Source organism: Poeciliopsis prolifica, unplaced genomic scaffold, assembly GCF_027474105.1.
Source record: "Poeciliopsis prolifica strain line A6 unplaced genomic scaffold, Auburn_PproV2 SCAFFOLD012, whole genome shotgun sequence".
Taxonomy (NCBI): Eukaryota; Metazoa; Chordata; class Actinopteri; order Cyprinodontiformes; family Poeciliidae; genus Poeciliopsis; species Poeciliopsis prolifica.
Genome location: NW_026562387.1, coordinates 8,892,119 through 8,964,207, shown reverse-complemented (window position 1 = coordinate 8,964,207; position 72,089 = coordinate 8,892,119). Strand labels below are relative to the sequence as shown.

At 36.4% G+C, this 72,089-nt stretch overlaps 2 protein-coding genes and 1 non-coding gene across 5 annotated transcripts; 2 read left to right on the top strand and 1 right to left on the bottom strand.

Moving 5' to 3' along the window:
* Positions 1-42,082: 42,082 nt before the first annotated feature.
* Positions 42,083-44,946, bottom strand: cbln2b (cerebellin 2b precursor). The gene is made up of 4 exons (XM_055037842.1): positions 44,739-44,946; positions 43,879-44,396; positions 43,284-43,403; positions 42,083-43,167 (listed from the first exon to the last, which is right to left on the bottom strand). The coding sequence occupies exons 2-4, from the start codon at positions 44,164-44,166 to the stop codon at positions 42,970-42,972; spliced, it is 606 nt and encodes a 201-aa protein (XP_054893817.1). The 5' UTR covers positions 44,167-44,396; positions 44,739-44,946; the 3' UTR covers positions 42,083-42,969.
* Positions 44,947-48,065: 3,119 nt separating this feature from the next.
* Positions 48,066-55,776, top strand: fbxo15 (F-box protein 15). Of its 3 annotated transcripts, none has more exons than XM_055037681.1 (9): positions 48,066-48,345; positions 48,459-48,563; positions 49,407-49,637; positions 51,453-51,656; positions 51,753-51,882; positions 52,033-52,115; positions 53,251-53,396; positions 53,941-54,065; positions 55,373-55,776. In XM_055037681.1, the coding sequence occupies exons 1-9, from the start codon at positions 48,275-48,277 to the stop codon at positions 55,634-55,636; spliced, it is 1,359 nt and encodes a 452-aa protein (XP_054893656.1). In that variant the 5' UTR covers positions 48,066-48,274; the 3' UTR covers positions 55,637-55,776. The 3 variants fall into 3 exon arrangements, with proteins under 3 accessions (XP_054893656.1, XP_054893655.1, XP_054893657.1); XM_055037680.1 differs by having other exon boundaries at positions 51,453-51,671; XM_055037682.1 differs by lacking the exon at positions 49,407-49,637 and having other exon boundaries at positions 51,453-51,671.
* Positions 55,777-56,355: 579 nt separating this feature from the next.
* On the top strand, positions 56,356-56,428 carry trnar-ccg (transfer RNA arginine (anticodon CCG)). Its single transcript has one exon. It is a non-coding gene; the product is annotated as a tRNA-Arg (tRNA).
* Positions 56,429-72,089: the final 15,661 nt, after the last annotated feature.

Here is a 72,089-nt window from a genome sequence, read left to right as displayed (position 1 = left end):
TAGTGTTTATTGCTTGTGGGAGGTGAATGATGGCACAGCATAAAAACCCTACCAAAACTGAGCAGATGGAGCCTATGTGAGTAAAACCCCAAACGTCCGCTGAAGGTTTTTACCAGTGACTTATGAAAGCTATCTGTCATAACAAAGGCAAGAGTTAGCAGGACGATATGCTAATATCACCCTGCTGAAGCAGCTTCGCTCCGGTGACAAATTATACTCAAAAAGTAAATTGTTTCTCAAAAGACCCCTGTGTGTGAGCAAGGACACCAGTGAGTGTGAAATTATAGAACCTGGACGTGACACAAGACAAGAGGTTAGCCCAGTTCTTGGTGAAAAGCAAGTGATACATTCTTGCTTTTAAGAAGTCAAACTTTCTTATGGTGCTGGTGTTTTAGCGATTATGAATGATGGCATGGCTGTTAATTTTGCTATACTCATAGCAACGAGAGATCTTACCTTGCCTTGTTAAGAGGCAGAATGATATTCAGCTTTAACTTGGCACATACAGTTTCTATTTAATTTAAACTGACTTTGTTGGTTTTTGTTGTTTTTTCCATTCATGTTCATATGTTTCTAAGACCATGTCATGTTGCTGTTGCTTTTGATTTGATTATCCAACGTCCAAAATCTAAAATGACTGTGACTGAGTCAAATCTAAGCTGGATAATTGTAGACTGCAAAGAGATTGTTTATCTTGTGTCAGGTTTATTACATTGTTATTAAACTTTTGTTAAAAAAAAAAGACTGAACCTTTTAATTTTTGTATGGTCTGAGCAAGAAATATAAACCACATCTTATGGTTTATATTATAAACCATAAGATGTGTTTATATAAGAATAATTTAACCATATTTTATATGGTTAAATTATTCTTAACTGAATAATTTTACACTGATTACAGTTTCCTTAAAGTACACTATAAAAATATAATTTGAAAAACATGAAATAATTTATGAAACTTTTTTCTCTATTTGTGACCTAAAATTATGTTTTTGTTTGTTTTTTCCAAAAAATATTCCTAAGGTGCAGCAAAACTTATTTTTAATATTAATTTCTTTGGACAAGATTAGAGAAGTGGAACTCATTTGTCTTCCTGTGTTTTTATTATAAAAGTTTTTGTCAAGTAAAATTGCCTTTTTTTGAAAAAAAATAAGAGTCAGTGGTTTAATTTTTAGCTAACTCACCAGCAAATGCTACAGTAAGTGAGGAAGAGGCAGCACTGCATTGTAAATGCTACATACAGCTGGAGAATAGGAGGATGGAAAAAAATATTGCAGTTCTGAAATACATTATATTTTGCTTCCTAGCCAGTCTGTGCCTGGGTAACATAATAAAAGAAAACATTTGTTAATGTGTTTTAGCCCAATTGTTATTTTATTTGCAGCAACTAAAAGCAGTGTGTATCTGTCATCACAGGCAGCATTCACCTCAGAGAAGTGGCATTAAATGATTTATAGATATAAAGACCCATGCATGAACACTCCTGCAATAAGATTCAACAGTTAAGGTATGTGTGTGCAAGCTTTTCCTGACCTCATCTCATTAAATGCCCATGTTTGTTCAAATTTTATGTATGTATGGTTTTCACTACAGCCGCGCAATGGTGATTTTTTGTCAAGAAGTTAAAAGCAAGAAGAAAATGTTTTCACACCAGAAATTAAATAACTTTATTCTTGGGTGCTGGTAGTCTAAATGGATAAAATGTGTTTCTTGTGTCTCCTGCAAAATTTCTAAATAAAAGTACAAGGAGCACATTTAACAAAAATCCTTTAACATCTGCAGGTAAAACAAGATCGGGTGTTTACTTGCCATTTCATTGCAACACTAATTTTTAAACTACTCACGTTGTATGACCTTAAGGTTATTTCGACATTAAAATTGTAGAGCTCAAAATTTTTTCATTATAACATGGTGGCAATGATTGACAAAACCTGATGACTACTGTGTCATTCGCTGTTCAAAAATATATTTCTTCTGTCAGGTTCTCAAGAGGCTTTCATTATTATTATTTTTTGTTTGTTTGTTTGTTTTTTATTTTACTTTTCTTGTTGTCTTTACTGTCAAATCAACTGCATTTATTTATTCTGCAACACTGGGCTTAAGCAAAGTTTTGGGTAAAAAGTAAAGGGTAATAAAGTCGTCAACAAAGGTAATAACTGGGAGTCAAGGGGGCACCGTGTCTGTTGCCAAAGCCTGTGAAGGTAGTAAAGGGCAAATCTGCAGGAGATTTTACAACAGAGTTAGTGTCAATGTTTACATGCCAAGTGTCGATAGTGTCACAGATTGTCATCCCGGTGTTCTCTGCAAGGTTTCGGCTTGGTAAACAGACTTCAAAGGAGTTGGATCCGCAGTAAAACGGAGACAGATCTACACGAGCGCTTAAGCTTGAGACCACCCACACATACCTAGGTAAGCATGTATGGAACAAATACACAAATACATTAAAATACCTGCTGCAAACATAAAACAATGCATTATGTTAAGATATTCAAATAGCTGCTTTTAACTCAAATATATATAATAGATATTTTTTCTCCCCTCCAGAGGGTTTTTGTGGGCTCTAGTTTCCTTTTTGTGAAAGTAGGCTGACGGGAAAGTGGGTAAGAAGAGGAGGGAAGACATGCGGCAATTACCGTCGGGTCCGGGAATCGAACCTGCGACGGCCGTGTCGAGGACTCAAGGCCTCCAAATGTGGATTGCGCTATCCACTACGCCACCATATATAATAATTTTTATATAAAATTATTTTTAAAATCATAACTACAAATGTCACAGCATTGACTGCCTGCATTACAGGCTGAATTATTTCATGAGGCTCTGTGTGTGCAAAGTAAATATGTGGGCTTGCATGCACAGAGTATAGTACTTGTTTGAGAGGTTTACCCAAAGAGATTGAAGGGATTTTGTACCATGCTGTGTGGAAAGATCTAATTAGAATGAACTTTTCAAATAATCCATTATTAGCAAGTGTGGATAATAACAAAGACTTTACCCAGTTTTCTGTTTTCTTGTTGCTTCCCAGTTCTTTCTTAAATTTAGATTCTATTTTGATATTGTTTATACAGAGAAGCTGCATTTCTAAGTAGGTAAAGCAGCAAATGGGACAGCATTGCATGCTATTGCAACAGTTTTTTTTTTTAATTATTAACCAACTCAAATGAATGCCAATTCTGTGCTGTCTTTGTATATTATGGGTCAATTGAAATTCCAGTTGCATGCAATGTTTCAGGATTAATAAAGTGAGTAGCTACTAGTATATAAGTGCAGGACAAAGACAAGAAATTTAGGGGATCTACAAAAACTTGATGTTTTAGGTGGTTTAAAGCTTTGCTAATCAAAAGAAAAATATCTAATTTCTTATGCAGCTAGTGTCGATGCGCCTAGAGATACGCGTTTTGCTGAGCCACTGTGGAGTGTTTGATTTCAAACCAATTTTTAGCTGATCATTATATTTTATTAAATGCGTCTGAGTTCATTTTATAAAAGCTCTCTCTCCGATGCCGGGGAGGAGGAAAAAAAAATTAAGAAAAACTGTGCATCTAAAGCCTCCTCTCAGAACTGACTGGAGGAGAGTAAGCCTTTAATAGAAATCAGAGTTTACGCATTTATAAACCAAACAAATAAATGCTACCACAAGAGCTGCTGTAGCTGTCAGACGAAATGTTTTATTGCTGTGATATCACACAGACAGAGATTTAGTCTTTCTGCTGAGATATTACACCGTTTTGTGCTTCTGCGTAGGTAGCTCTTTAGCTTGAAGCTTCTCTTTAGTGATGGATAAAGATGAGATGCTGAGTTTATTTTACTTTCTGTTTGAGATAGTCTTTTATTTTTCCATTTTAGGAAAGAATATCTGACACATTTGCTGGATACCTGTTTGTAAAGCCAACCAGAAGTATACATGTCCTCCCGAGGCGGGGGCCTCGCATTCTAAAAAGGACGCTCATCTGCACATCTGTAGTATTCAATCATAACACCGCAGCAGCAAATCACATCACAGGCAATGCACGTTGGATCATATTGTCTGATCCAATAGCATGCTCCTCCGTTGCTATCAATTACAACTTTGTCACCCAACTAATTTGTTTGAGGGCTGGATTGGTAATTTGATTCTGCACTAGCTCACTTGATTTCCCTTACCCATTAATTTCATTTGCACTTGCCCATCAGCAGCACCAGCACATGTTGAGTCACCCACATCCCAGAGCTCATCTTAGCTCTGTCTTATTAATACCGCAAGTTGCAGCAAGTGCCAGCCTGACACACTCGCAGAGTGCAGGCTGCCACTCTCATTCCAAGAGCCTGCATCTCTCCTTCAGTAGCTCGGAACCTCTTAACCTGTCCACTCTTCACCTCACCACCCTCCACAGAGAGCTGTTTAAAATGAATTGAAAATGTTTGTGGCACCTTGCTTATGTCATGAAGTACTAAGACTTCCAGGGCCTTGTATAGGAATTGATATCCTTTTCACTTTTTTCAATATATCTTGTCTTGTTTCAACAATAAGCTGTAATGCATATTATATAAATTTCATGTCATAGACCAACAACACATTGTAGTGAATAATTGTGAAGCGTAATGAACATGACCAAAAACAAAAGAAAGGTTAAAGGAACATCTGAATTCAGCCTCACGGAAACAACCACTGAAAAACCACCTTAAGCTCCAATTACTTAGTCCGTTTCTACTTGCTTTCCACATGCAGAGAGAAATATTTTCCCTTTTCTATTTGCCCAATGGTCTCAAGCCGTTTGCAGTCTCTAAAAGGGTTTCTATGATTGCTCCAAATTTAGCTATTCCATTTCCACAACAACACTCTGAAGTGTTTTATTGTCAGAGTGTTGAAGTTAAAGCATCTCCACAGCATGATGTTGCCACCACCATATGTTATGATTGGTATTATGCGTTCATGGTTATACCAAATATTGGAAATAAATTTAAGTCTCATGCACACAAGCATATTCTTCCAGTTCTATTCTTCTATTAAGAATAAATTTGTAAAGTTCACAGCTAATAATTCTCCTGTCAACATATTCTCCCAACTCAGCCGTTTATTCTTGCAACTTTTCTGGTGTTCACTTTCAACAAAATAAATTCATATTGACCCAAATGTTAATTTTCTGAAATGATACATGCTTTGGTTAGAAAGGGTTTACCAAGATCCCCTGGCTTTAGTCATGTTAGGTCATTCTTAGAAGCATTTTCTGGTATTTTAGGGAAACTCTGACGTTTTGCTCTCTAAATATAATCATTACTAAAAGAGATACGTAGATATTGTCATTACTGTAATGAGTTTCACTGAAAAACAAAGATGTGTCAAAGGGGAAATCAGGTTTGTATACTAATTTGTATTTTGACAAAACACATAATGCAATTAACCTGCGATGACAAGGTGCTATTGCAGTGCAGCTCTTTTTTCCTATATAATCAAAGCATATTCAAATGAATTAAGTGAATATGTGAAAAAGACCATACTGTCTGTGACAGTTTATTCATGAAGATTGAAACACAAAAATTAGAAAGTCTTTAAAAAAATAATAATAGAATGTAGTGATATTCCCTAAAGAGGAAAAAGTATCTGCAATAGCAAACTCACACATAACCCGTTTGTATTGATGAGTACACTGAAAAGTATTATATGCAAGAGTCTGGAGTTATTGAAATTTTAACAAGGATAAATGGGGAGACATACTGGGACCCTATGGGGAATCTTCCCTTTTATTCATCGCTAGCATTACATGAGTGTCTTTGCTCCCAACATTTAAATGAACTGGGTTGCAATTTGGATGCTTCTTAATATTTCATATGTCATAAATTGTCTTTCAGTGAGCATAATTTATTTTCCATATGAGCGCTTAGCAGTAAAGAGTGAATAATAAAGGAAACCCAAACAATCATTTGACTTTAGTCATGCATCACTGACCTTAATTGTGTCCCTGGCCTCTGTGATGTCTGACAGGTTATATTTTAGTTAGAACATCTGTCATATTAGGCCTTTGGATATCTGACTTAATTGCTGCCATTTGATCCTGAGGCTTCTGTTTGTTTCATCTGATTACATTAGTTTTTGGCATATGTTGTACATTTTTGAGACCCCTCATAAGGATATATATAAATAGCAGTGAAACTAAATTCATCTTCTGCTGATCAAGCTGTTTCAGTGCACTTGAGAAATAAAGTCACTGACATCTATTTGTCTAGAAGAGGTTACAAAGCAATTTCTAAAGAATGCAGAAAGCAATTGAAATTGTTCAGAAAGAGAGAAAAAACACGTTTTCAGAAAAATTAGCCTCTTCTGTCAAAGAACAGTGATATATTTCCAGTAAAGCATTTCTCTGCAGTCTAGTATGACTTTATTATGGAGTGCAAAAAATGAGTGATTTTATAAAATATGGAAGGCACTACATAAAACATGTTAACATTTGTCCAGTTACATCAGTAACACATGCACACAACTGTATAAAATGTAAAAAGCAATAAAATATGCAACATGTCCCTGTCTTCAGTAAAAAAAAAGAAAAATATTAGATAAAGGGAACACATGAACAAAATCAAGAAACATTTAATTTTTTATTTATTTATTTTTTTTGTATTTAAGCATCACTTTTAAAATTCTAATTTAAAGTGGAAGAATTTTCTTGATGACTTTAAGTTCCAGAATTTTTCCACCCCTCATAAATATTCCTGTGATCTTTCATAAGTAACTCTGAACTAAGTGTCATTTGTGTGCATAATAAGATGCAGTAATTAATGCCATCGATTCACATCTGTAAGAAACCTGACTGAAGGAAATGTGATTAGCTATATCACATTTCAAAACTTGGAGTTAGTTTCAGGCCCTGTAACTCAGTTATTGTGTGACTGTGCAGAGAGCGAGAGGGCTGCTCTTTCTACGTGATTGATGAGCGCATACTGGGCAGGCTATTAAAAAAGCTGCAGCGTATTCCACAGACAATGGCAATAAACATATTCAGGATGCAGAATTCAAAATGACTTATTTAGGGAAAGAAAATGCAATTTTTGCACCAACCATAACCATAAACCTCAGATTAATGGATAATACTGAGAGCACATTGAAATGCGCTCCTGAGCAAACACAGACACCTACACACAGGCTGCTCTTTTGTGCATGTTATCTTGTGTGAAATCTTTTTGTCAATGACTCAACCATCAGTACCTGCAAGAAGGTAATTAAAAATACTCATGTTCATCAAGCATGTTTTTTTCTTCTAATATTTAGATATTAGATATCAGATAAGCTAAGAGATATAAAAAAAAATTTAAACAGCTTACTGGATATAAAGTAGATGAGTAAAATTTAGCTATAGCTAAAGTTGATGGCGTACTTAGCTTCTTAAAGGTAGCTTTAGTGATGGATTTCCCACCACTGGATGATTTAAGCAGATTTCTATGGTCATTCACTTACTCAGAGCTTTCTCAATGTTGTACCATGACATCATAATTTGTCTTGATCTTGACTAGTCCACTGCAAACTTTGAATGGTTTGTTTTTCATCTACTGCTAAAAATGTAATTTTAATCAAACGTCAGGTGGCCTCATATTTGACTAACTTTTACATAGTGCAGTTCATGGCTGACTGAATCAATGTGCCCAGAAGTTCTGGTTGGAATCCAACTCCCAATATGTTTGACAGTTGTTATATGACGCAATTGTGTTGATTTAGATTCCTATGTAACACAAGACATTGTAGCCAAACAATTTATTTTGCTTCTATTAAAAAAATAAATAAATAAATATTGATCCGAGTATCTTGTTTTTCCTGATGTAATATTACAAACCTTAGTCATGCTGCTATACTACTTTCAAGCATTTATTTATTTATTTTTTGCTGGCTAACCTTCCAAACAAGACATACTTTTTCCAATTTAATTCATTAAATTAAACATTACAATGCAAGAAAAATGTACAGCAAGCTTAAAATTTTCTACTTATAATTTTTCTTTGTATCTTATGAAAGACTTGATCTGATCGACTAATTGCAACATGATGTCATCAATGACAGCTCCATTCATTGGTTTATGTCTGACTGGAAAAAGACTTGTAGACTCTAAAGTAATATGTGAAACTTTTAGTATATTTATTTAGTTATTTATGAAGACATTTTAAAAATTCAAAATTGTAAAAAGTTGCTTTGCAAATGAATATCCATTGAGGTTTAGTAAAGAACTAAACATAAATTTTATTTTTACTTAAGAGAAGATTAAAAACATAGTTGTGGACAACTATTTTAGGGAGAGATCTAATTGGCTAGCAAAACTGTATATCTTTTAGGTTACAGTTTTGAGAGAACCCAACACAATAATCAGCCATTATTTTACATCCATAAGTGCCAGGATGGCACTTGTGGATGTAAATGTTTTTTGTTCAATTCTGCTTTCAATTAGCTACTTTTGATCCTTTCTGATATCCCAAACAGCAATTACTTGGCTCAGTAGCTATAACTAGAAAAATGTTATATATTTTTAGCTGTGTGAGGTTGTAGCTTCACAAATTGGTGGTTTGAAGTTGTACTTTGCTCAGTTTCTAACAAAATACACTGACAATAAAAATGAGGAATTCCAACTTACCTTAGTTTGACAACATCTGCAGGCTATAACGGGTTCACCACTATGAGCAAGGCTCTTCCTTAACCATTAGGCTCATTGCATCTCATAGATTGTCTTGTGAACAAAATCTTCTGGTGCCTCAACATATTGCATTTCTTGACTCAAGTGAAAATAACTAGCATTTGACAGTTTGTTCACTTCAGAGTGCCCTGTGTATCAGTGATTGCCAAAGAAGACATTTCAGATACTGTCATAAAACAGTTGCGCAATCAACTAACAGGAGATGAAGATGACTTTCTCATTTTTGATTTTATTGGGGGTAAAAAGGTGACTATGTCTATTAACCTGTGATTTTGCAAGACTGCCCGTAGCTCCCCCGATGTTTTTTTAAGCACAATGAGAAATATATTGAAAGTCTTAAATCTCGGGGTGCAGCAGTGGTGCAGGGGTAAAGCGTGGGAGGCCTCAGTCCAATGCAGCAGGTACAAGTAAAGGTCCCTGACCCATTGAGCTTTGGCTCATCTTATTCCTCTACTCTCACAATCCTCTTGCCTGTCAATTCACTATGAAATAAAGGCCACAAAAACCAAAAAACATCCAATAAAAAAAAGAAGTCTTAAACCTCAACCACCTAAATAGGTTTGCTATTATAGAGCTAACCATCTAGCTTGACAAAGCTATTTGTGTTTTTCTTTTTGTCTTGTTCAGATGCTGTACTGTTTCACCAAACGCAGAATTGAGCTTACTGCTTGATTCTTCATATATGATGAGAGGAGAGCGCAGTTGTCCTGTGATTGGGCACAGGTGTTCCATTATTTAAAGTATCTCCTTGGGCCTTCGAGCGCTGACAGTGAACGAGATAAGACTACTCTGTGCACGCCCAACCCTTCCCTTTTCCTGCAACACCCCTCCTAACAGCAAAAATATTACCCGAGCTTCCCTGGGGAAAAGCTTAGGGGAAACGTGATCTGGAAGGGAGAGGCAAATCCACCACAACAACAGCTGTTTCCAAATCACAACAACCTGGGGAAGGGTTGTGGGTTATATTTTATGGGTGCAAAGGGACGACGGATGTTCATTTATTTATCTCCACAGTCAGCATTGAGGTGTATGTGCATGTGTGCTTGTGACAAAACACCTCATAGCTCACTTTCCACTTTTACAGGAAGAACACTAAGGTGAGCAGTCTCACTTAGAAGGCTGCAGCCATTATTGCGCTCATGTAATGAATATGTAAAAGTAATCAATTTTGTGTGTCAAAATATTATAATGAATGTATGGAACACGGGAACTCATATTGAGCTGGTTTGGTGCCATTTACTTTCCTCTTCACTCACTTTCGTAGATGCCACTTCATCCATGGGTACAATTATGTTGAGAGCAATTTCATATTTCAAGCATGCAAATATCAAGTCCATGCGGCCACAAACAGTTTATATGCAGGAAAGTATTCGGGCTGCAACACAGAAATCCTTTTAAAGTGCCACGCCAGCTCAGTATTTTAAATCTAAATTAGCTCTCATGTGCATTCAAACACATTCATGGTCACACACATGGTTACAAAGACTGAAATTAGTCAAATGATTCTCACTGGGGCTAACATCGAACACACATGCATCTGGTGGGGCATGTACTGGAGCAGAATACAAACACAGTCATTAGCAGGTGGAGCAGGTTAATCAATGGTTATGACCTTGGATGTATTGGTGTCTACCTTCTCCTTTTGCTACAAGCTGTTGTTAATTTTGTGTATCTCCCAATTCTCATGCACAACAAGCTCATCTGCAACTATTTTCCCATTGTTGGTCAAACTACGAGCTGCGGATCCTGATCAGCAGGAATAGAGATGTGATGCAGCCTGGATGAAGCATATATCAAGATACACAAGCCACTCACTGGCATTAGCATAAAACTAAACTGTTTAAGGCTTTTGCATAAAAAAAAAGAACATTAATTAGTGGATACATTTTTGAGGATTAGGTTAATGGTGTTTAATTTGTGATCTGCTCCATTTGTTTTGTGTGAATTTAAAAGGAAGTAGACATTCAATTACAACTAACAGCATTGATTTTGACAGTATGCTGTCATTGCAAAGCATGAAATGACCCCAAAACAAAAAAAATGTAGTTTCTGGTATGTAATGGTGTAATAAAAAGATACAATATAAAATCACATTTGTATCCTTGTGGTGAACAACTGATTTAGAAATCTCATGAAATACAGCCATCTATGAAAATGACATGATGATAACATTTTCCAACCTTTATATTTTTCCTATCCAACCACAATTCTACCTTTTTGTCAGTATTGTATATTGACAAAATATGTCTATTACAAAAACAGTACTGACAGCACACTGGATCTTAAAAACATCCAATATTGGAAATGAAATACATGGATCAAAATATGTAATCATTTAGTCGATCATCTTCACACAAAAGTCATCTCAAGGCAAATTACAAGACAAATATATAAGAATAATTATGTTTAATTAATATATTGAGGGACTTAAATTATTGTAATTTTTTGTAATTAAATCCAGCTTACAATGCACTACGATCCGATTCAGATGTATTTTAATATCTGCTGATTATTCTTTGTTTCTGTCCATGGACAATACCTCTGCTTCTGCTTACTTTTATCCAGATGATGTGATCCGTTCTCATACTTCATTAGTACCTGGAAAAGCAACAAAAGCAAACAAGGAGAAAGGAGAATAGGCTCTCAGATGAGACACGGCACATAAAGGAGGCAGCAGAATGGAGCAACAAGATCACAAACAGCACACCGGTGTCACAAAAAAAAGAACAAAGCTGTGTCTGACACAATAAAAAGCAACCTGATTTTATTCTTTTTTAATAAATAAAATAGTGCAATTACTTTTGTAAGAAAGTCCTTAGAAGCTCACACACATTGCACAAAAAGAACTTGCTCAAAATCCATAACAGCAGCTGGCAAAATAGACAGATGTTGGTAAAGTTACCCCTTTGTCATTCAGCTTCACAGTTTTTGATAGTTTAGGATCAAAAGTGGTACTCTTTTCTACTGACCATGCACCAATTTGTGTGTCTTTCCCACTTTGACAACAACAATTTTTGATTGCTTGAAATATTTATTTCAATATACTGAATTTAATGTGATTCCAATGAAAATCTTGTTTACATCAGGGCTTATAATCTGTCAAATTAACTATATTGTGGTGTATTAAGGTCTTAAAGTTGTTTTTTAACTGAGAGTGATCATCTATATGTATGGATATGAAGGGTAACTTTGAGAGTCATGGTAACATTTATATTTTACACTATTAATCATGATAGAAATGTGAAATATCCTTTTTTCTTTAGGGCAAGGGGACTACAAGTTATCGTACATTCCTCAGTGTATTTTTAATGATGTTGCCTACTACAAGTACAGTTGTAGCCAACCTGCTTGCCTCTCTTGACACGAACTTACTTTGTTTTAAAATTTGGTTATGGAAATGTGCCTAATGCACAGTTTGTGTTTGGTATCTTTTCAGAAGTTCAGATCTAGTTGACCGCAGAATGGAAAAGGCTTCTGGATCTCAGCAATTGTGTCGTCATACTGTGGTTCATTTCAGGCCTCTTCAGTGGTCAGAAACATGTAAGTATGAAATCTTTCTGTTCTGAATTGACACTATTGTTATTATTATACTTCTTTACATAATTCTGGAACTTGTATAAAGATTTCCTTGGGTAGCAACATAAATTAGTTTCACGAGAGTAGTTTCTAACATTTGAAAGCTGCCATTTATTTCTTTTACAGTTATATTTGAAGATGTTTTCTGGATGAAAGTAGCTGTGCACAGTTATTTTTGACCAAAGGGATTCTTCCCCATCTTTTCCTTTTATGTGATCGTCTCTCAGTTATTAACTGGTTGTTCTCAGATTTTTTCCCCTCATGTTTTTCATAATTTTTCTCTACCATCTGTCTGTCCTGTACTCTGTAATCAGTTTGCTCATTCATAGCCCCCCATGCCTTAACTTCACCCCTGGCATTCTCCATTCAGTCTTCAAACTCAGGGAATGATATGCAAGTCTGAGTCAATCTACCCCAAGTTCTTGGATGTTTGTCAAACAATACGAGAACAACAGCATGATTTGTTCAGAGCTCAAATCTCAATACCCTCTTGGCATTGTTAAGGGAACTCAGCAAAGGCTGAGAGTGACATGGAGAAAATATCCCATCAATCTACAGGATATTAGCTGCAAGGCACCAGTTCATTCTGCCAATGATGTAAGTCTCTGTGCCAGGATGAGCAAGTGCCACAATAAATAACCTCACATCATCCGAAGGTTTTTATCGGATGATAACTGTGTGTGGGTTGAGCGATTTCAAGCTTAAGATTTTGTAGCTGTGGCGGCTGCGACATGCTGATTAAGTGTGAGGGGTAGAGGGATTCCAACAAACAAGACTGTGATTTGAACTGTGATTGTTTATGGGTTGAAATTAATTCAAAGCATTATTGTCAAATCTTGAAACAACTGGGACTCTGGTCCTTAATTTAATCCATCTCTCATTGGTTAAAATACTAACCACACAACCACATTCATTTTTGGATTTGATCAACAGTTAGTTTATGAAACAGGTTATTCACTGTCATTGTTTTGGTTACTTTAATAGAAAATTCTCATGCATTGGAGGCAGCTGGAACCAAATAAAGTAAGTTTTGAATTGCTGTGGTAGGATGACCCTACTCCAAAATAGACATATTTGAACTCAGTTGAAATTTGCAGTTCCCCATACGTAAACCGAATGTCTTCGTAAGAAGCTTCATTGTCAGAAAAGACCAGAACTGTATTGGAAAAATTAAGATGAAGCTTTTAAAACCAAAAATCAGAGTACAAACTGCTTGCAGTTTTGGCACATCAGACCACAAATTCAAACATATTCACCCAACTCCTGTTTTTCCAAAATCAGCACAAGAGCATATTTTTTCATTACTGCACCATATGTTGGTGCAGATTCTCATTAATCCAGAACGTGATCATCTTAAAAGTTTGAAGTCAAGAGGACTTCTCTTGTTTTTGGCCTAATTCTTCAAGATAACAAGAGCAGACCAGTTGTCTTTTATTTCAAACTCTCAAAATTACTTAAAAAATAATGGTTCAAAATTATTAGGTCCACAATTTGTGTGGATGTGAGTGAATGTATTTATTTTTCTTTTGTTTTTTTCCAAATACCTGCCATTATGTTTCTAACATGACTTTATGTTGGAATGCTCTTCTCTCATTACAGAAAGGATATTTTTATGTTTTTTACTTCCCCACCAACACTTCACCTCTGGGCTTGTTTTGCTGAAAAACAGTTTTGTTTCATCCGAGCAGAGCTGGCCATGGATAAGAAGAATACGTGGGTGCCGTGCATCATCCTGTACCTGTGCAAACTATAAGCTTGCAGGGCAGCTGGGTGATGCTGTCAGGTTGCAGACCTGATGGCACTCTCAGTTTTCTGACATTAGTAAAAGTACTGTATCAGGGAAAGAAAAAAACATAATTTGATCAAGTCAAGCTAAAATAAATATCTAGAATGAGTGCAAACAAAAGCATTTCTCATCAGTTATGGCAGCTGGTTCCTAGAAACAAACCTAAGTGAGAGAACTGTATAAAGACGACAGTGCACATCCATCTTCCTGCCCCTGGCATAAATTTGCCAAAGCACAGCGACATTTAATAAGACTTGTGCTAACCTATCCAGTTACTGGCTACAAATCTTCTGTTGTCATGCCTCATTTAGCTTAAATTTATCACTAATTTTATATTCTCACCAGATTGATGTAGATACAGCCCTGCAAACAGCTGTTACACTTAATAACTTGATCATTTACAAGCAATTACAGATTTGTTTACTTGCCCTGTAACTTAAATGAGACAGAAACAAGCAGTTGCATGTGTTAAAAAGGAGATAGGGTATTAATTCATGATGGAAAACTAAATAATAAATTATTCTGAGTTAGCTTATTAAAGTTACAAAGCTTGATTTTAGATAAGAATCTCTAATTGCTTATTTACATATGCAAGGGCAGTTGCTAAAACTTTGAAAAGAAATAGTAGCAGTTTGTAGTAATGACCTTTACTTTTTCACATTGTGCTATTGGGGGACAAATACACAGAAACACACATTCAGGAGCTTTAAAACAACCCATTTTCTCCAAACATTTTTTGGTTGCCTGGAGAACACAAATATTTTTCTTTCCTCTTTTTTTTCAGTTCAACAGTCTGTTACCTTCACCAAATATGTAAAGTGTATATGTCTGCTTCTGTGGTGAGTGGGTAGCAGTTTTTCTTGCCTTTTTATTAAAAATTCAGACAGAAAATAATATATATATAAACATATATAAGAGCAAATTTGCTGCTACAGAGAGAGTCTGACAAACAGCTGGGGTTGGTCCATTGTTCGTTAAGAAGTACGAATTTATTCTCTCGAATTACTTGCATCCTGCATTAAGTTGTGTAATGCACTTCCCAGTATGCTCTTTTATTTTTCAGGTTTTCTCAGTGTTGGGGTTTCCAGAAAACTTCAGGAATCTGGTGACGAGGTGGCTTTTTACTCATTCTCTGATTGAAAATGTAAAAATGTAGTTTGGAGAAGAAGCTTAAATTAAAGCACCAGGTGCATTCATGTGAAGCCCAGTTTTGTTAAAAAATAAAAACATGCAATCAATTTTTGTGTCTAAAATCAAGTCATAAATTTAAAACTTCTTGTTTGAAAGGGATCTGAATGTTAGTCTCTGATTACATTATGTTTGTTTTAATTTTATTCTGTCCTTTAGTGATTCTAGTTTATCATTATGTCTATTTCTTATGACTAATTATCCTTTGTTACTGAAGTTTAATTACATTTCTTAGGTTCAGTGATTCTTTGGTGTTTGATTTATATCCTAGTTCACTCTGTACTCTTCCTCGCCCTGTGTGCCACTTCCTCTCTCTCTTGCTCCTCAGCCTGTCTTCTGCTCTCTCTCCTCACACCTGCAACCCATTTCTAATCATCTGTCTCTTGTTCAGTAATCAACCTCCCCAGTATATATACAACTCAATTTAAACTGGTCTTTACTGGACCAGCTAGCAGGTGGAAGGATAATTTTATGTAGCTGTGTAATACATCAGAAAAAATGTTGGATGATAAAAGATGACATTCAGCATTATGTTTGCTTCAATTGCAGCTTTTGGACTTGTTCTAAAAAACTGAACATTTTGCCTCATGACTGAACATTTTCTAACAGGGTTTTGGAGATTTTAAAGAGATCTCAATTGTCTTTTTTCTTGGAAGAAAAAGCTTTTGTTCTGGATTGAGGCAAAGGATACCAATGTTGAAAGTTGGGAAAACTAGGAACACTTGTGGGTTTGTTAGTTTCAATACATTTGAAAGCAGGTGCAAGTTTGTGAAACCTGAAGAAAATTAACAAATGGGTGCTTCAGTAAAATTAATGCAACAAGAATGCAACTATTTCACATTTTCTCCCTGATTGATTTGCTTGTTTTGCAGTTGAATTGTACAGAAAAAAGAGCTCAGAATGTGTAAGGTTTAAAATGTTATTTTCTTTTTTCTAAATCATTTTAACAACATGAAAAACTTGCATTTCAACAAGGTATTCAGTGGGTTTTCCTTAAAGGCTTTGTATGTTAGGACTGAAATGCAAGGTAATGAAAATGGCATTTTGACGACCCTGTCCATTCTCCTGGCAAGCAGGAGAATGGCCATTTTTAGGTTTATTATGTTAAGCGAATGAAAAAAAAAAAAAAACACCTGATGGGAAGAGGAAGAAATCCGTTGTTAAATCTTGTTGGATCAAAGATCAAAGGAAAAAATATTAAGTACTTCTGTGACGACTGCCAACATTTCTGTCTCTACAAAGGCAACATATTTTGTTTGTGTCGAAATATTGCACAAATGTGAACCAGAAATTACTTTGACTTAGTTGACATGGTTTTTAAAAACAGATTAAATACACAGCTATTTTCAAAGAATTTGTCAACAAAAATATAAATTATGGGTTTGAGTCACTTGAAAATTAAAAATGATCATGGCTTACAATAAAATAAAATCAACATCTTCAGGACCAGAGAGACAGATTTGTGGGAGTGATTTTTAGTCAGCTAGCAGTGTCCTGAGATTAAAGTAAAACAATAACACCACACATATTCACATCTTAATTAAAAGCACTGTCTAGACATGGACAGAGATCATGCATACACCAAATATCCAATTTGTTTTCTGCCTTTTGCTGCTTCATCTACAGCAACACCATGTTTACTGACCTGGCAACATGTCATATTGTGTCAAGTCCTCAGTCTTAAGGAGACTTGCTTGAACAGAAAGGTCAGAAAAGCATGTTCATAAAGGGATGTGGACAGCTTTTAGCCCATGGCATTGCTTTAATCAAAGCCAAATGCAGTTGCAGTCAGAAAACACTTCTGATTTACTCAAGCAACAGTGAGCACTGGCTCTGAGTAAGACCTGTAAGCTTTGGATCAGTGGGGGCATTGACTAAGAAATCCTAGCATTTCCTCTGAGGTATGAGGTGCCAGTGTGTGAATATGCATTTATGTATGCTTCTGTGTCGATGTGTGTTCCTGTTCAAGCTGTTCTCGTGGTGGGACTGTGCTCTGGGCTGTTTTTTCCTTTGACTTTGTCGGAAACATGTTGCATGAAGCAATACACCTGCAAGTCATGATGTTAAGTCACTGATGTTGTGCACTTCACGGCCCCATGGTTAACCAGAGGAATTCAATAAACTGAATTTCTTGAAATAATTACTCAATTTTCAAATTTTTTCTTCCATTTCCCAACTTTGCATTTTTTCTGCCGGCCTAAAATCCCAGAAAAATATCTGGTAACATAACCAACAAAGTAAAGGCTAATAAAAACTTAATAGAATGTAACAAAGTAGTTTTGCAAGGCATTGTACTGAATTGCATAGACCTTCTTTATTTTCAAATTCTAATCACTTCTATGGCAACAGCAATCTATTAAAATGCTAGTTTTGATGAATAGTGGTGCATGTTGAGCAGCAAGTGGCCCATTTGTGAGAGCTCCTCCATTGCTGATGAGAATCAGCCCACACAGCACCAAATTGCTGATGTGCTTATTTTTAGTCAACGGGCTGCCCCAGTGACTGAGTTCAACATGGGACTGACAGAAAATGTGGAGCAGACTTCCCAGTTAATACTTGTACATCAGGCCTCCGCCGTCTGTAATTAACCAATTAACAGGCAGCACGCCCCACCAACACCATACCTGATTCAGTTTGCAATCACAGCAATGCTCGTCTGCAAAGTTTTAATTGCGCCCGAGGCAATAACTTAGTGTTTGTAATCACATTCTCCCCCTTCTTATATTGCACCACGGTGCGTTTGGGAGGGAAAAACTTACTGGCGCAAGCTAATTCTGCAAACCTCCATGTTGGAGGTGAGCATAGTGCACACACAATGCACATTACCGACAGTGCTTAGGGTTTTGCTGAGCAACAGAATAAGTGTTAATATGCTTTCATAATTATTTACAAGTTGTGCACTGAAAGCCTCAGATGAGGGGTGAGTGGCAAGCAGGGGAGGTCTTTATCCAGCATGTTCCCCTTGTGGCAAGGTTTTGTTGAGGCTACTGAATGCAGACAGAGAGGAAGAGTAAAGTCCTTGCACCCATAATATATTCTGAGATATAAGCATTATACTTGAGCACGATTAAAAAAGAAACAAGTTTTAACTCAGGAACCTGCATGCTGAGGTTGCCCAGTGAAGGCAAGCCTTGTGCCAGAGCCAATCATCGTTCAGAAAGCAGAGAGGGTGAAAAGACTAGATGAATCACCAAGCTGTCATGTGTCTATTTCCCATTCCGACCGTGGCTAAGCAAATTATAGGTGACTTAATGTTCCACTTTTTTCTACATTCTGGTGCACTGCCAGGCCATACATGGAGCTGAAAGGCAGAAATATGATTTGTCAGATGGAGGGTGCCACTAATTGTTCCATTCAAATCTCTCCATTTTTCTTCAGGAGACCACAACCGCCTACTGCTTTTTAAAAATACATGGTTGACACTATTCACAACAATGGACTTAAAGCAATTACAAGAGTCATGCATTCTAATATGATAGGCAGAGGAGAGACTGGGATTAGCTTTGCACTCTTGATATTTTACACACATACACCCATACACGCATGCACGCACACACACACTGCAAAACACAAACAATCTAGGGCAGCTATTCCAAATCCAATTGTTGTGAACATGAAGCCAGCTAGTTTCAGGCGGTGGGGTGAGTTTGGCCCACACATACCAATTAGGCCTGTTTCCAAAGCAATACTGCACAATGCTGCCCAGAGGACTGCAGCAGAACAACACTTTGATTTCCCTCAATGTGATTGTAATTTCATATTCGTCTGAAATGCAACGTGGCTATCGAGGCTCGCTCCTCGAGATGAGCCTTTCGCAACAAGACTTTTGCCCCTACCGTTTATGCGCAATTTCTGGAAACAAATAAAGTTTGAAGAAGCATTAAAAAATGCTTGTTTTTCCTTGTGCAAACATATGAGCCTTTGAAACAGCTCCAGACAAAAAGGATGCCTGTTTTTTGTTTGTTTGATTATTTTGTTAATCGGACCCGTAGTATCCTTCTGTTGCCACGTCAACTGCTTGATTTTGATCCGTCGTCATTTCTTTTTTTTTTTTTCTTCTTTTTTTTTTTTTGCTCACAACCTGCTGCCCCTCGTGACTGAGCGTAATGGTTGCATCTGGGATAGAAAATCAAGGCCGTAACTGTGAATGCAGCTTGTGGTCCTCGCGCCGACTAAACATTGTCGGCTCCCAGTGCAGCACATCAGACAGATTGAGGAATAGAGAGGGAGGAGGCGTGTAATGAGAGCCAGGAGAATTACTCTATTTAAACGGAGAGCAAGATTGTTTACATTCTTTCTTTGCACCTTATTATGATGGGTAGTAGACTGCTAATGAGAGGAGCTTCTTTTTTTCTGGTGCCATGTTGTTACATCCTTCAGGTTTACACCATATGTTGGATAAAAAAATCTCTTTATGGTGCATCTTTTAAGGTTTCTTTTGGTTTTGTCCTAAAATGTGGTTGTATTTTTAGTGTAAGGGAGTAGCAGAAAAAGCCTATGATTGTATCTCAGTGTAATACACTGGACGAGATCCGATTGTCAAAGTAAATCTTCACCGTCTCATCTGAAGCATTCTGAAGGCTTGAGCGATAGCCACTGGGGACAGAAACCAAAGGACCCCAAAGAGAGCAGAGGTGTAACTGCATTGAGGTGGCCATATTAGCAGAGATATTGTTTGGGATTATGTGCCCCCTTCAACCTGGGCCAGGAGTTTGTCAGCAGAAGTGCAGATATGGCTCTATCAATAATCCATGGCATTGTGTATTTCCCAACTGATGCCATTATACGGCTGGGGGATGACAGCGCTCACCAACTCCATCATCTTATCCACAGGGACCAGGATCTCATAAAACGCCCTCAACATAGACTTCTCATATAATGGGTAATAACTCCAGCCAGTTAATACAGGGGAATTATCAGCGAGAGGAGCAGTGAACCAGCAAAAACCAGCCAGTGCCACTGAGTTGCAGTTGTGGAGTGAAAATCGAGGGGTGAGGTAGCGGGGGCTCATTCAGAGAGGAGAAGAAACAAAAGAGAGAGAGATAGATAGGCCAATGCGAGATGAGAGAGGGAAAACTGGCAAATGATAACAGATGGAAGAGGAGTGAGCTGGGCTGTCCTGTTAAACACATGAGTTGAAGAGAAATGTCTTTGGGATAAAGAGGAGAATCAGTGGAATGCAATATAAACTGTCAGAATGTAGGTCAATATTTTTCATGTAGTCATATCTGGACATTCTCATGAAATATGAGGATTCTTCTACTAAATGGAAGGTATCTTTGCTAAAGACCCTGTAATGAAAAGCTTAAACCAGTAATCCTTCTAATCCTATTATAAACTGCTTGTATATTTTTTCATTAGTGCTTCATTTACAGATTATTACTATATGTTCACTATACCAAGGCCAAGTCCAAAGCACTGGACACTGGAGTTCTCACTGTCTGTAGAAGTCCTTGTTTTTCCTTTGGGTTAAAACCAAAAACTCCCCTTCTATTATGTCCAAGCTTGACAAAGTACTTCAATAATAATATCAATCTCTTTTGTTTCTGGTGGATATTGCAATAATACAAACAGTAATACGAGTAATATCTGGCTGAAGTGCACAAACCTGCTAAAGGCATCCCAATTCTTCATGAAGGATAGAAACACCCAGACTAAAAGAGACAAATAAACCCCAATAGAAACAAATTGGATGCAATATGTCATTGTTTTATATCAACAAATGTACACCCTGAAGCTGTGTCTTATTATTTTGAATTTTTCAACTTTGGTCATCTTTTTTATTGTTTTGTTGTTTTTTGTCTGTTTTTTTTCTACCGTATTGTATCAAATATAATACTCTGCAGCTTTTGGTCAATGTCCTTGCTTCAGTTTACATTCTTTTTGCAACTGTTATTTTTTCAGTCTTACCATTTTGGTTGTTTGATGATAATTTTCAGAATATTACCAAACAAAGATACTGTAGCTGCTTCCCTACACACTATGACCCATGGACTTGGTAAGCATTATTGTACAAGAATATTCTTAGTTTGGCCGTAAATAGCTAATAACAAGTGCCAAAGACAATAATTAACAAAGTTTGTAATTTGAGTCAAAATTAGCAAGTCAGGACACCAGTTGATTATTATGAAACAACAGCCAAAATGCTCTCCGTCTCTGTCAGTGATTGTTTGATAAATACTTGCCTTATGAGGTGTGGTACAGTAGAACAATAGCTGAAGAAGGGGATTTCCCTTCTAGTTTTCTCAAACAACAAGCTTTAACACAATGTGTGAAGAATAAACAAAGCTTCTCCCTAATTTTATTTTACTCACACTGCTTCACCTTCTAGTTAAATAAATAAAACTTTACACATGGCATTTAACTTAATTTATCGACTGGATTTGTGGCGAATACTTTAATTGTCATCCTATTTGACTCTATAATGATTGTGTTTCTTTAAGTTTGTTATTAAAAAGCGGAACGCTATGCATGACCTGCATATTCAAAAAAAAATAAATAAAAAAAAATTCTCATAAGTTGAGTTGCACATCTCCGTAGTTACTCAGGTTAAGTAAATTAGATGCTCAGTTGAGGTTTAGAAAAATTGAGGGAAAGTATTATGCTTACATAACTTCCATCATATCAGTAAGTGATTATATGTGTAACATGGCTCTGTTATCTGATAATTATGCAAAGGACAAATTAATTTCTAGGCAACACAAAGAAGTAACACCTTTGTTCTGGATCATTGCCCATTTGATCTCAAGCATTGAATAATAAGCATCCAATACCAGGGCCTTCACTATACCTTTTATTCTTAAATATTGGTAGGGATCAGCCATAAGCGCTATTTCCAGTGAGGGGGGACAAGAGAGAGAAAATAAATATAAAATAGTCCCTCCCACCAAGCAAAGATAGTCAGCGTTTGCATTTCAGCGGACAATAAAGAGGGCCATCTGTTCCTGTCATTTGTGCTTTATTGTGTTCCTCAGCGGGCCACTCACTTTGGAACATCACATCAAGGCCACTCCTCCTAATATTTTGTAATGTTTTACTCAGCTTGAACCCCTCCAATCATGCACACACATCTATCTGAAGATATACGTGAACGAAAGTTAGTTTTTGTGTGCACAACTGCAGCAGCACCCAATCACACAAGTATTAATAGCATTAATACCAGGAAGATAAGCAATGTTAGGCTTTTGAATGATTGGCAAAAGAATCTTAACAGTCATGTTAAGCATGACTTTAAATAAATCCTCTGCCCTTGCCACTCAAGTTGGCCTCAGTTATGGTATGACAAACACTGCCAAATGTCTCCTTTCATTCATCTTGGAGGATAAGAAATAGAGAGAGAGAGAAATAGAGAACGACAGAGAGACTAACTGAGGAAGGAATCTGAAAATTGCTGGCTTCAGAAATGTATCTTGTGGGACATAAGATGCCTGTTTTCTTTTATTCTTCTCTATGCACATTGGCAGTAAGCACTATTTAGAGTCCTTCTTAATCCAGGTGTGTGATACAATGCATAACAATGGCAAAAAATGCAGGTAATACATAGAATTAAACCTTGAAGTCTTGACAGTATTATTTAAGATACATCCTCTTACTTTAAAAAACATAGATAACTAATAAAGCTTTTTATTGTATTCTATGTTATATTTTTGTAGCTGATCAGTAGTAACCTCACATTCTTTGCATGAAAACTGGCTGCATTTAGGGCTTTTTTGTGTTTTTGCTTCACATAAAAAAAAAAAAACATTTATGATCTTGTTCACATATGTAAACTGCTTCCTATCACAAAGCTCTGTTTTTGCTGATTCTTTCATTGTTTTAATTCACTGTAATTTCATCAAATCTGTTCTCATCTCACGTCACATTTTACTGTGTATCATCACGTTTCTTATTGTCTAATCTAATCTAAATGTATTTAAGCAATTCTAATATTATGCAAACCCATGCCAATATTTCAACATATGTATTTAAACATACATATTAAATCATTTGATCTAATATAGTGTTCCCTTTTCTCATCTATCTTATTTAATCACACTTTTTCCTTATCTAATTTAGTCTCATCTGAATCACAGTCACCTCTGAGACATTAACAGCTACTTCTTTTCTATTTATCTAATTGCATTTTATTTTATTTAAATCTAAGTCATCTCATCTGTTCTGGTCTTATGTTTTTCACACTTTCTAATGTCACCACACCTGACTTTTATGCATTTCGTTTGATCTTATTTAATCTCATTTCATCTAATCTCATTCTGTCTGAGTTTTGTTAAAATATTTTTGTTACATTTACACTTTAATTTCAATATATTTTGAATGAGATTAAATAAATTCTATGTATTTTCATCTAATTTTTAATTCAATTTCATGTAATTTCATTTATTAACTTCTCAATAATATTCTATTATATTAAATATTACTGTACGTGATAGGCTGAATAATACACACACTGCGATGTCTGATGCTGTTAAAACAAATAAAAAGAAAAAAACTGTCACAAGCAGTGTTTTCTCACTAGTAAATTGACTGAATGCAAGATTTGCAGGTGCATTTCCATCACAGTCAGCAAGGTTAAACTCCAGAGAAATTAAACAAATTGCTCCTCTAATGCAGAGTAAAACAAATGGAGAACTTTAGTGCACATGTGGAACCCTCTTGGGTTCTAATTATGTAAAACTATAGACATCAGAAGGCAGTGAATTCTTTAATGAGCACTTGAGAGAACAAAGGGAATTTAAGTGCATGTTAATAAGAGAGGCTAGACAACAGAAGAAGGCACAATGCCACAGAAAGAATTGTTACACATTAAACGAGGGCATTTGCTGTTTTACCACCAACCAGCAGCTTCTGACAGATACATGGGGCATTGCATGATATTTTAGAAAAATCTATTTTCACTGTGATCTGGGCCCATTTAATCTGTTCTCTATGCATGATTAATAGATTTGCAAATAATTTACGAAACGTACAGAAAACCTGAGACAGATTTATTATCAGGGGTTTTAATATCGGTGCAAAAGAAGCTGAGGCATTTCGCAGCACAACATGCAATCAGTGAAGAAACCTGGTCCCGACTAGTGTGGCACAGTTGTGTAAAATTACAGGTTAAACTCTCCTGTCAGATCTCAGGGTTTACTGCTGGGCTAACACAGTACCAGGGGAGCGCTGTATACTCTTCTAAAATACTGTGTGTATAAAGCTGTATTACACTGTGGAGGTCGGTATCCTGACTGTAATGTTTACAAGGAGACACTGCTAACATTGCTCAGTGCTTTTCAGGACCAAAAATATGAAACTACGGTGGTCTAACCAGTGACAAATGTAAAATGTTTTTCAGTTTTGTTGACATTACTTAATTTTACATAGTTGTTCAAAACCTTGCCTCCACTTTTCTCTCTCTGGAATTTGCAGTTGTGTGATTCATTTCACAGCGATTGTGGTTGTAAACACTAAGCTGGAGTCACTTTAATTAGACTATTCAATCAACATTGTCATAGGCTCTTATTTAGCACAGAACATCTTAACATCTTTTTAAGAAAACAAAAACAAGACAAGATGTGTTTTTTCAACTCCTACTAATAACCTGTCTGAGAAAATGAATCTGAACATTTTAATTAGTTCAATGTTAGGAAAATTGATTAAATGAATTCCTCCTTCTGCTGCAGTGAACTTTTTAATCATGGGCGGATCTAGACAGGGCCAGTTGCCCCTGTAGAACTGGTCCTGGCCCTGTTATGGTCCCTGTACTGAAGAAATTATGTTAAATTAATTTCTTATGACAATATGTGCTGGTAAGAATCCATTGTGTCTCCTGGAACACCTTTTTATTTTTTTTACTTTCTCGGTTCTGCTTTTACAATAATTAATTATGATATTGGACTTTTAGTTTCAGCCATGTTGAGTAGGATTACATATTTTGTCTTCTAGGGTAATAAAGCACTCCGACTTCCTCCCACACTCCAAAAACATGATTTAGGTCAATTGATCTCTCTAAATTCTCCCTAAGTTTGAGTGTGTGTGTGTGTGTGTGTGTGTGTGCATGGTTGTTTGTCCTGTCTGTCTCTGTGTTACCCTGTCCAGGGTTACCCCGCCTCTCGCTATCAAGTTTGCACCTCTTTTTCAAAAAGCTTTTTAAAGATGAGGCCCTGAGTCTGCTGAACTATCGTATTAGTAACACCTTTTATTTTAGCAGCATTATTTCTGTCATTGCTCCTGAGGAATGTGTTCCATCTCCAGCAAGTTTGTCAACAACAAAAACAAAAAATGTATTCACAGATAAGTGGAGGTATATTCCAAAGGAGGGAAAAAAAGACTGTCAAATAATGATCAATTTTACTCCATTAACTCTGACCTCTTTTTTTTATCTCCTGTAAAGTCATAATTTAATCTAAGACAGAGAGAGAGAAAAAAAAAAAAAAAAAAGCTTTGAGTGTTTTATCTGAATAAATTCCCCAGCACCATCTTTGATATCTATGACCCACAGTAAGGGAAGCCCCAAGGCAGTGAAGGACTGTCATCCCTCCCCGGGGGCAGAAGCTGCACTTTTCAGCTCCCTAATGATGTGCCTTTTGAATGAAGGAACCCAAGCCACAGCCTATCACTTAGCAGGCTCAACCGCGAAGGCAGAGGTGGGCTAGACAGAGGGGACAGACAAAGACAGAAAACACAGGGTGATGGGAAAGTGTAGGCTTGACATCCGGCAGATAAATGCAGTTACTTTCATAATTACGAGGAGATATCTAAGATTTTTAAATTTCTGGACACATGAAATATGAAGGAATTTAGGTAAAAAATATTTAAAAACAACCAAGAAACAAACAATGAATGAAAGTATAGTAAAAACTTTGTCATCTATCACTTTCACAGTTCTCTGTATAAGAGCGTCTCTTAAGCATCCTGCAATTGGAGACATTCGGCTATGAAATACATATTGCATAAATGACAGGCAGTAATACAGCTGTTGTTGTTCCACTGTCACTCTCTAAATTTGAACATTCTCAGTCTGGAGGGTTCTGCATAATCACTGTTTATCCATTCCATTCCCCTCCATTCTGCTGAATGGCAACATGTTGTCAGATTGCTAACAATCATACAGTAATTGATGTCGCATTTTATGGTGGTAATACCAAAAGCAGCCTTGGTAAATTTTCTTGCCTAAATCACCACAATCTGCAATCCTTGTGTATATCTTCTTTTTTCAACTTTACCTCAAGGCTGATTTAAACTCTCCTGGAAGCAAAACTTTTAATGTTCTTATAGTCTCTTCCTTTGACGGGGCAACTGTTAGCTAAAACATAACATAAAAGTAAAGAATAGCATCACAGACATGGATGCGCAAAGGAAGTAAAATCAGTGATAAAAAGAAGAGTTGCCGGAGGCTCTCGTGAGTAGCCACAAGGACTCTCTTTCTTCCTCTGCAATGTTTTTGTAATTATTAAATCAGATTCCAGCATTAACACCTCAGACACCCTATAAAGGGAGATGCAAATGTGTACAGGAGAAGATAAGAACAGAGTTTGAAAAATCCTACTCTGTGCTCAATACAGAGTTGTGCAAAGTCATAACTCCATTTTTTAATCTTCCAAATTTTTTTCATGTTACATCTAACCTCAATGATTTTTATACAGTGATAGGTCAAAGCAAAGTAGTGATTAATTATGATGTATCTAATACATTCTTTTCACTGAGATACTCCTAAATAAAATCCAGTAAATCCCTCCATCCATCCATTTTCTGCTGCATGTTTGAATCTGATTCTGGGGATGGAAATCAGACTTCGTTGATGACGTGAGCAGCGGTGTTCTGGATCAGCTGCAGCAGTCTGACTGATCTATAAATGGGATAATGACAGCTGTGTTTAATTTTCTTGACTATGATGTTTGTGTCAACTATCAGCACTGTGACTGTACATCAAACCATATTCATGTCATTTAGCCCAGACATGAGTCCATCTGGAAATCCATAGCAACACTTATAAGCTATTGTTTACAGATACTCGCAGTTCAGCTTCTAGATGAGCTGATGAGTGAAACCCCCAAAATGCTTAAAGATATAAATGCAATGAGGGGTGGTGAAGCAAAAATGCTGTAAACCTTATATCATCTTACATCCACTTCACATTTAAATGTCACTGTGTGTTGGTCCCTGACTTAATATGCAAATGAAACATGTTGAAGTTTGTTTTTGTAAACTGACAAAATGTAGAAAATATAAATCTACATTTATTTGCTGTAACTGGATTCTGGTGCTGTCTGTAACATAGATTAAACACAGTTACAAGTCTCTTGTTGACTGAAAAGTTTCAGATTTCAGAAAACATGAGGTGTCAGAGCTTGACAGAACTCTTGATTTTGGACATGTTTTGCGGTGCATTGTAGTTTTTTTCTGCTTCTCAGTAAGGACCAAGAAAGGGTTCTTCTACAGTTGCATGAAAGAGCGTGCTGCACAAGCCTCCGTTGAGATTTTTCACTGTCTTGCACACTTATCCTGTGAGTCCATTGAGTTGAGTGATGTTTGACAACAATGTAGACGCTCAGGAATGGCAGCTGGTTATGCACATTTGCATGACAGGTGGCAAAGGAAAACACATACCTTGAAACATCTGAAATGGTATTTGAGGTCAAAACTCTAACGAAACTGAAATAATTAGAGAGATATTTAATCACCTAAAATCTAAGAAAGACTAATAGAAATGTGGGGTTGCAGTTGTTTTGGGATGTAGAATGTACAAAGAGAGTAACAAGAAAAATGCTCCACCTTTGCATTTAAAAACACCCCCAAACCTTCAAAATAAAAGCAAGGAGCAGGAAGGCAGAGCACAAACCTATATTCACACTGCCTCTGGAAAAAGGAAAGGAAAGTGAAAAAAAGTGTTTCTTCTATTGCCTCGCTTCTTGCCTGGTTAGAATCTCTCCACATTGATCACGATTTAATGTCTGAAGATGCATTGGCAGTTGTTGACAGAGACAGAGATTGTGATGATAGACCCAGTTATTCCACAGAGATAGACATAGGCGGGGCATTGAGGGGGAGTCGACTCTCCGCTCTTGTTGTCTTTCCGACTCTCTTAACTGTGTTTACTCTTTCAACACTGACATCCAACAGTATGCAGAGCTGATGAAACTTTCCTTCCTGCTGAAAATGTGGCACTATGTCTGCAACATGGCCTTTATTTAGCAATAATTTGGTCTCATTTCACCCTTACTCCTACTTTGTGGCCCTTAACTCCACATTTGTAAGAGATAGGACATCCCAGTTATGTATGTGAATTGGGGAAAGGTCTTGTGGGAGTGGGGAGTTAGTTTTGTAGCCCTGAAACACTGAAGAATTCAGTGTTACACTTGGAAATGAGTGGTTGAGGCTGCACTTGAAAAAACTTTTGTAAATGTAAATATTTTCTCTCTAGAAATACAGCGTGTTTCCAAAGCTTTCATTCGCCAATAACCTTTTATATTTTGTTTTCATTAAATTACCGTAGATTTGTTAGACCAACACAGTAGTGTACATTTGTAAAGGGCAAAGAAAATATTAGATTAAAGAAATGTTTTAATTTCAGAAGTATTTTCATTACAAGCCAAATGTAAACCTTAGTGTTATAGATGAAAATAATCTCTTGTGCAAAGTCAGATGCATGCATTCCCAAACAGACGTATTTGTGTGAGAAAGATAACCTGTGGAAGAAATTGTGCTCCTCTGCCTTTTCCCAGTACTCCCAGTACTTTCTGCAGAAAAACAAAAACAAAAAAACAATTTGTTTTTTGTGTGTACAATCGTGTGTACACTGTGTACACGCTGCTCACACCCTCTCCCTTGCTCGCTGCTATCCTACAGCTTGTTCCCTACAACATGACTTACTATGAATACTGAGTTGTTTCTCTGCCATCAACACATTGAGCAGCATGTACATGAGTAGAATTGACAGCACTAAGTCCTTCTTCCTGACTTTGTTTGTGTTTGACCAAGAACAGTACATTTATGCAGATGGCAACAGATCATAGTTTATCTCTCTCATGCCATACTGTCACGACATAGTGACATTTTTAATCAATATTTTAAAAAACACTTTTTAAAAAAAATAAAAGTTACATATTGCAGCTTTAAGTCTGTAGGAGCAAAATAGAGGGGTAGCCCAGGATATCCCTGTGAACTTATTTTAGAGGAGAGGCACCTAATACCTAATGATTTGCCTCCTGCTCTGATTTTAGAAACCACCGTAAACCTGCAGTCCAAAAGTGAAGAGCTCTGTTGGAAATATATAAAATAATCTGAACTTTAACTTAAGTGAATAAAATAAAGAATCAACAGATATTACTGGATAAAGATACAGCAGTTAGTTCCCTAAAGCACTTGTATATCAATTAAGATGAAACAGATTTTAAAAATAATATAATCAAGAACTGATGACAATCTAACATTTAAGTTTTCCTTTTAATTATATCAAACTTCCATTCTAGGTCAATTTGATTAAAAAAAAAAAAAAAAAAAAAAAAAAAAGTCCTATACCAAACTCCTTTGTGGCATTGAGATTGTAAGATGACATTGTCAAGAAGCTGTGTACAAATCCAAGTTTCATCTGGATCTTCTTAGCCTGAGCGTAAGGGAATTCCAGGAAAAAAAAAAAAAAAAAAACGATGTGAGAGAGTAGACTGGAGATAAGATAGAAGAGAGAGAGGGGAAAAACAACTGATTTCCATCAAATCAGATTGTCAAACCAGATGGGGACTATTTGAGAACTGGGGTAGAGTGGATGGAGGGTGGATGGACTCTGATTGCACAAATTTCAACACAAACCTCACAGTAGCAGAACAACAAAATGAGGTTCTTGAGCACTGTGCTGCTGTGACGTAATGTGGTTCTAATCTTTGTAAAAAATAAAGAAATAAAAAATCAAATGAGGGTTTTTATTCAATACACTGAATATTAAAGAATGTAAAAAGTTTAAATTGTGCTTGTAGTTTAAGAAAATAATACTTGTGTTTCTGGAGCATAATACTCAGGGTCAGCCTTGATACCTGTTATTATTTTTTTGAAAAGGTAGCATGCATTAAACTCTACTCAACCTTTCACCTTTGACTAGGAAGTCTCTGCATCACAAGCTAAGAAGAGCATGAACTCCAGACGAATGTGTGTGTCTGCGTGGGCATGAAATTAATTCCTCCTGAACTATTGGAGCTTCTGGAATGATACTACAAGCTCTGACCATTATCATGGTGCCTCTGGCAACACCTGAGCAAAAGCTCTTCAGCATGCCAGCATTGATCCGGGGCATGCTTATTCTCCAAAGTAGGTGGGCCCAATCACATAATTTAAATGTGTTATCTGAGCCAACACACGCTTTCTGTCAGCCATAAGCCACATTAATGACATAACCAGCTTAAAGAGCTGGTTATGTCAAGAAAGATTGCAGAATAATTTTGAAACAGCAAGGCTGTTTTAAATTAGTTTTACTCAGATGCATGATGATGGTGCTCTGATTTTACCAAATATCAGAAATAAGTTGATATATTAAAGGTAATATAAGAAAGGAAACTTGTTTTGGGCATCTGTTTTACATTTGAGTCAGTGGATGTTTTTACAGGACATGCCCTCAGGGTGTTAACAATTGATGTTAATGTAAACTCTTAAATATCATGTGGTTCCAAAACCTGCCAAATAAGATATTCACAGAGGGCAATGATGACAACTTTTAAACACACACGCACATACACGCTCAATTTATTGTTACTATGATGTCATGTATTTGACAAGGCTGCACATGTCGCTCTTATTAGCATTGTTGCCTTGCAGCAAAGTCATGAATCTGGATCCTGGCCTGCAGTAGTTTCTGCATGGAGTTTCTGCATGGAGTTTCCATGCAGAAACAAAAAGAGGCACAGCTGCACTGTGGAGTAGTAGGTAGTAATGTTTCCTTCTAGCAAGAAAGTTAGCTTTATTTAGCAGATATTATTAACTAAATTCTATAATAATTTAGCTACTAAACTATTATTTTGTTTCAATGTTCCACAGACCACATACTTAGTATTCAAATTAGTTAACTTAGATTACACCTGACTGAACACTGATTCGTGTTAAACATGCATTAAAGGCTTTACTGTCTCATTGTATGCAGACTAGAAGTAGTTTGAAGCAAATTCCAGAAGCCTAATGTTGGGCTGCCATTTTCCTCAGACTGATTGGACTGCATTTCCCAGCATTCATTACCCTCACCCCTGCACAAAAGATCAAAAAAAGACATCTAGCCTGCTTTAACACTCAGGATGCAGACCCAAACAACGGAGAGCAAACTCACTTGTGTCTTCTAACCTGCTGGACAAGAAAATTGACGGAATGTGAGTTTTACATGAGTCAGATTGAAAGCAGGAACTGACGAGAGGACTGGTGCATTCATCTAGAAAACATCACCAGTTGAAAAATTACCTTTGGATCCAACCAATAATTAACTTCCCAAAATTATTGAGATCAAAAGATCTTAGTCATTAGATTTGACATGTCAACAATTTTATAATATCCAAACAAAATAAATGGTTGCCTTATCTATTTTTGTAACATAACTTTAAAGAGAGTTTTGGTTTTAAAACAGATTTGGGCTGCAAACATTTTCTATCAAACCAAGGCTCATTGCAAGCACATACTGTAAATGAGTCTTTCTGTTCAGAATGTGGAGAATGAGCACAATAATTGATAGTTGGATGCATTTCCATATTCTCTACGTTAGATTGATCACAGACCTACCTCCATGATCCAGCCGACTGACTTCTGTCTGGTTTTTCACTGCTAAACCCGCCTGTAGCATTCCTCAAGGTCCCCTGCCATGCCTGAGGCAGTGGAGAACGTCTAGCGATCACAAGCCGAATTCAAGCCCTGAACCAGGTTTCTTCATGTTTATGTCAGGGCGGGTTTTACATGCTCAAGCTTTTATTCCCTTTTTCCCGAGGACACATTGATCTAACCTCTGCTGATATGCAATTTGTCAATACTTGAATTTTTAAAGGTACATATAGGTAAAAAGTAATTGCATTAAGTGTGAATAAATTGAACAATGTGAAACTTACTCTTTTAAAATGTCTACATACTCCATAAAACCTTTATGGAAAAAATAACTCCATGCTATTCCCTTTCTTGTCACTTCTAATTCCTCTTAGTTTTGTGCAATATTCTTTCTTCTGAAGCTGAAATTATGTTTTGGGGTCTTAAAGCTGCTCTTAAAAAAATTCTCTACTGAAAATAAGGAACCTTTACATCATGATCGATGGGATTTTTGTTTCCTTTTTTTTTTTTTTACAGTTTGCTTGTTTTTTTACTCCAAATCTCCAACTCTAAATGACTACATTTAGCGTGTCTGTTAACATGTCCAAATCAATATTCTCAGGCAAGTACAAGCTCCTGTTGTCTTGTTAGAAAACAGCTACATCATGCTCGATTCCAGGACAACCGCTCATTACGGGGGAAAAAATAATGATGGTTGAGGTTGTCCACACTTTCAAGGATTATCTGTCTTTCTTTTTGGAACTGTTTCTGTGTACAATATTGCCAGTAGTCCCATGACCGTGCAATTATGGAAGATTTTGCAGCCTGCTTGTTTTCTCACAATAGCAGAACACAAAACAGTGTTCAAACAGGCTCCTGGCATCAGAGAGTTCTCCTTGTTGGACAGCCTGCCATCTTTTCAGTGCAAGAAATTCAAATAGCTGGTCTTACTGTTCCACTAATGGGAGGCCATTAAGTGTTTTTACAGCAATACAAAACTGCTAATTGCTTCTCACATGTATAAATAAAGTCAAATATTTTGTGGGGTGTTGACATGTTTATGTTGTCTCTATCTGCATGCCTTTGCTAAATTCCAAATAATAAATGAGAACGTTTTAATCCAAAACGTATACTTCACTGATCTATTACTTAAAGAAAGAAAGAGTGCTTATTGTAATTGCAAGAAGGGTAATGGTCAAAATGTTGCCCTGGAGAAAATAGTCCTGATGTAAAAAACAAAAAAAACAAAGAAATATTTACTTTAATTTGTGATTGTGAGTTAGTGTAATTTTTAAATGAAAGCATTATAAATCTATGCCAGTTCACAAAGATGTGAACAAAAGTTTATATCAATTATATCAATAAATTTGCACATGACATTAAACAAGATGTTGACATGTTTTGCCTTGTTTTAGTTCTACAAATAATTGATGTCTTATACCTGTTTGTATTTTATGCTCTGGTCATGTAATATTGCATTCTTAGGTAGTTCTTTTTTTTTGGTTGGATTGTTCAGAAGGGTTCCAGGTAAGAAAGGTAATGTCAAGACAAAAGAAGCAGGACAGATCAAAAAGTCTTTTGTTCCTCTGGATTCTGGAGGATTACAAAGCATGGTAGACGCAGTGATAAGTATAGAAGTAGAAGTTTGATTGAGATCAGAAAAGTTTTTGACATTGATTTATATATTTCTTTTACAGTTTTTTTTTCTTTAATTAATCCTGTTTCCCTCATGTTATTCTTTACACTTTTTATAAAGCTACATGCATTGGGATACATCTGCTTAAATAGAAACTGATAAAATATTCACAAAAACTGGCATCGACGATGACAATCTGTACAAAAGTGTTACAGTAAAAGATTTCAGTGGAGACTGAGTCACCCTAAGACAACATATTTTGATTCAATTCTCTCATATTGATATCTGGAGATATTTTAGTCTTTTACTGGACTATGTGTGGTTATATAAACTACTGAACTTGTGCAGCTTGTTTGTTGCTATTGCACTTGTTTAAATGTTTTAAAAAATCACTATGTCTGTAGGTTTTCTCGTTTTTTATGATCATTTACCTCACCTGAGGGCCCATCCTCCTGTCTTATGCATTTTCAAGAGTTTCTAAGACAAATCGGCCTCTGTGTCATGGAATGACATAGATTTATACCTCATAGAAAAACACAGTCCTAAATTGCAAAATAACAGATCTCTGACTTTCTGATGAAGAAAGTGGTGCCAGTATGTGTGTGAAATTATTAATTTCAGAATATTTTTCAACATTGACTTTATTTCCACCGTTGAACAAATAATCTCAAGATGATTTTTTTTTTTTTTGTATTTTTCCATATTTTTACTTGAAGCATCAATTAATGTGGATAACACTGTACATTCAACTTCAACTGAGCTAAGCTCCTGATACAAGTGATATAAGGCCTTCCAAATTATTTATGAAATCCTCATAACCAGAATCGCACCTGTAAAAATAGTTTTACTGCTGCTCCAGTCTTGTCATGTCTGTCACACCAAACGTCGGAGCCACAAGGTGTGTGCGAGTGTTTCTGTGCGCACACATCCCTGATCCTGGGGATCCGAAACCCGTGGTGTGTGTTTCTTCCGTCGCCGCAGCTTGCTGTGCCAGGGGACTTTTTTCAGATTCTAATGAATGCAGTTAAACTGGTTAGGTGCTGGGTCCAGGATGCTGTCTCTCAGGCTTGCTGTGCTGGAATCTAATGTGTAGACAGATGATGTATTGGAACCATCACATCAAGGAGTAGCTCATATGAGCCGGGTATGCCTGGCTCGACGTTGTCTACTGTCTGTGCAGGATTGTGGCAGTGGGAGGAGGATGGGAAGTTGGAAAAGGGTGGGCTTGGACTAGAATGTCTTTTTCTTTGGGGAATTGTGTGTTTCAGCAGTATGGATATTGCAGGCGGTGACAGAAGGAATAAACAGTCTTTCTCTGTCTTTTCTTCAGGGATGGGGCTGCTCACAGAGGCGGCGCTGTGACTGATGTTTGTCAGTGTTCTGTGTCTATTTATTTGTTTGGCAAACAAATACATTATTAACAAGCTACTGCCACATGTTATCCTCTCAGCGCATTCTCTTCACTGGCATCAGTGTCTTTCCATTCAAGTGCAAATTAGCTAGGTCACAACTATAAAAGCAAAACTGAAGGTGAAATTTCTGACTTTACAGGTCATGCAGCCTTTGCACAGAATTATTCTGCATAGAAAATGTGTTAGGTTTTCAATGTTTTGTCATATAACCACATTTTCCTTTTTTATTTATACTTAACAGAGCGACAATAGGGCATAATAATGAAGGGAAAGGAAACTGACACCGGGTGTCCAAGATTTGGAATTTGAAAAGTGCAGCATGCATTTGATTTCAGACTCCATGAGCCAATACTAAGCAGAAACACTATTTGCTGGCATGACAGCTACAAGCCTTTTGGAGGTCCACTTCAGCTTTGCATAAACCTGAAATAATGTTTCAGGTTACTCCAGAATGAAGTGTCAAAAAATAAAGAAATAAATAAATTTACAGATATTACCACAGTCTTAATTAGAGTAAGGTCCATTCTAAATCATGAATACATTTTGACCAAAGCCCTGCTATGTGAGCTCAGGCTGTGTGTTTAGGGTTGCTGTCCAGCTTTAAAGTGACCTTCAGCTCCAGTCTCAAGTTTTTTGCAGGAACTAAAAATATTTATTTCCCATACTGGATTGTATGTAGCTCATCAATCAGCTCTGATCTGCTTCTCAATCTCTGCTGAAGGAAGCCATTCCACTGCATGATGCTGCCTTCAGACACAGAATGTTAATTTCAGTCACATACTGTTACGCAAATATAACAAGAGGTTTACGCTTGCGGTGCAATCATAGAATCTCGCTATCATCTGACATGTTTTACCAGGATGACTTGTTTCAGGGTGGTTCACACCTGGTAGTCTGGTAGACTTGGTTCGATTGGGGACCAAAATTGCAACATTTATTACATTTTCAGGTGATTCTGTTCACTTTCACTCTGCACTTTGTCAAATGAACTAAATTCTTTGTGATGGCACTGCGCTAAAACACTGAAGAAGAAATGGAAAGCAACTTCCTTCTTCAAAAAATGTAAACCAAAATGGAGTGGCATCAGATTTCTCTTTTGTCCTTAGCAAAAGACCATGAGATATTTCTCTTGTCATTTATTTTTACTCATAATGTCCAATGCTATAGACCTCTTTGTGCTTTTTAAGTGATCAAGACCTAGGTTTTTAGGCTGACCAGAGTTTGCTTTTTTGGGCTGCATTGTGCATTCACACTTCCACAAATAAACCAGAATTTATGAACCAGAGTTCTATTAAAGCAAACAAAACAAGGCTTAATCTAAGACTCAAAGGCAGTAATTTTTGGGATAAGCAAGAAGTTCACAGGCCGGACGCTGAGAATCTTTTTTTCAATAAAGGCCCAGATATTATCAGTGGTTCTAAAGACAGTGTAAACAAACTGAGAGATGACAGAAATGCTTTTGATTGGGCTCCCACTCTGCAATGTGATCCGTGCTTTCTATGCTTCCTCTAGAGTAATGATAGGCCTAATTTTCAAGATTATAGCTTGCAGTCTTAATATTGAGAAAGTAATAAATACATATAAAATTGAGTGGAAAGAAAGAGTGTGATTGGAAATTATGCATCAGCAACAGGCATAGCATCAGCCTTGAGCTTTCAAGTAAAATTCAGTTCAAGAAAATGGGGGTCAGGGAGCTTTGAAAGAAGTGGACTGAGGCTGTAAAGTTCCTCATGTCAATCCATTCACATATGAGCTAAGGGAAACCAAACCGTACTGTTGCTCAATGGTCCAAAGTTCTGTTTTCAGATGAAAATAAAGTTTGAAATTAATTTGGAATTTGAGATATGAGCATCGTGAGCAGAAAAACACAAAATCTAAATTGCTCAATGTTCAGTGGGAAGTCCGTTAAGTCGGGATTTTGTGTGCAATATCATCTGGTTGTGTTGGTCCATTGTGTTTTCTGGATCTGGCACCGCCCTAATTAAACATTTAGATTGCTGCTACATGACAAAACATTAAAAGGTTGTTATACTTTTACAAGGCTCTGTATGTGAGGTACTGTCTTTAAAAAGTGAATATTTGAGTTCTCATATAGTGTACATAAGTGCTGCAGTAAAGAGGACTTCTGCTGACAATATACAGTCATTACTGTTGACTATGTGAGAATAGTGAAGCTTATTTATAACGCAATTTGTTGCAAAAGGTCCTGAAGATGATACTGAAAGGACTGGACCATTGAAACTGTAGATAAACCATTACACTTAGTTTGCATTTTCCTTTTAGCTTGCTGGCATATTAGATATCAGACTGACTGAGTGGGCCCCTAACTGCGACTTCAGACCCAGAAGGAACTGCCTGTAGGTTTGCCTGAGAACAGCTCGAATAAAAATAATGCTGTGAAAGGCTCGTTCGCACTCACAATCACACTTAAAGCAATTTCACCCATAACAGGGAGTAGGACTGTGAGAAAATTATTATAAGGTGAAAGAAACATTTCTCCACTTTATTTTTTTTATTTTTTATTTTTATTTTTTGTCTTACGTGCATTGAATCAATGTATTTAGCTCATTTGCAACCAAAATGAGAGATTAAAAGTCCTGTCAAAAAAGTATACTAGTTGTCCATCATTTAGTTCCTAACAGAAGGTAGTTGAAGAATATGAAATAGAATACATTAGGAATTTGGAAAATTCAGTAGAAAAAACAGTAAAATTTAGCTTTAATGTTCAAAAATATACATTTTGCAAGAGTTCCTGTTTTCACTTTATTTGAAACTATTATTTATTTTATTGTTTATGAGTGGGTATTTCTTGTTTGTAGATACATCTGAAATAGTTTTTATTATTGTTACTAATATCAAAAAGTTTATATATTTAAGTGTTTCAGTTAAAAAAGGGAAACTCAGAGATTAACTGTACAGAGTAATATCTGCTTCAGTTAGTTTTGATGAGTATACTTTTCTACTAAATAAAAAAAATCTAATTCAGTTGGGCAGAAAACTGCAATAGTGAGAAAGGCTAAACAAAAATTGTTTTTTAATACAGAATTGTAAGCCTAATAACAGGGAATATGTCCGCATACAGTATAATAAATACTTTCAATACTTTCTGGTTCTCCTCTTGCATTAATTACCTCATCAGTGCATCTTGACATGGAGGCAATCAGTCTGTAAAATTAAGGTACCACAGTTTAATGAGTTCTGCTTCGCAATCCCCTCAAGACTGCGGTTATCCGTGTTGGTTGTGCAACTTTTTCCTTCCACACAACTTTACATTTATATGGTTGGATACAGCTCTCTAAACACCCATCTTCCTCATAAATGATCCTTTGCAGTTTGCCCTTTCCTCAAAGCATTTCTGTGAAACAATTGTAGATTTACAATTATTGTAGATTTACAATTGTTATGATCGTCATATAGTGACGATCATAACAAATTCTGTTTGTACTGCTACTGAGTCAAGTTTTTGTTGTTGTTTTGTTTTTTTTGTTGTTTTTATTAGTTGTAAGCCATGACTGTTGAAAGTAACACAAATAAATGGTTGAAACATGTGTTGTTCAAAGTTGGTTTTAAAATCTGACCTTGTGAATTTGAAAGAATGAGAAAATATTAATTCAGAAGGAAAAACTCTGCATCCTCCAATTACAGTCTCAGCCGTGACTCTCTGGACAAGCTATGCTCTGTGGTGAAAGGAGCTCTTTGTTTACATAAGATGCAATATTTATTGTTTAGATCTGATTTGGATCACAACGTAATGGTATATACAACATTTTTATGTGCACATGAAAAATAGTAATGTCAAAGCTACATATGTAAACAGTATGCCCTGTAACATAGTTATGGATTTTATCAGAAAAAGGTTTTTGCTACAAGCAAAGCTAAGGTTTGGATGTCATATAAGGCAAGATTTATTGCCTTATATGACTTGGAGCTTATATCATGTCTTTAACACAATCTGTATTTTGTTCAAGATAATTTGATGCAAAGCAAAAGAGGAGGATGTTTCACACAAATTACTCATTGGTTTGTTATTAACATGTTCTAACATTAAAAAAAAAATTAAAAAGAGAAAATGGAAAACAAAAAGGAAACAGCACATTTTATCTAATAATTACTGTCCTTGTTTGGATTGCAGAAGAGGCTGAAAAACATGCAAACGGCTGTGTGGCTCTTCAGAGGAAATCTTTTGAATCAACCTCAGTTGACCTTTTGGATGGATTTTACATCTCCACTGGAGGATGAAAAACAGCTTCAAATTTATTAAATGCTGAAAGAGCAGGAATCAAACCATGCAATCGGGGATGAACTATCCAAATGTGTGTACATGGATCCATATTTCCTGAAATAAAATCACCTAAAACAACCACATTAGGGAAATAACAGACTCAAACCTATCAGATCATTTAAGCTCTAATGCACTGAGCCCTGCCAGCCACTCCCCACTGTGAGGGCACAGCTGATCTATGATATCGCTGGATTCACTTTTATTCCAAAGTCATAGAAATCAAAGGGCAGAGTCCCTCAAATAATGTGTGCCAAGAGAACATATTTTAAGAGACCATTAAACGTGATACGAGTTTGGGGCTTTTTTAATGGCAGCTATGCTAGGTAATTGTCTGTATGTGTTCTGCAAAGTAGAGTAAAATGCCATCTGTGCTTCTCTGAAAGCAGTCTCAAGTCTGTAGTACAGTAACAAGGTGGCTGCTTTTATTGTTAAGCAAGGAGTATTCTTGTTAGAATGGCTGTTTTGCAATTCTTTAGGCATTAGTTACACTTTGTTTTGGGTGCTCATATAGCTTTCTCATAGATGTGGAAAAACAAAGCCCATGAACATTAAATTGATGTCTTTAAAAAAATAAATAAAAGAATCTTCTCTTTGCTCAAAAGTGTATTTAATTATGCTCACCCAATTTCAGCGAGTTTAACCAAGGAGGATCGTTTGAACACAGAATTTTCATTCCAGCATGGAAACAATTAGGCCCTTTTTCGGCCAATTTAATACTCTCCCCACAACACAGTGATTTCCTGGCAGTTTGTGCTGCTTTGCGGAGGCCCATTGCTGGCATCAGCAGCATTTAAGCAGGACTCTCTCTTTGTTCTCAGCTGTTGTGCTCTGTTATACACAGGATGAAGGTAAACGGAAAAAATAGCAAAAAAATTATATTCACGCTGCTCAGGCATGCAAGCGAGAGAGCTAAAGTTTCCAGCTGTCTGTATGTGAGATATACTCAGATGGCCCAGCTGCCCAACAGCTGCTGGTGTTCATTCAAATCCCCGGTTGAACAAGCAGTTTTTTTCCTCCCTTTTTTTTGTGTTTTGACACAGATCAGTAGAGTTCTGCATTAACATGCATCAACAAGAGGGGACTGATCAGAAAGGGCTAGAAATTATGATTCTTCATCCCTTTTTTGAAGCTTTTCTTTTGTAAATATATCAGCAAATGGCAGCTGTAAAAAGAAAATTTCAACTCTGCATATGGGCTAAAACAAAAGCTTTCAGTTTCTGTAAGTTTCCACTGTATTGTTTTCTCTCCATACATCGTCTCTCTTTTAAAGTCAAGTTAAAACGATATTAATTGTATACATGAACCTTAAGCGCTTTTTTAAAATTCTAAAATCTTCTTAAAATTTGATTTGTCTTGCAGAACTAATTTTCCTAACCTAAATCAGATGCTCCTGTTTTGTCTTGAGAACATGGGGCATTGCATTTAGACACAGAAATAGGACTTACAAACAAGACATTTGGAGCTTATATCATGTCTGTCAGGTAGCTGAGACGTATGTTGATAGAAACAGCAACCATTTCCACATAGGCTAAGGAGAAGCACATGTAACTGACACAAATCTTTTTTTTTTATGTTGCCTACATAGTAATAATTCAGAGGGCATTTAAAACAATGCATCAACTTTCTTGTGATTTCCATAGATCAATCAAAATTACTTTAATAGACAGGACCTGTAAAATCTTGTCTATTTAGTACCAAAGACAGAGTTTTCATTCAGTATTAACTTGTTTCAACGGTTGACTCACAGTGCTGGCAAGCTATGAAATTGCAGGGAGCCACAAGAGAAACTGAATTTACACAAGACCTTTTGACACCTGCACTAGTTGTGCAAAGTCTTTGCAGTTTTCTGTTCATAGTGATTGAATCATAATTAATTGGTTCTTGAACGGATTCTGGTGCTTTTTTTCTTGAGATGAGAAAGCATTTCTTCTACAAGTTAACTGATTTAAACAAAATGAAGCAGTAATTGTTCATTTTACACATTTTCTTTTATGTTTTTGAGTACCACATGTGATCTGTTGCATGCAAAACAACTTGATGCACCCCAAAGTCACACTAAATGTATATGGTTTGGTTGTGGGGTTAATTTATACATTTATATATAAATGCGTATATAGTCAAGGGTCCACATTTTTCAGGTGTAGGCTATTTTTCAGTGAAATTATTTGTCTGGACTTTCTGAACTACATGTGGCATTTTTCCATAGTTTAACAAAGAATAGAGGGGAGAGCAGATGGCGAGATGATAGTCTTTTAACTGTAGGCGTCAGAGTTAGGGGGAAGTGTGTTGGTGGTTGAGCAGAAATATCAACATCAGTTTATTCTGCAAGACGACTTCATCAATTTTTTTATATAAAAAGCAACTTTTTTCAGAAAGGGGTGGAACTTTAGGCTATAAAGCATCCAATTTAAGGGGGTTTTCTGCAATGAGGCACAGTAATTTAAATGTTGTGCATTAGACATTAGACGCTCTTGCTAATATGCTGTAGTCACAATTTTAGAAATAAATGCATGTATATCTGCAGCGTTGAAATTTAAGTTTCTAATCGTCTATAAACACAAGGTGACATTATTATTATTATTATTATTATTATTATTATTATTATTACTACTAGTAGTAGTAGTATTGTTGTTGTTGTTGTTTTCTCCAAGATCCATTCATTTTCACTTCAATCAACAGCTGTTGTTACTTTCCTAATTTCAGCACCACGGACAGCGACATGTCTGTTTCCCTTCCAGGCCTTCCCCTTCAATATCCACTCCTCCACCTCGAGTCGCTTCTTTAAATAATAACGATGAATGCGCTCAGCCTATACAATACAATATCATTTATTAAGCGGGACATGTATATAGGGATTCTTCTATTATTTTTCCACAATGTACATTGAGTGAGCAAAGTCACTGAACATTAAAATCAGTCAAAGCTACGCAGATCCCGAACTGTAGAACACATAGTACTGAGTATGTACTTCATAAATTAGATATCTTCTTTTCTTGTTTAAATTATTGTTATTGTTGTTAAATAAAAGGGTTTTAAGTCACCTCTTGAGGCTGAAATATGTCGCCTTTTTTTTTTATTTCTCTCTTATAATAAACTCATCGGCTGCCTACATTTTGGGTTATTTTCAATATGTTCGGCATCCAAACGCAACACCATAGACACCACAACAAAAAAACGTAAAAAGGGGAAACTTCCATTCGTGCAAAAAGAGGAAAAAAAGAAAAAGAAAAAGGTGGTGGGAGGGGGGAAAGCCCCTTGGAAAGCACTTCTTTCTTCCGGGTTGTGCATGATTCCGTAGATATTTCACCATAAATTCTTTAAGGCTATACAAACATAAATAAAGCATGATACAGTCAGTTTTTGTTCACCTCATCCTCATCTTTCCTTTGTCCATGTTGCCCAAAAGTTTGTTTTCCAGGCAAGGAGGGAAAAAAATCCACACACTCGACAAGCACATGCCAGCCACTGGCCCGATCGAGACGTTTAGTCATCCAGATTGCGTAAAAGTTGATGGGTTTGAATATATGAAACTCCCAGGAAACGTTGATATTTGACTATAGAGTTGGACGGAGTGTACAGATATTCGTCGGCTTCCTTGGCTGACAGTTTGAAAAATAAATGGCATGTTTTTGGATATATGTTTGTTGTTGTTGTTCCTGTTCCTTAACTTAAGCAAAGTACCGATCCTCGACGGAGGGATTATAGAGGAAAGACTAGAAAGCCTGAGAAGGTGGAGTATTTCCATCCGCCCATGAGGGTACCCCGCTCCAGCTTTAAGTAGACCCGGTCGTCACGTTCCACCATCAGCAGTACACCGTTGCTAGCCGCTTCTCTTGTAACGTCCTGGTCTCCCGCGAAAGCTGATATGACGGGATAGTCGTTTTGCATTAGGTTGACCTGCAGAGGGGAGCAGCAGAAAAAAAAAGAAAAAAAAAAGAGAGAGAAACACTCAGTGCCCTAATTTTTCATGTTTCATATGTTGAATGCAGAGCTGCTACTTCATGTTTGCTCACCTGTATGGTTTGTCTGTTGTAGACCTTCACAACGTGGAAGCTGAAACTATAGATCCCCCTTCTTGGAGCCTGGAAAACACTCGCTTTTAGGTCGAAATGATTGCCGATGTTCACTAAAACCTGCGATCCGAAAGGGCGCACAGTGAGACGAAGCAGTTCGATCAATACAACAGCTCTTTTGTAGACACATTTCGGTATTTGATATGCATGGAGGCGCGTGCCAAATGCTTAGGACTGTGCTTGGGAGGATTCCCGTTTTTGTGTAATAACAGGCCCCTGTCCAAAGACCCCAGTCGTTTGGATTTTTTGGAACCACCACTCAGCGCTGCACATGACATATCATGACATATGATAGTTTTTTTTAGCATGAATAGTTGCTCCTTTTTGGCAACACGTCGTTGAATGTGCCAATTACGCACAACACTGGTCGAACCTTTTTTTTTTTTTCCTTTTCTTTATTTTTTTAGAGACGTCCCAAATGCTAGGATTGCAAAGTAAGGAAACACCAAAGAAACTCATTCAGAATACAATCTTTACACTTCTTATTTTCACACTGATCAGAAAGATTACTGTTAAACTGAGGAAACACGTTTACCTGGTCAAAATAGATGGTCATTGACGTGTTGCTCATCTCCGACGGCTCATGATTGGTTCCGCGCACGGCGGAAAAAGCCACTTTCGCCCCTGCGGAGCGGACGGATATGCCAAGTGAGGAGGTCACCGCTCCGTCCGAGGAAGGGTTCGAGTCGCACACCACAAGACACTTTCCCTCCAGCACTATGGGCTCCGTGTCGTTCTGACCGGAGCACAGGACCACGCCGCATCCCAAGAAGAGAGCCAGTGCCAGGACGGCACAGGTTCCCGGGCAGCGCGCTGGCACCATGGTTGGATCACTGGATCCAGGGTACAATGAGACAACCCCGGCAGCCCCTTGGAGGTTTATTGATCACCTGGTCCAGGCTCAGTTCCCCCCCCTTTCCTCTCCCTTCCTTTCTCTCGTTCTCTGACTGCGATGCTCCCTCGCTCCTTGACACAGACGCACTTAGGCTCCCCTCCCTCCTGTGCGTCTTAGTAGATTTTGGGAGAGGATTTAAACGGTCGATTTTGTAAATCCTAATGATGTGGGAGGAAAAAAAGTTGGAAATGTCAGGTTAGAAAACAAAACAGTAGAAAGTTTAAGAATATCTACTTGATTTATTGAGTAATCTCTTTGTGCGTAAAAACGCTCTTGCGCGTAAAGTGAGCAGCAACGGCTGCTACTAAATACAGCATTCGGCAAGAATGAATAATCATCTCACTGTCGTCTTTCCGATAATATCAGCAATATTTATAATTTTGGGGCACTTTGTAAGTCACTAAAAAGACCTATGACAATCTTGTTTAAAAAACATTGAAAGAAGCCCGGTTTAAGCTTTCTTTAAAAGAAGAAAAAAAGAAATCTCATTATTGGCTTACCTGTGCTCTCCATCCCGCTCTTGTGTTCACTGTCTTTCGCAGAAGTGAGCGCTCAGATTGTTAGAAAAGAGAAAAAATGAAAGCGCGATTCTCTGGGTGCCCCTTCCGAGGGACAACTCACGCCCATTCTTCGTGTGTGAGCCGCTAGAAGCAAGAGTCCTCTACAAGTGCCCCGCAAATAGGAGCACAGGCATGGGCTAATAGGTTTGTTTACATATTAATCATCTCAACGCGTGAACTCGGAAGTTCCCTGGGGACATAAAGGATTGCTTTCTTTTACTTTCTATTATTAACGTTTTTTGTTTGTTTGTTTTATATGTGTCTGTATAATAATTAAGTTAAAATTAAGGAGTTTGCGGTGAATCACCCTGGCAGTGCATGTCACATTGGGCATGCATCCTTGTGTTTTTAATTCAGGACTTCGATACTTTCAGTGGTCCAATTCAGATACTTGTGCGCCATCCAGTGGCTAAGTTTATTTGTGCAGAAAATGATTCAGTCCAAAAAATCATTAAAAAACAAAGCTTTCTGAAACAAAACAAACACCTGTGTAAAATCTGCAACTTTTATAAAACACAACTATGTACTGAAAGTTTAGAAAACGACTTCATAGTCACACTGATAAAGAATGATTTAATTGGGCAGCTGAAAGAAGGGCCCATTTCCAAAAACGTTCACAGAGGCTGAGCTTCATCTGTCTGATGAACCTTTAACCTTTTCCTTTCAATCCCTGAGATGTCACCATCATTTCATTAGCCATGTAAAAGCTTGTTACAGTTGAATCGTACAACACTGGCATTCACAACCTTTACTTCAGACCTTTAATGAGCTGTCATTTTTCTATTTAAGGATATGCAAACTAGGTTGAGCATTTATTCAGGGAACTGTTTTCTTTATGTTCTATGGAATTGTGAAATGGAATAAACCAAAGCATGGTGATTTTTTTTGTTTTTTTTTGTTTTGTTTGTTTTTTTCATTTTACCAATGAACATATAAGTCATGGTGCACATGGTTTTTCGCATGTGATTTCCAATTGTGAAATTTATGAGATTTTACTGTAAGTGTTTTATCTACATAAATATCTCTATAAGTGTAAACTTGCCAAGATGTCACAAAACCCAAACCAACCCCTCTTTGAGAGGGTGGTGGGAGTATCTTGCTCTGCTATTGTTCTGAAGAGGTTTTTCTACAGGGATGATAAAGAAACAGGTCAAAGTTGATAGGAGGATGGATAGAGTTAAACACAAAGCAATAATTGGTAAAAAAAAAAAAAAAAAAAAAGACTTGAGACAATGGTGATAATCCACCTTCTGGTTGGATAACAATCCCAAACAAAGAGCTTCAATGAAATGATTTAGATGAAAGCATTGTTATGTGTTAGAATGGCCCAGTTCAAATCCTGACCTAAATCCAATTGAGAAGTTGTGACAGGTGCTGTGCTGTTTGCAGGTATTCTACATCCAATAAAAAACTGAGGCTGAGCTACTTTGCAAAGACAATTGAGCGAAATGTGTAAACTTCTAGATTTGCAAAGTTGGTAGAGATATATTCCAAAACACTTTCAGCTCTAACTGAAGCAAAGGGGATGTATACAAAGTACTCATACTTTTTATATATGCAACACTGTATTTTATCATTTTTCTCCCACTTCCCCATGTGCTACTTTGCCTTGGCCTATTTCATAAAGTCACAGAAAAAGCCATTGGTTAATTAGATGTGAGATGATAAAGTATTAAAATCCTGAAAGGGTGTATTTTTGCATACAGATGTATGTTTTACTTGAGGATCAAACATGAGGTTAAAATAATAATTGTGACTTATGATCAGTCTGGGAATTCATTGACATAAATGTGAATCTGTGACCTGTGAAACCAGATGTTCCCACACATCTGATGCCCCATGTTAAAAAAAAATCCTAATTTAAGTTTTAATCATGTTTAATGTCTTTTCTCTTCCCTCTGTACTGTTTGTCAAACATTGGTCTGTCAGAGCTTATTGGCAAATCATGCAGAAGGGTGACATCAGGTATCCACGAGCCACAACTGTCCCCGGGCCTTCCGAAGGACAGACGACTACAGAAAACATCAAATGTCAAGTACAGGGGACATACTCGGAAAAGGGATGTGGCCTACTTAATGTTACCATACCAGGGGCTTCTATTGCCCCGGAAGGGACTTTGCTTCCATCAGGCAAGCTGATCGGCAAGACTGACAACATAGTTATGGTTATATTCACTGACAGCAAGCAAAGCCTACTGGCCTCCTTGAATGGGGAGGACAGTTATGTGATGGGTCTTAAAATGAGCCATCTGCTTTAGTTATTTTATTATTTTAGTTTATTGCAATATGCTTTGCCTTGTATGCATTCTTCTTACATCTGATTACAGCTCTGCTTCAAATTTGATAAAATGTGGAACAATCTATTATTTTCTTTATTTTGTTTTATGCTCTATAAATCTCTATTTACTAACTCTTTTGCAAGTTATCTTTACACATAATGTAAGTAAATCATATTAAAACTCCTAGCTGGCCCACTTTATATTTGCAACCACTTACAGTATCTGCCAGACCATCTGTCTCATTGCATCTGTGCAGATATCAATGATACTGTATGCTCTTATTTGAAATGTGGTCTCAATATTGAAGGAATGTTTAAATTTGAATAGAGAAACATTGGTTTCTGCAGTGTGAGATGCCACCTCTATACTAAATTTGGGTGAAGAGACAAATGGATTTACCTGTTTTGGAATCTTACTCAAGTTTCAGGTTAAAACCCACCCATTGATTCCCACTCTATCCACATCTGTTAGGCAAGACAACCTGGACTGCTGGTGTATATATATATATATATATATATATATATATATATATATATATATATATATATTTTTTTTTTTTTTTTTTTCTTCATCAATATATATATATATGCCTGTATATACGTAATATATACCACAGTGGTGGTGCCTGTATATATCAGAGGATATCAGAGGATAAGAACCAATTTATTTATTTATTTATTTATTTATTTATTTATTTATTTATTTATTTATTTATTTATTTATTTATTTATTTATTTTTATGTGGGCTATATATATTCATTAAACCTGTTGCCATCAACATATCTTGTGCATTTTCAACATGCAGTTTTTACATTTCCTTGCCTCTTCTTTTTACTTTCGATGCATTTGCACCTTATTATGCAAATGGTTAGGGGCGGTGTCATAAGGCAACTTCTGTTCTGCCTATTGGTTTATTAGCATTTCACTGTGTAATACTTCCCCTTGCACCGGAAGTTTAGGTTCTCCTCTTCCCGTTTGAGAATCACGCTCTGACCTCGCCATGGCAACGAGACGCGGAGAGTTAAACCTCTACGTAGTGTTTATGTTCACAGAGCTAGAAGTAAATTAGATGAGGAAACTTACCATACGCGTTTTTCTGTGAACTTTACTTTTTCTATTGAGTTTTTTTGCTTCAGTAACAAACTTGTGCTGTAACGTGACTGGGCAGCTCTGTCTGTTCTAAAAGTTGGGAAAACAAATGGCATCTTCGAAAGCGACACCTTCCAGACTGCGAGCTGCAGCAACGTCCAGTCAGAAGATCTTCGAAAAGTAATGTCAGAGGGTTAATGCATAGCGCGCTCTACAGAGTTGAGTGTTAAAAAAAAAGAAGTAAAAGCAAAACAGTTAGCATTTAAAATGTTTTGGAATCATCTATTTTGCAGATTACCACATGAGATACTGGATACAATTCTGTCATACCTGGATGCCTCTGCACTTTTCAGCATGAGTCACACTAATAAGCTGTTCTATCAGCTTGCTAGTAATAAGTAAGTTTCACCCAGTCATAATTAATACGTTAGATGCAATTAAATCTCCTACTATATTTTTTCAGTCCAAAAGGAAATATATATATATATATATATATATATATATATATAATATATATATATATATATATATATATATATATATATATATATATATATTTATTCATGTAAAATTTACAACTTCTCAGTCAAAACAAAAAGGAGTTTGGCTTATAATGCTGGATTGAGTGTTGAATTTTTGTTCATTGCTGTTTATATCACCTGAATTGCTATGCATTGATAGTTTTGGACAACACTTTTGTAAGTGTAAAACAAGAGAGCATTTATACTCCCAGACCAAGATGTAAATGTTGTTAAACTGTGATAGCAAGGCTGTATTTCTTCATCAAATATAACTCACTTTTTTTTAATGTGAGGCACATCAAAGAGAATGATACCTGGCAGGATTCATGGTATCATGCATTCGAATGTTGTTTTAAAAAATCCAAAGCTGATTATAAACTAAAATGCAGATTTAAAGGAGTTGCAGTTGCTGAAAGTTTAATGAGGGACTGAGAACCTACTAATATAAAATATTTAGTTTACGATTGACAAAATGTGATATGTCAATGCATGCATTAATGATCATTGTTCACACCAGAGAAAATGTCTGTTTACTTTAAATATCAGTCTTTGATCTGCTATGTAGCATCGGGTAGGGTTAGCTGTAGTAGGTATGTAATTAAAATGGGTTATAAAGTCAATATACCAACACATATTTTATCTTGTCAAGTTATTAAAGAGTAAAAACAGTTCCTTGCTTTTGTCAACAGCCTTCTGTTACTCTCAATTCTCTTCATGCAGTGTTCTGTGGAAGAAGCTATACATTGCTGACATCTGCAACAATAAAAAGCAAAAAGCTGACATCATGAATGTCCAGTTTTTATCCAAGAAGACTAGGGATCATGTTGTGGGTTACTGGAAAGAGCTGTATGTAAAGACAGTAACACATCGTGAAGTGAAAAAATGGAAACGTCTTCTTGGACCCATCAACAGCCACACTGGTTTGCCGAGCCAAACAGAGCAAGTCCTCAGGTATTGTTAAAAACAGATAAACAATCACATTTTGGCACCATCCAAATGGAAGTAAGACTATTTGTATCCGAAAACATTTTAGTCATTTCAGCTGTCCCCCATAGTGAATGATTTAAAAAAATGCCAGTTTCACGTTTCAGAGTTTACATGCAAGTCATCTTAAATGAAGTAATGATGTGATAGCTTCATTTGTCTGTGTAACCTGCATGCTCCTCACTCTCACAAATAACACATATTGCACCGTTTGGTGGAGTTCAGTCTTTTTTTTTTTTTCGTTATTCTGTGCCAGAGTTAGAGCACCATCGATAAACCCAGCATACCTACTATAGGTGCTACATCATGTTTGGACATAATTTTTTCTTTTTGTCATTTACAAAAATGATGAAAAAAAAATATCTGTATTGGCCTCTTTTATGGTTTCTAGCTTTAAAACTTTAAGCTGAGCTAGATGGATGCATCTCTGTATGCACAGTTACTCAAAGGACATTAGAAGTTATAAACCTGACATGTTATCTGTCTTTCAAGTGAAATCAGTTGAGTAGCATGATTAGTGGTTTTTGAAAGATCATTGAACTAACTGAGAAGTTCTCATTAAATAAAACCAACCAAATGAGCAACTCATTTGGGATCGCATGGATATACTTTGTCTTTTACTTTATCTGTATTGGCCTCTTTTAAGGTTTCTAATTCTTTTCCTCAACTTTAAGCTGACCTAGATGGGTTTTTTTGTTGTTGTTTGTTTGTTGTTTTTTTCCACCATTAAAAAAAAAGGAGTAAAACTTTTTAAATTCAGCCTTGCTGCTGAGATGATTCAAGGGCAGACAGAAGAGACAATCTGCCTCCAATCCAAAACAGAGCGTGGTTAGTTTTACATATTGTGCGCACTTAATGACATTTTCTTATTAAAGGTGAGAGAGGAGGTCTGCGTCTGAATGTGGTTTCTGCACAAAGGGGATACTGACTCACAGGTGGTGGGGGGAAGCTCCTCCAGTTTCTCTACTGTGGGTTCTGGTGTGTTTTATAACCTCTGATTAGAGGCTGTGCAGCACTCAATTTTGAGTTCTGAAGCAGTTGTTGTGCTATAGAGAGGGGAAGTAGAAATAATTGTGTTCGTAGCAGAGGCTGTCAGAATTGTTGAAATAAATTACTTAGCCCCCTCAAACCCTCAGTGCCAATACACACATGCAGACACACGCCTTGCCATCTCTTTCCCCCTTCTTCATCCCACCAGCTGAGACAATTCCCTACAGGGGGTTTTGTCTGTTAGAGACACTGAGGAGCATGAGATTTACCTTGGTAATAATCATTTCACAAGACATCGCACACACAGATCACGCGGAATGAAATCCCCTGGGTCATTCGGGGCCTCCTGGGCTGCTCCAGTTTTTAAGCTTTGTTCCTTCACCTAATTGATATTGGTTCGTGCCTCAGCGAGAAGCTGGCTACATCACAGTGGGGGCAGTCGTGAATCACAGTTTAGACAGAATTGGATCAGGAGATTTATCACAACAGCTGCTGTTTCATTTCATTCGTTGCACATCATTTCATTAGTCAGAACAGCTTAAAAGGAGTCGTGCAATTCTCTTGTATTGACATATGAAACATTACAGCCGTTGAGTTTACAATTTTGGTGATTTTAAAAAGCAACAGTCAGCTTTTGGCAAATCCTTCTCCTTTTTGTTTGCTCAGTATTTAGATAAAGAAGCCTTTCTTGTCAGACCTAGCTTTGAGAAATAGTATATGAACTCTCATATGCTAGTGTATCACTCCTCAGCTCCTATTGCTTTATTTTAACATTGCGCTATCCTCCTCTAGGAACTTGCGTGTCACCTGGGAGCTGACCATCACTGATATGTCTGGACGTGTGACTACATTGGAGCTGAGCTGGTCCCACTTCTCTGAGATTTCATTGACATTGTGCTGGTGTGGTGGAGACTCCTTGCCCAACTACGGGGAGATTTTCAGCCTTCAACTGCACGGCGTCAGGAGGATTGCCTTCAGCTGGCCCGACCTAAAGAAGTTAAGACAGCTACTGTATGCAGTTTTGCCCCTTTTCTCCCTCTTGTCTTCTCATCTCTTTGTGAAACCATCTGTGCTCTATGCTTGTTCTGTCAGACCCAGCAAGAGATCTCTGGTGGCAAACCTAAACAAGCAGCATCTAACTAAATGTGCACAGGTCATTGGACAGGACCAATTCGTGCTGCTGAAGTTATTACAGCCTGGGATCATCATTGGTCTTTGGAGGGTAATACCTTCACAGGCAGCTGTTTTCTTCCTTCATTATTATTCACTAATTATTGTGGCTAAAGCAGTGTGATAGGTAATCATTCAGGTCAACGTGACTGATTTAGCAGGGAGAATTGCAAGATATCCATGAGATGACTCTTTTTTTCAGGATGGGACCTCTGTGGCGTTCATTATGTTCACTCTTCACTTCTACAAACTGGTGGAGAGAAGCACTCGTGGATCTCATGATTGGTAAGCTGCAATGCAGTCACATTTTTCCACTGCAATACATGCAATAACAGCAATACCTTTTGTATATTGTATGTTAAAACACATACAGTTTTCAATATTTTTTTTACAGTGGCAAATATCTGAAAAAGGTGGCATTCATAGCATTGATCAGAAGAGTATTCAAGAGGCGCATAAAAACTAATTAGTGTAGCTAATTGTGCACTCAGCAAATCTGTCCTGAATGGCAGATTAACAAAAACAAATCTGTAAAAGGTCCTGTTTGGTATTTGATATTTTAGTGCACAGAGCGAACATGTGGAAGGCGTGATGATTAAAATTAACTTTTTGGCCTACGTTACAACACTTTGCGTGGTAGAAAATTAACATTGTACATCACCCTGGAAACAAGCACGTCAAGTGGTAGGACTATTTTTCTTTTAAATAAATAGGAACACTGGTTTGAGTTATCTAGCAGGTTGATAGAGGTAAATTGTGGAAGAAATCCTGTCTGAAGCTGATGACAAGCTGTTGTTCAAGACAGAAAACTGCAGCAAAAAAAAAAAGCCACTTTCTACAAAGTTTTGATTCAAGTGGGCTGATTATTATAATTGTTACAATTCTATGGTTTTAATTTATAAAACATTATAAAAGTAGAATTATTTTTATTAAGTATGCACAACTTTAGGTTAGTCTAACACTAACAACGTTTGAAGTCATAATGTGACAAAATGTGAAAGAGTATTGTGGTTTGCAAGCCACAGTATATTGTCATCACATGGTAGAGAGCTATATTAAAAGGAGTGCATAAGTGATAATTCGTTGATGATTCACAGATGAAATTCACCACTGAGTGTCTGACCTTAGTGCTGATCCAAACTCCAGTTCTGTTTCACATGCATCTGTTTTCAGATGCTGCTGCAGCTGCTATGATGTGTTCAATATGACATTTTGAACACAAAACAATATAACAATACAACTTTCAGGTCTAAATTCTATTGAATAAGCTATGGATTTGGCTCCCTCTTCTGGAGATTAGGAAGTGTTCAGTATGCATAGACATTTGTCCTACAAACAAATACCCCTCTGAAATGTCTTTGTAATGCAATGGCAATTTTCTTCTTTTTTGTGTAATCTTTAAATTGTTTCTCTGCTTCAGTTCCTACGTAGAGCCAATCATCCAACCCCCTTTTGATGATATAGACACTGAATACGGTCTTCATGGTTACAAACTTCATATTGTTCTCCACAACACTGAATGCAAACTCATGTCAGAAAGCTTTTCACAGCTTTTTTGTCACAGAGGTAACTTATTTCTCATCATAACCTCAAAGCCATACTGTATTGTTTAGATGTGTGTTAAAAATACTTCAAGTACTGCTTTTTGTTTTGGTCTCTATGACTGTCAGTTTGTACAGAATTAGATTTAGTTTCTCTTAGTAAGTGCATTGTCACGCTATGATTGCTATTAAACTTTTGAAAATTTAACAGTTTGAATAAGGTTTTCAAATAAAGTTGCCACATTTATTTAATAAAAGATTGAGCTACTTTAAATTCTTTATGCAACATGTTTAGCAATTTCTTACTTAATGCATTATATTTAATGGACATAAAATATTTTTTCTTAATCAAGAAACATATTTTAAGGGATTAAATAAGTGTTATAAGTTAAACATAAGATTTTTATGTTTAAGTTTTTTCAAGTGTTAAACTCATTTGATACATAAGTATGTTAAATATATATATATATATTAATATAGCTTTTTAAGAATTAATATGCATACATACTTGGATATACAAAACATTTTCAAGTGTAAAGATTCATTTGTTATGTGTTGTCTGTGACCAGCTCACATCTCTAATGGATGGATCCAGCTCACTGCCATCAGCAGAACCAACTCTTCACAGCACGTGCAGCTTTCTGGGAAACCAAACCTGCACTGGAGATGTGAAGCCTTGGAAGGCACAGTGGAGGTACCACATGTGTACTGAAAGTGCATTGTTAGCGTACACTGTATTAAAAAAATATCTATATTTTGCAAGAGAACCGCTGAAAAGAATAAATAAATAACATAGCTACATCATTTTAAAAGTTGAAATTTTAGGGTAACTGTCATGATGTGCTGTTTAAAGAAGATCTGAATGTGGAGCGGCAGAGAAAGCTTGTAGATGACGAATGTTTTATATAAATGATGCACAATATTGCAGTAAATGTACATCAAGTATTATTTGACGAATATTGAATTAGTGGTTAAATTGAACATTGATTGATTACCAGGTGACAGACTATTTATTATAAATTTAAATAAAAATCTTGTGTTGAATCAAATATGTCCTGTTTAATATTTTGAAATATGTTAACATAATAGTTCAATTAAAGAATAATTAAAAAAAACTAATAGCATACACTTACATCTTAAAAATTAGATGAATAATATTAACTAGCTGGGTAGTTTGTTGATTTTAAAAACCAACCTGCTACATTTGTATCAAACCTGTTTTTTTTACCAGACATAAACTTTCACAATAAACATTCTGGTTGTGTTTACCTCTTCCACTGACATTTTGTAGAAGTGCAACACACAAACAAAATACTGAAGGAGACAACGCAGCTGGTTGTTTAATCCTGAAGCATAAGGCATCAGACTCAATAATGGTGGCATATCTATTCCCACTTGTCAATCTATCTAACAACCGTAGCCCCCCGCTGTCTGTTGTCATGGAAATTATGCCGCCTTGTTGTGTCAGCCTTTCTTTCAAGACATTTCACAGTTATCGCAACTATCTATCCATAATTCCAATATCTGCAAACGGTAATTTATAATATGCAGATTAGGCTAGTTTGTCTTCTTGAACTGAAGTCATTTAATCTCTAGAAATGTCCTGCATTTTGCCAAAAGCTCTACTTGCTTCTTCTGGCTGGAGTTAGCCAAAGAGATGTTTTCATTATGAAAGTTATATTATACAGCAGGTGTAGAAATTTTAGGACCAAATAGTAGATTTTGTTCACCATAAAAGCAACAGTTCTGCAAGGAGGATTTTTCATACTCTGAACGTTTAGATTCTCACTTTTCAATCTAATTTCACGCACCAAAATGGTACAGAAGTTTATTTTTTATTTTATTTTATTTTATTTTTTCGTGGCTAATTGCTGGGAAAATATATGCCTGCAGAGGTTGACAAAAAAATTCTGTATGTGTCAAGTGAAAAATGATGTGATGAAATCAACTGTGGTAATCCACCAACTGCTGACTCATGTTTGCTTTGCAATGCTTTGCCAGAATTGCTGCATTATGTCTCTGACGCTGCTGGACGAATTCGGAAACCAATTCAGTTGTGTCACTACTCCCATTTCCATGGAGCTGGAGAAGGCAGCTGTCTCATATGACTATGATGGCGAACACTATCTCATCCAACACGAGGACTCAAACATTCAGGTGAAAATGCAGCTTGTGAAGATGACTGCAAAGAAGCATTTTGTCGTCAGTTTAATTGTCTATGTGAGTGTTTTGTTTGTCAACAAACATTTCAGCAGAGATTACTGATCAGTGTGTATCTCTGTTGTATTTTACATCTGCAGTGATTTTACAAATTGTCCATTTAGTGGAGAACTGTTAGGTGAAGTGTTAAATCTGACACAGTGCCTTGTTACTGCACTGAATAAATGGTGTGCTCGAAACCCTGACATGCTAGTCCTTCTGAGTTTTACATTTATAAGTGGATAAAAGCAATAAAAGGGGAAAAAAAAAACATTAATTTTGAGACTTCATTCCGTATCCTATTGCCAAATAGCTCCAGGCAGCCTGAACTCTGTAGAAAAATCAACCATACATTTACAGTGAACCTTTGTAATTTTGCTTTAAACAGTACTTGGGAAAGATATGGCTAATGGAAATTAAGGCACTCTGAATGTTGTTCATAATATTTCTACATAGAGATATTTTGCAGCACAGAATCATATAGTTTGATTTTAAAATTAAACTTTGTGATTTTATATCACGTACACCCTGTATTATGTAATGACATATACAACATAAATTATATCTGTTAAGCCTATTTTTCTATTTTACACTATTTTGGCATAGTAAAATACCATACTATTATGCTCTTATGTAACCATTATTTTGACTTGTATTCAACTGTCTGTAAACCTACAAAGTACTACCTTATTGCTCAGTTGCAAAATATAGTATCTCAAAAACATGTCAACTTATGAATAACTGAGATATCAGTCTTTTTAATCTGTCTGATTACCAGATGTTGTGGCCCAGTGGCCTAATGGATAAGGCATCAGCCTCCGGAGCTGGGGATTGTGGGTTCAAGTCCCACCTGGGTCGATTAATGCAAGTCATTGATAAACTATATCAGTGAAAGGATTTGGGAAATGATTAGTATTGAACTTCATAATCAAGTAGAATGTTTTGGGAAATTTGTTTGGTGCTCATTTGCATTGCCAAAACTAACCTATTTCAGTTTAATTTCCTTTTCAGATGGAAATAAAATTATTTGCATACTTTGGGCAACTGTGGCCCCAGCAATAGAATTATTGCCAAGGCAGTTGTTTAATATTGTTGCCAAGCTAATGATAAACCAATATTGCTGATGGCAAAACAAGTACAAAATGAAGGGCCTCTGGATTATTGAAACTAAGAGGCATTTCTTACTTTTCTTGTTAATAGGGCAATCATCACCTTGCAAAAAGCTTAGTTTTGTACATTATTTGATTAGATTACTAAACTACCTAAAGAAATAATTCAGTGGAAATTTAGGAGAAACTAAATGCAAGATGAATTTGTTTTTTCCTAGGTTTCAAAGCTAAAATCAGACATTGGCTATAAAAGGCAGGGAAAACCACCAGGGCTTACTTTATTTTGTATTTTCCACAGCTTTTCATTCACATTCAAAGCTGGACTTAATTTGATATTGAAAACCAACCATGAACAGCATCCTCATACGATGCCACATTGAAAAAGTGTGGGGCATGTGATAAAATGACAAATAATACTCAATTGCCATTGCCTGGACTTAATATCTACCATTTATGGCTTTTCCAGTTGCCACACATTTCAATCTCAATGGCCTTTATACTGCTGTTTGCTGCCATCATCATATGCTGCAAACTGGCACTTCTTTATTCCTTTTTATATGACAAAAGCAGGACCCAAGGGCAATGTGTGTTGGTAATGGTGTGGCAAAATATGGGACAGTTATTCATGTTGTTTGAGACACATAATGGCTCAAAAGCCTGTATAGGTGCAACTGGGGTGAAGATCTGTGAATCCCAGAGTTTGCTTTTGCAAAAAGTAATAACTTATCCAAATATATTTATTCTTCTTTATAAAATGTGTGACGTGAATACACAAGCAGTAATGTAATTTAGATTTAAATGAAGTTTAAACAAGGCAGTTCTCCAGCAGAGGGCTCTCTTTGATAAACAATGAACTTTCTGCACTCACCGCCACTTTTATTCTCCTCATTCTCAGTTCAACAAAAGCTCCAAACAAACATTTCTCCTTACTCTTCTCAGCACAATGTAAGAGTAATCTCATTTCAATATAGTTCTGATTTCTCATAAATGCCCTATAAGCCTTGTAAAACAGCACATCAAAAACAAAGGCAACATTATCCACAAGAAAATGCAAAATGTAGTGGCACAATACTTCATTAAACTTATCTTCTTTAGCTTTCTCCCCAGCTAATCTTGGAAGAAAATTGCTTCCATTTTTAGCTTTTAATTCTCTCCCTTGTGAGTGACCAGCTGGACCCACAAATAATTCAACCTCACAAGCCATTGACACAGCTCTCATTTAGTCCTCTGTCAACTAAAGAAATTCAACAGCAGGGAGATTAAATGACACCATCATTTTAATTTTAAAGCACATATTCTTTATTCAAAAGGTCTTGCAGGTATAGCCACAGTCTTCTCCTACAACTGAGTGTCTTTGTCCTTACAAATCCTTACGATTGATATTCCATGTTTATGATGTGGGGCTGGAATGGCATGTCGGTGAAGTTAATTATGCATATAATAATCACTGCAACATCTGCGACAACAGCTCAAAATGTCTTTGCCAGAATCCTCTCCTGAGGAGATCCATAATCAGGCAAAAAGTGATTTGTAGATACTACAAATTAACAGATGGCTCAACCCATTACAATACCGGATGTGAACTATTTCATAATTATATAGTAGTTACTGCGCACGCCACTGTCATTTTCTTTCACCTTGTTTTGACACCCTTTATGTTCCTACTGGGATGGGGAACTAGGAAACTGGGAAGGCTTCTAGAGATTAGAGTGACAAATTGAAATAGTAAGATGGGGATTAGCGAAATCCTTACTTATTATTATCATAACATTATCTGTTGGTAAATACAACTTATTTCACAGAGATAACAGCCAAGGTCATAACAGATAACAGCCAGTCATTTGCTGGCAAGTGTACAGACAGCTCCTAAATTTTTGGTCAATTATGTCCCCTGATTTGATGGTGTAAGAGAAGAAAGAAATTACCATAATTCTTAAAATAGATGCATTTCAGGAAGACTTCAGGACAAAGTAGCTCACAAAACATCCCTGACTGGGTAATAAAATTGGAAACTATACAAAAATTCCACTTCAAACAGAGTCAAAATTAAATATGTGACCCAACAAAGTATACATACAAATAATAATAAAAGAAATACACTATAAAGGTTGCACAGGCCCACAGATGATGGCTATCTATTGGCCTAAAAGGCTCAGGAATGCAGCTTCTCAGTGTTTTTACAGGTCACTGCTGATTGAGGACAGCTGTAGAAACAGCGATCCAATAAAAATGAAGGAGGGAAACGTAAAGCTTAGTGCAGAACACATAAGTATCAATAAACATAGTCCTGAGGCAAATGTGAGACAGATGCCTGAAAACATAGGCACATTACATTCAGAAGATGTCACAAACCACAACATTGTCAAAACTTACGTCAAAACCACACAAGATCTGGAGGTTCAATTAAAGAATTTCATTATAGATCTGATTAAGTGATTCCCACCTTTTTACATCGTAATTTATGCCACCATTAAATTACAGAAAGAGAGCTGAGATTAGTTTAAACATCAAGAGGCAGTGAGGTGAATTCTAGACATACATCAAATAACACTCCCATTTTCCCTCTTAATAGTTGAGTATTTCCAGTCATTTTAATTAAACTTTCTAGAGTGAAAGTAAACAAGATTAATAACTTCTTGCTTGAAGAATAGCTCAGCATAGAGCATAGACATCTTCTATCTTGAATAGCTTAAAAGTTGAACAGCGAGAGTAGATAAAAAGAGCATTGGTAAATTCAAATGCATGTCAATGAAACATAACCATTTAACATGAGGTTTTATGCAGTTGAGGAGCAAATGAAAACAAAACCGCAACAGACAAAATTAAGCTTCCTCTTACATAGTACACATTTCTTTGATTGAGTCAGAGGAATAAGAAAAGAGTCCATAGCAGGAAAGAAACAGGGACCAGGTACATGCAGAAAACAGTAGAATTCTGTGAGAGGCGAAGGAGAGGTGCTAAAATACTCAGCGTGTTGTTGCAGGAACAATGGACCTGTGCAGCTGTGAGGCATGAGCAAAAGGCATTCTGAGGGAGAGCGAGAGCGAAACAGCAAAACTGCTAAGATCAAATAGTATTCAGGTGTTAGCATGGCATAGTCTAAGTGATAACCAAAACCCTACTGAGACTCTGCGATGATACAATAAAATTTTAACTTTTAGATGAGAGTTGGCCTAGATGTACATAGCTGGTAGAAATATATGCCACCAGTAATTAAAGTAAAAGATTGCTGAATGATTACGCAGCGGTGCACTTTGTATCAGTTATAGTCTACTGCCAGCTATGAATTTTTATAAATAATGTGAATATTTTTAAGACAAAGGTTTATCATTTAAATATGAGATATATATGTTGTGTATTTTCTCATTGCAGTAATAAATAAATGTATAACCACTAGCCTATAGGTTTGCTTGATACTCATTGAGAAATTTGGTTTCTCTTCTTTACATTATCTGGAATTTAAGAAAACTATACTGACTAGATCAGAGTATGTAGGAGAAATAACTCAACACTGGTGTCATCCTCCCTTGCCTCTCATGTTGCAGTGGTGCTGTAAAAGGCGAAAAAAGATGGCATGTGTCAGCACATTATGTAGTACATTGTTGAAGCACTTCCTGTAATTTAATGGTTGACTGGTTTTATTCTCGCAATAACATCCTGTGTCTCCCAGGTCTCAGAGCAAGCATTTGTTGGACAGGTAAAGTGTAACTATTTTCTTTTGTCAAGTTGCTGCTGAGTGCTGGTTAAAAAGGTCATATTTTCATCAGTATGCAAAGGAATGAACAAAAACAACCTGGACCAAATGTCTTTTCTCAAAGGAGTCGACTGCACTAGGTTGCACCTTACAAATCAATTGCATTTTTATAGCTGTGCACAAAGGTGATGCTTCAAAAAACACAACAACAAAAAAAAAAAAACAACAGTCTGTTCAAGTAGGATAACTTCTCTGCTTTCCAGAATAATTATCTTTACCTTGATAAAAAAATCTTCCCAAAGTTTCACAATGCTTCAAAATCTATATCTGAAGTCAAAGCAGAGAAACTTCAATGTGAAATAAGACAAAATGAAATGACCAAAGATTGTTACCCTCAGTGAATTTGATCAAAAAATATTTTTTGTGTCAGCAACATTATGACAGGCAAAATAATTGATTTCCTTGTGGAAAATTTGTATTTAGGTAAATATTCCACAAGCATTTATATGCCAGAGATTTTTCAGCCAGTAATTGAGCAAACACCTTTTCTCACACAGGTCAAACTGTTTTTGTAGCATTTAACCAATAATGCTACTTAAAAACTCCTGCTCTGTAAGATCAAGCAAGGGGCTCTCCACCTCGAATGGGCCAAATCTGCCCTTTTTAAGATGGTTTGAAGCAACTCTCTGTTTCATTAAGACTCCACTATGCTTCTTTTAAAGTTTAAAATCAGATGAAGCTCACTTCATATTGTGGCAAAGCTGCATTATAATTGGATTTTAGAAATATCCATTGTAAACCTACAACACACAATGTTTTTCTAGAGTTGTGTTTGCAGCTATTCTACCAACCTCTAGATTTTTATGGAGCACATGTTTATTGAAATGTAGGAATATTAACTTTTACACTTTAAAATGAAATGATACCATCATAGCTACACCACCTTTAAGAGATTTGTTGGATGACCTAAAGAAATTGATTCAGCTTATGAATACTAGCATATTTATCGCTTTATCGAGTATATTTCTATGGACGGAGATGATGTTGAAAATAACTTAAGTTGATGTGAATGTGCCTTTTTTTTTTTTTTTTTGCTTTTAAATTGCAAAGCACAAATTATCTGTAATGACTGTTTTATGTGACAATTTTCTATTGTAGGTTGAGAATGTGGCCACAGGAAGATCTTTCTTTTGCTTGTTGTAAAGAAATAGAAAGATGGAGGGTTGTCAATTGACACTTTAAATTTCACAGCTTAAATCCTCCCTTTATTTTCTCTTGCCTTTCAGGCAAGAGGTTAAGAGTACCTGCTGAGGATGCAGGTTAAGCTAAATCTGATTAGGATTAGCCATAGACAGTAAATCTCTGGAAGTGTGTGGTTATTGAAATGGACAAAAAAAAAAACAAAATCAAAGAAACTCAGTAAAACCAAAACCAGTCACTTGAAATATACACATCAAAATATATGATTATCTACCAATACAAACTACTTCACTGTAACAACCACGGGTAACTAAAAACACCATAAATCCTCCAAAAATACCAAGTGTAAGAAAAATATTTCTGTGCCTTGTCAGCTATGTAAAACAGTGACATTACTCAGTTCTTCAAATGCAATTTAGTGGGATTAATTTATACGTTGAACCATTAATTATTTCACTCCACTGTCCAGAAAAATCATAATCGCCCTGCATGTATCTGTGAATGTTGTACATTTTACCTGTCTTGCACCATTTCTGGTAAATGTACCTAGTCAATATTTCATATATAATATATTTTTAGCATAAATCACAATCTTTTTTTTGCATATTTTTCTATGCCTGGTTTGTTTTTATTCCAGGCATTGTATATTCATGACAACATTGTGACACTGAGCAGAATAAACATGTTTTCTACCAGCCTAAGTCAAATGTTAAATGTGGTGTCTTCTGTGGGCTTCACATAAAGCAGTCTGGGCTCTGCGAGTTCTTGGAACAATTGGCATCAGTGCAAAGGTCTGTGCCTAAGGCAAATGCTATTGATCTGAACCGCCATTAAGAAGGAAGCCAGAGGAAAAAACGAGAGGCAGAGGAAGAGGTATAGACTGGAAAAAAAAAGAAAGTCTCATTCATTATCTGTAAATATGGTAAACAAACAGGTATGTCTAGTATTGCAATAAAACTGTAACATATTTCAGATTTCTGTTAATTGGTAGAACTGGGTCAAGCTATGTAGATGGACAAGTCCCCTTCTAAATATCGAAAAAAATTCATGAAAATTCTCTAGAGTGGCTGCCTAAAATAATTATGCAAAGAAGAATGTGTCAAATTTCCACCACAGAAATTGCCAGTTAAAGTGAAATACATACATACCCGTTATAAGTTTTAGTTTTTTTTTTTTAGTTTTTTTTTTCTTCAAAAGTAGGTATTTTGCATAATTTTATTCCTTTAATAGATGGAATTTTAATATAAAAAAATTGTTCTCTGTGACCTTTGTCTGAGATAAACATGTATTTCATCATCTGAAACTTTTAAGTGTGAAAGAAAAACCCAAAACAAAAGATAACTGGGCGGAGAAAATGTAAAGACATTGATGTACTGTTGAAAATCAGTAAGATCCACATAATAAATAATTATTTATTCACATGTATTTTTCTCTTTTCAGCAGCTCATTTGTTAAATACGTTTATCTGGATGTCCCCTTGAGAACAATAAAAGTCATCTTTTGCATGGGTAGAAAACAAGCCAATGTGGTACTGGATGATTACATTTTAATCAGATCTCCGCTGCAGGGCCACTGGTGCTTGACACCTATTAAAGCAGAAGGCAGTCGCTGTGGCCAGGACGACTTTTCAATGCTCATGCAGTGGTTGCAGCAACAAAAAGAATATATGACATAAAGCAGTCTGCTTCAATACCTGTCAAAGCATCTAAATCAAACCACTTTTATTTGCAGGCATATCTCATTAATAAAAAGCTGTGATCATTACTGCAGTGTAGCATTTTGAGAATGCACCTGAAAACTGTCAATTTATAATTTTATTGGATTAAATTTTTCTGTAACAATGAAAAGAAAGCATTTCAATGCTAATAAGTCATTAGTCATCAAATAATTAGTAGAGCAAAACACACACTCTGTACTGCATGTGCTTTGAAGAAAAGGGACTATTATTTATTTATTTGTTTTATTTTACATCTATAACTAGATTAAGTCATGTGTTTAGGGTGTTAGTCACTGCCACTGATATCTGATGGGAATAAAGGATGAAATCAGTTTACCAGGCATTCTGGACTTTCCATGAGCTGCTGCAAAGATAAGTCAACAGAAATGCTTGTGAAGCACTGTAGCAACACCAGCAAAACATGAAGGTAAAATAAAACCTTTGAGTGCAGAATTTCTTTCCAATACAGCGACAAGCTAAAGCCTAACAAGCTCTTCCAAGCCATTTGAAAACCCATCTGTTCCTGGATTTCCTGCAGGCTTTTTTGCCTCCTGCTTGAAAATTTTTTACATCTCCTCACTGGTTGCCACCAGAATGGAGTGTTCCTGTAGATTAATAAAAAGTGGCTTTGCTAATTATTGTAGGGAACGGAGGGCACAAAGTTCACAGAAGCATAGACGAAGGGAATAATATTTTCCAGGTGCAAAACAAATGTTGCTTACTATAAGCATTAGTGTTGCGCACAAGCACATTCAAATGAAAATGTTCATGACTGGGCTTTGAACTTAATGAGACAGTTTTACGTGATGCTTCAGTTTAGAGTCATTAAATGCAGCTCAGTAGTGAACAGAAATGTAAACTGTTTCTTTGAGGAAAATCTTGCAATTGTATGCCAAAGTGAAATATTTTCCTGCAAAAGCAAGAGCTTTGTTACTGTAAATTTGTGTCTGTGTGTGCGAATGCAGTCAATCCTTTTTTGTAAAAGTAATGAAAGTTTTAGAGGCACAGACGGCACCAGTGTGACGTGTGTAGCAGTAGCTTATGTGGCAACATGATTAATTCAAGTCTCTATTAAACTGGAATGAATTTTGAAAGGTCAAGTATTTTGCACCTCACTTCATTACTCTGCTATCTTAATCAAATGGATTTCTTTTATTATCTCGCCCACTCCGTGATTGAATGTGTCCGATCTACCCAGTGCTGATGGATGTTGTTTCCCTGAGCAACAATCCCAGAGGCTTTTGTGAAATAATGACCAACACTCATGACTAATGAAAGCAGGTTGCAGAAGATCAACTGGAACACCTCAGTGATGTTGTGGAACGAGAGATCTTCATTTGCAGGTATGATTATGTATAATTATATTAAGTCCAAACTGTTTTCACATGATTACTCTGTTTTTTTCTTAGCAGGATGAATTGCCTCACTCATTTAAGTGTCAATGCAGCAATAAAGAGTGGAAAGTGTCATGCTGGCAGTTATTTTGCATGTTTTCTAATAGTGACATGCTGACAATGTCCATCCATTTCTCTCAATGTCACATTTTAATAAGATGTTTTGCATTCAATTAAAAATTGTTACAAATAAAATCACTAGATCTGCATATTGACTATTTTAATGTTTTTGGAACTTGCAATGTCATTTATTTTGTCTGCTGTGTGTACACAGTCATCTTCCAGGTTGCAGTAACCCATAGAAAGTTTACAGTGACCACAAGATCACTAAAACACCTTGTGATTTTTCACGCCTGGCAAAGGGAAGAGCAATGTCAACAAGGCTCGATTTCATGACATTTCAGAATAATTGGCTAAAAATATTGGACTTTTCCGCAATGAAGTTACTGTATTACCTTCAGTAGTGATGAAAATGCCATATCTCGCAGAAACTTTGAATCACAGTGATATGCAATGCCTTGAATTTGATGTTTCTCTTAAAAAAATGTCCAACTCTTCCTCATCAGCATGTCATCACTTCTTCTGGATGATGCCATTGATAACCGTACTCAGGAGTGCTGGACATATATTTGTCAGAAGTATAAAATTGTACACAGAATTTTCTTGTGTAAGTTTATTTGTTACTCACAGACAAAACTACTCCTACACCTTCACAATTGTGCTGGCACACAGATTCTCTAATATTTTTGCTCTTCTTAGTCCACTATCTTTGGACAAAAATTATTCGCTCAACTTTATTAACACATTCAAACAGACATATATATATATATATATATATATATATATATATATATATATTATATAATATATATATATATATATATATATATATATATATATATATATATATATATATAAAATTTTTCTACCAATATGTAGAGAAACTTGTGCTTTTTTTCCACTTGCATAAGGACCAGTTGTGTCCATTGCTCCAATCAGTCGATTCTATGATGCTACTTCATGTTGGCCTACTTCCAAACCATCACGTCATGACTTTTTGCAGTACTATCAACCTTGGGAGCCACGACACACACTGCATCTCATCAGCGAATATTACCCAACACTCAGAGGACAACATTCATCAATGTCCTCCTGCTTTTTGCCGGTGGTGCATTTCTTTCTTTGGACGCCCAGAGTCCATTTCAGTTGTTCTGGCCGCCGGCTGCCTTGTTTGAAATGCCATCCTTAAGCAACACATGAGATGCAACTCTTTCAAGGAGATCGTGTCTGTATTTTTTACTGAAGAAAAACAAACACAGTGTGTTTCATTTAACGGGTTTTATACTACTTATGCCACCTATCCAGTAACTTGTGATGGGATGTGATCAATGAAATGGCTCAATAGAAGGAAATAAAATAAAAATTTGCGTATGAAGTGTTCTGTACTCTTTTCATTATCATATGGATATTAACTATATAATTGTGAAATGGAAGAAAAAAAAAACATCCACAAGGCTATGCATATCTTCAGTCCAATCTTCACATATTTTTCTGTGGAATTCAATTTCAAAGTACTCAAATAAAACATGCATATTATTATTATTTTTTTTTTTTTCTGCAGAGCATATCTGCAAAAGTACGAGTAGTCCGCATCAGCATTTAAGCACGCCGGCCCACTCAAACATATACAATCGCCAATTCATTTTTGTTGCAGCTTAAACTGATGCTTAAACTTTTGTCGTGTGTGCACACGCGGTGTTCCTGCTTCAGTTGTCATATCCATCCTAACCTGTTTTTCAGTTTCAAACATTTTCCCTGTAAGATTTTCAAACATGGCTGTTTCCGGATTGTGGCACGCCAGGATGGAGTCGCATGATGTAGTGATGTCATTAGAACGTATTGAGTGTTTTCTATTAAAATGAGTATTGTATTTCTAATCACATGTTCATTTGTTTATATTTTCTTTTTTTCCCCTAAATATCATTATTAGTTTATGTTGTGTACTTTAAGACTTTATTTGGTCAATTCACTGCCCAATTACTGTGGCACCATTTTATCACTTGTACATTACATCATTATATAGATGGAGATCACAAAAGTACACCTTCAGGAGCTGCATGCTATTTAGAATATTTTAAGATCAATGCCCCTTTGAAAATTCATCGCAATCATACTTTCTCAAGGAATGGTGTATGAGCTGCAGCCAACACAGCGAAAATCACATTAAATGCTTTAAAGGCTTTTGATTGGAGAAGCTCAAACACCTAAGCCTCTGCAAGAGTGACGACAACCATCTGCACTTCAAGGCATCTGATTTATTATCTGAATTTTAACTAGTGAGTGCTATCACTGCCAATTAGGGGCTTTTGTAGGAGGAAATCTTAAATGGATATGTGTGGGAAAATAAAAGAGGATGGAAAGTGTTTGAACCATGATAAACAGTGGGAGCTTAACTGTGACTAAGGTATTCAAGGCAGCCTTCCAGCATATGCAGATGAGCTCCATGGGGATTTTGTTGAAAGCACATGAGAGAAAAAGATGGAAGATTGCAACACATACATACAAAATCCTTGAGGATGAGAAGCCCATGCTGTTCCATGTAGATACTAACTAAAGTGCATCAGCCTGATCACCTCTCTTCACCAGCGCAAATATTCCTCCTGATGAAATGACATAATCGATAAATGACTAGGACCTCTTTCTTGCTGTGATGCTGTGGCAAAATGTGCACCTTTAGCCTACGCCATTTCTCCCTCTGTGTCCTTTACTACTTTGCCCTTTCTTCTCGCTGATTAGGCTGCCAAAGGTCGCCCTGGATCTTGATGTTCGCACACAGGTAGAGCGAAGCCAATTTCAGATGTGTCAGAGGAACTGATGCTTCCAGCTTCCATGTGACAGCTTGAGTGGAACAGTCTAAGCCCTCATCTCTAAATCACCTCTGCTTACTGAGTGGAAACCATTTGTCACATGCGCTTGAAATGTGCCATCAAGCTCTGTCAGCAAGCATCTATTATGTTTATTATATCATGATTCATTTTGGTAACGTAGCTGTTGTAATGCAGGGTGAATCCCATGTTTCACGTTTATTTTTATTTACTAATCCCTTTATTCAATGTGCTGGATTTGCACTGTTTGTGGATATCTTAATAGCTCTTAGATACAAAAGATTTTAACATTTATTCCTGCAGCCGTTTACCCATAACATTTATAAGTGATCATGGACAGGTGCATCTAAATAGATAGCCATTTCTTCATTTTAGCTAAGTAGTGCAGTAACATGGACCTAATGACAAATATTTCGATTTTTGCATTCTACAATTTAACACCTCCTGGTAAGCTGCATTTGTATAAATTACTGCTTTAGTGCAGTTTAACATGGGATCAAACAGCCATGTCCCAGAAAACACAAATATCTGAATCACAGAATCCCACAGCTGAATGAAACACCGGCTTTGTTTGAATATTTATGTTCTTTTGTTTTTGGTTTTGACCAATAAAATGCAAGTCTGAAAGGAACACATTGCTTCTTATTACTGCCATAGTGGAGCAGAGATCTGTAACTTTGACTGAAAATAGCAATGTTTCAATGAACAGAATTCCTAAATCAGACTGAAATGAATTCAGATGACATAATCCAAATATTACATAGGCTCAAAATTAATTAACATTCATATGCTCCAGGCTGTCTTTAGAATAGGAGCACAGACATGCGCAGAGTTTTTAATTTTTGCATTTGACATCATTAAGAACCTTAAGGATCCACACTTTCAGAATCTGCAAATAACTCAAATCCTGCCTGGGGGAGACTTGCTTCCAATACAAATATTATTACTGCAATTATGTAACCCTGAAACATTTATTTTTTCTGTTGCTGTCAATATATTCTGTTGGTTTGCAATTCAATGCTAATTCTTTTGTTCACACGCCGCTGTGAAGTCTTTCCTGCTTGAATGTCAAGCCGAGAAGGAGTCTAAAATTATAGCTTATTTCCACAAGGCCTTTATCAACCATTTAAAAAGTTGTTTTATTGTGTCTACCATAAAAAAATGACATGGATGGTTTTACTTATTTATTTTTGCCTAAAGTAAAACACACCCTCCTTCTTTCAAAGCTTGTACAATTGTAGATGCTGATTGTTTGCCCCCAGTAGGATAACTAAGATCAACATTTTATATTTAATTGGATTAACAGTTAAACCTCATGCTTTAACAACTGCCTGAAATCAAACTTCTGACATTAAAGATCAAGAGTTAGGGATACAAGCACAAAAAAACCTCTAAAGAGTGTAATACTGTATGCAGAACACCCTGCAATGCCTATATTTAATGTCGAGTTGAAGCTTTTCTTTGACAGAGAGCTGCTGCAGCATTTGTTGGGTGCCACTGGGGATCTGTGATCACACAGTCGCACTACAGAAAGTCTTCTGCTCCCCACCCCAAGGAGCACATTCAGCGCATTCCAGCATAATTACCTCAAAGTGATTACAGAAATCACTGCAGTACTGTCACTGCTGAGAGCACTTTACCAAAGCCTCGGATAATAACAACATACATATTTGTCCAGTTTGCTGGTTGCAGATTTTGATAAACATTCAACGTGTAGTTAATGCACTACAAATTTCACACAACTTGACACCCTCCAACCTGTTGCCCTGGGAGCTCATCATGCATCATTCGGTTATTGCAAGCAACTCGGAGTTTTGCAGCATTTTATGAAGCCCTGGAGATGAGTGTCAGAATTCAGCGCTGCATGAAACCAACCAGTTTTTTTATTTTTTTTATAGGAGTTGGTTCTGGAGATGATGACTAAGAGCAGAGATGCTGTTAAATTCTCTATCCTGATATCTGTTTGTGTTACTTCCAGGAAAACTCTCACACATCCACTGTGATAAAACAGGGGTGTGTTACAGCACACCCAATAATGATCAATTATTTCTGAATTACTTAACTGATTTTAGCATTATCAATTGCAAATCTGTTTCAGCTGTTATATAAGCAACTGATTCATTACTCTATTATTTTACTCTTTACTTATAATTAATGTTCCAACATTTCAAATTGACTTACTTTATCTTTCTCAGGTACTGTGTGCCAAATTACTGAAGAACAACACACAGCACAGCCAATTCTTCTGTAGATATACAACATAATTTTTATTTTCTATTTGTGACATCTGGTTCTGTTTTGATATTGGTCTTACAGCATCATTGGTCAAACTTCAACTGTGGAAACAGCAAGACTTAAACATTTCCTTCCATATTTAATCAATTCATAAATTTTAGGTAAACTTCTATTTATTGTAAGCAAAACTGATGAGGAAAATATGCTAATGCTCTCACAAATCACAAGTGAGTCATTGTCGTTAAGCAATTAATGGCTGTATTAAACTGCAACCATCTGCCGCCCTTAGCAGACATTTCATACATTGCCAAATACATAACTTTGTGATAAAACATCACCTGGAGAAAGTTGGTGGCTCAGTGGCTCCAGTCTGTCAGGTTGTTGACAGTCTACCTCCCAATGTGCCTGTAACATATCAGGGTGTGCAGCCATGGGGATAATTGTTCAGTGACCTAAGATTATCTTTACAATAATTTTTGGTAAATTAATATTTAGCTTGAAGGCAATCAGATGCTTCTGAACAAACAAACAATTAGTTTTATGAGTTTAATTTTAAAGACATCAAATTTGGGGGGAAGCCTAGGGGAGCCAGCTTTCCCCTTTTCAGCAGGGAAGCAGCAGGGGGCAGTTGCCTGCTTTAATGTGGTTTCCACTGAGAAGTTTATGTGGGAGTAAAATCCACAAATATTTGCATCTGACTTAACAGAATCTGTGGCCAGCAGGCAAATCATTTGTTGTTCAAATGAATTCCAAATAAACACTGATGTAGAGAGCATAAGAAAGAAAAACAATACAGAAAAGCAATCTACCTTTTTGTTTGTTTTCTGATATATGCCTGCACTCATTGTCAGCAAATATGAGTCTATTGAACACCACAGCCCATAGTACTAATCCACATTTCGTTTACTCTGTGGGAGCCAGCCACTAGCTGACACTGTCAAAGACAAACTCAAAAAAAAACAACAACAGATGACTTACTGATCAGGATAGAAAAAAAAAATCTAATTGAATGCATTGTCACATTGGCAATAAATGTATACATTAATTATGGATTTTAAAAAAAAGTCAACAAGTTTAGATATTTTAGTCTAATCCAATTGTTGAGAAAAATAGAAACAACCCTAATCCTGCAGACAAAAAAAAAACAAAATAAAAAAATCTCAAAATTCTGAAATCATCTCTGGACGATGTAGATTTCTTTGCAAAGTGGCTAGAGCTGCGTCAACATTAGCTACTGCTTCTCTGCCCAGCTCAGCATCTATATTAATATTAAAGTATGAGACATGCTAGTCTCATAGTAAAGTGACTAGCATAGCAAGAAGCCATGACAAAGCACAATAACGACAAGGATGTAAAATGCAATCAATCATGGTGATGCTGTGTGGCAATTAATTCAGTAGTTTCATCATTATGACACACTTTTCTTAACCTTTTATTTTTCAACATGTTTTTTCATCTTTGATTTGACAAGTAAATTTGTTGAAATATAAAACCTAGATGTGCATTTCCATTTTAATTTGTGTTCAGTGTTTGTTTTTTTGTGTGTTTTTTTTATTTTATTTTTATTTTTTTTTATTTCAGTCACTTCAGCTAAATCCAGCTCATTGTTGCACTTGCCAACTTTGGGGCTGTGTGGCATTTACAGAGCATTTGGGGCTGTGTTAGCTTGTTCCTTGACAGCTTTGTTTTGTCAGAAACAACACAGTGCTACTGGCAAATTAACCTAAAAATTGATCCAATCTCTAGGTTTTTAAAAGATGTGTTAGTAGACAGCTCAGCAAAGTGCTGGAAAACAAATAGTCCAATTCTTCTTATTTACTTTCATCTTTGTAAGTTCTTTTACTTACAAAATAAAACCTAATTCTCAACCATCACTAATACATTGTCAATAAAAATAACTTCTCTTTTTCTATAATTAGATTTAACTCCCGAGATGCAAAAAGTAGTGACAATTATTTTCCATGGTACGACAGCATTTTAGACAATAAATTTTAGCCTTAATGTCAAAGCTAAATTTCATTCATCTTCAGACTATTCGTGCAATTAAAAAAAAAAATCATTGATATTTTCAAGAATGGTGCCATGCTGTTTGATCCTGAAATGTTTAGTGACTTTCATTAAGACTGTGTGAGTGACAGGAGCAGGGAATCAGAGAGGATTAACTCAGTCTTTAATGTTGCTGCTCTGAATGCAAAACAGTGGCACTTGTCATTTAAGATTGGATCCACAACAAAGCTACAACGGAGGTCATGAAAAAGAGATCAGTGGATTGTCAGCATAAGGAA

Bases quoted from the DNA above. Each gene is read 5' to 3' on its own strand.
- cbln2b (XM_055037842.1), bottom strand. From the start codon at position 44,166: ATGGTGCCAGCGCGCTGCCCGGGAACCTGTGCCGTCCTGGCACTGGCT. The intron at 43,404-43,878 runs GTAAACGTGTTT...TTCGGATCGCAG, and splicing joins TGACCATCTATTTTGACCAG to GTTTTAGTGAACATCGGCAA. The intron at 43,168-43,283 runs GTGAGCAAACAT...TCCCCTCTGCAG, and splicing joins ACAACAGACAAACCATACAG to GTCAACCTAATGCAAAACGA.
- fbxo15 (XM_055037680.1), top strand. From the start codon at position 48,275: ATGGCATCTTCGAAAGCGACACCTTCCAGACTGCGAGCTGCAGCAACG. The intron at 49,638-51,452 runs GTATTGTTAAAA...ATCCTCCTCTAG, and splicing joins CAAACAGAGCAAGTCCTCAG to GAACTTGCGTGTCACCTGGG. The intron at 52,116-53,250 runs GTAAGCTGCAAT...TCTCTGCTTCAG, and splicing joins ACTCGTGGATCTCATGATTG to TTCCTACGTAGAGCCAATCA.